At 36.5% G+C, this 72,089-nt stretch overlaps 1 protein-coding gene and 1 long non-coding RNA gene across 2 annotated transcripts; both read right to left on the reverse strand.

Moving 5' to 3' along the window:
• Positions 1-2,568: 2,568 nt before the first annotated feature.
• LOC132155118 (scinderin-like) lies at positions 2,569-18,120 on the reverse strand. The gene is made up of 17 exons (XM_059563931.1): positions 17,984-18,120; positions 16,394-16,579; positions 12,932-13,086; positions 12,437-12,598; positions 11,677-11,826; positions 11,084-11,173; positions 10,709-10,841; positions 9,970-10,058; positions 9,450-9,665; positions 8,770-8,903; positions 8,584-8,674; positions 7,976-8,146; positions 7,727-7,901; positions 7,545-7,660; positions 7,370-7,447; positions 6,472-6,532; positions 2,569-3,475 (listed from the first exon to the last, which is right to left on the reverse strand). Exons 2-17 carry the CDS (start codon positions 16,572-16,574, stop codon positions 3,315-3,317), a joined length of 2,163 nt encoding a protein of 720 aa, XP_059419914.1. The 5' UTR covers positions 16,575-16,579; positions 17,984-18,120; the 3' UTR covers positions 2,569-3,314.
• An 8,706-nt stretch (positions 18,121-26,826) lies between these two features.
• On the reverse strand, positions 26,827-29,627 carry LOC132154252 (uncharacterized). Its single transcript, XR_009437122.1, has 3 exons — positions 29,540-29,627; positions 29,252-29,465; positions 26,827-26,953 (listed from the first exon to the last, which is right to left on the reverse strand). It is a non-coding gene; the product is annotated as an uncharacterized LOC132154252 (long non-coding RNA).
• Between the last annotated feature and the right edge of the window lie 42,462 nt (positions 29,628-72,089).

The raw sequence follows: 72,089 nt of genomic DNA on the forward strand, positions 1-72,089 counted from the left end.
ATTGCATCTATTTCGGACCTGGCGACTGTAATGTCACTCTCCGGCCGAGACCAGGTTATGTTCCGAAGTCTCTCAATACACCATTTAGAGCACAGGTTGTTTCATTGCCCGCCTTATCTGCTAACTCTGTGTTATGGTTTAAACGGTTTATGAAGTTGTCACCGCAAAGCTGTCGACACTATGTTTAACTCTCTTACTTGAGTGCTTTTTATGTTGTGTCTGCCCTGTTTAGTGCAGCCTTCACATTTATTACATGAAGATATGCAAATTTCAGATGTCTCATTGGTCTAGTTCCACGTATCAGATGCGAAGCACTCTTAGCTACACTGCCATTGGCTAGAACTGTCTTGCTTATGTGTGGGGGTGATTGACTCTGTTCAGGGCTTATCTTCACTGCTCTCACGGCGGGATTTTATACAGTTCCCATATACGTCTTAGCTGACGTAATGTTGAGTTACCACCTCGAGAAGGGAACGTCTGTTATGTTGTAACGTTACGTAGCAGTTGCTAAGTTACTAGTTAACAGTTTATCAAGATATCTACACTAATTTTACAACATAAACCTACTCAAATACCTCCATTACAACACTTAACATTAAGCTTTAGTACATACCTTATTGAAAGTGTTTCTGTAAATTCTTCCTTAATACATATACAGTCATTCAAAATCAGATACATTATAACTTATTACGCTAAAGAATTGTCACTCATGAATAACATCTGTCTGCTGAGCCCACGAAAAATATGTGCGGCTATCCTTGTTTACATCAGCAGCAGGGCCTCTGCAGTGTATGTGTGTGTCTGTAGTGTGATGAATGACAGGATCCAGTACATGCATACTTGGGCTTGTTTGTTAAACAATTAGCCTATGCAATTTATATGTCTGAAACCTGCCAAACTGTACCCAAAACAGCCCAAATTTTGTCCACCCGCCCAAGCCAATTTTTACCCGCACAATCAAATTCAAAACCGCCCAATCGGGCAGCCCTGGTGCCCGCGCAAATTCAAACAACAGCTGGAGGGGTAAGAACAGTGAGTCAATTCCGAGAAGATTCAATTCAAGGGCGTCAAGAATTGCAAGTCTTGTGTGAATCAGCTCTAAATGTGAAGCCTGAAATGTCAGTGCGTGATATATTACTGTTCATTACCTCTTATTACCAAACTACAACAAACCCCGAGATACAGCACTACCGCGAATAGTGTGGATTTTATTTAATTAATCTCACTCAAATTTTGCGATTCTGTTCAAAAGACTCGTTTAGATTCAGGGCGGCAGTGGCTAAGTGGTTCATGTAGGTTGTCTACAAACCGGAAGGTTGGTGGTTCAATCCCCGGCTCCACCTGACCAAGTGTCGAGGTGTCCTTGAGCAAGACACCTAACCCCAGCTGCTCCCGACGAGCTGGATGGCGCCTTGAATGGCAGACACCGCAGTCGGTGTGTGAATGTGTGTGTGAATGGGTGAATGTGAGGCAAAATTGTAAAGCGCTTTGGATGGCCATGTGGTCTGTTGAAAGCGCTATATAAATGCAGTCCATTTTACCATTTTTTTTTACCATTCAGTTCGGATTAATTTAAACTAGCCTACATATTTAAAATGACTGGACGATTTGATAATTCCTTTGTTCACGTTTCAGTTCTTCATGGACAGAATTGTTTGAGTCCGTTATGGAATAACTCACGCTCAGAAAACTGCGTCTTGGTAGTTAAAAACAGCATGGTTTTGTAGCTTTCTTCATTTGTTTTATTTTTCAACACTTTTCATGTGTGAGTGTGTTATATATCTTAAGATTATGTCTATTGTTTTATAAAATGAAAAACTATGAAGTGGTATGTTTAATGATTAAATCAGTTTGTAGAACCCTTCAGTACAATTGGTAAATATTTTTTATAGGGGGGGGGGTAGACATAGTCTCAGAAAAATGGTTGCAGGAATCTCATTTTTCATGTACCACACTGATATATATATATTAAAAAAAAATCAGTGTGGTACAATTCTTTTCAAGGCACTTCAGTGTTTATAACTTTTAATATTTTTGAGCATTATCAACTTTTGGTTGATAAAAAAAAAAGTATAGCCCAAAGGGTCTTCTTTTCAAATAAACCAAAATTATGTGTGTAACAAACATAAGTAAGGAAATGTTGCAATTTTAAATTAGGTATGTCACTTTCAGCTGTGAATCCCATAATGGGGGGTCTGGTTAACATATTAAGGAATGTATCCTTTCCCCTTGTAGAGGTAGGTTGCTACATGAACACATTTTCAAATCTGAAAAAAAAAAACCTGTAGATTTCAAGAGATTGACACAGAATGGCCTCATTACCAAAGACACTTAGAGTCATTATACACATACACATTTTGATCTATTTAATGTGTCCTTGCTGAATGAAAGCATTAATTTAATCTTCTTTTTTTTTTACCATTAACTTTTATTGTTATAAAAAAAATTGAATTGGTGTGTTCAGAACTGTATAAAAATAGTAAATATGCAGAGTTCACTTTCTCAAAATGTCAATTTATTCAAGTCCAACATAACAGCATCATAGTAAAAAGCTGAAAATATATAGTAAAAAGCTGAAAATATATCAATGATGTAAAAACAATAGTCATGAAGTTTGACACACATTTCAGAATGTTAACATGTTAAGAAGCCATAATGGCAGAATTAAATAGTTAAAAGACTTGACAAAATAAAAAGGTTAACTATACCTTAAGGAAACTATACCTTATCCATCATTATGAGTGCTAATCAGTTTGGTAGATTTCTTCTATTATGACAGCTGGTCTGACTGAAAACAACTAAACATCCACAAAATCCATTTTACTGGACTAAGTTCAATAAAATTATGGATCTGTAATCTGTCTCTGGAATCTGTCAGTTTTAATTATGTTAATTTTCCCCTTATTGAAACAGTACATTTGGTTATGCTTAAAATGATCACAAGATGTAAAAGCAGTAGTACTAGATAAGCCGTTTTGTTTTACATGGAGTGAGTTGCCTGATGAGGACAGACGTGTTAAGATAACATGACCAGCCAAATACGGATAACTTTTATAGTAACTCGCCTATTATTTGACTCTTTTGCCTATTGAATAAATGAGTTATTTCTACAATGGCATCTGTACCTAAAAACCTAATTACAATCCAAGACGAATCGCATAATGGCAAACATAAAAAAAAGAAACAAAAATATAGTGTGGACCCTTAAGCATTTCATCAATCTTTAGATTGTGTAAAATCTTGGAAAGTTCCAATTTATTGCAAAGGAATAAGAAGTGCTTATATAAAGAAAAGAAGAGGAAACTGTTCTGGATTTAAAAGTGAGCTCGGATTCTCTCCAGAGGATCAGTGTCCCACATATGTGGATCCCAAGCTTGGAACCAGCCTGTGAAGGTCGGGGGTTCGGCCCCCTGCTTTATGGTTGTGATGGGCAGCCCATGACGTCCAGAAGGATCGGAATCGACATAGTCCTTAGCTACAGACACAGAACATACTCAGTTATGGGTTATATAGAATATAGAGTGCTATAGGAATTACATATTTTTGTCAGTCAACTTGTAAGTTAGCATCCTGCTGTTTCCCTCAACAAATATTTTTCTATTGGCTTTTGGATTATTGCAGAAAATAAGCTCTGTGATTCATACACAGTTTTGATCATCATGATAATCTTCACAAATGAACACAACTTAGCCTAAATACAAAAGCTAAAGTAAGGCTATATACAAACTACGACTTAAATGTAACTACCATCATTAAACTTCTGACAACTTTTTTGATGTTAACTTAAAATCTTTAACTTAGATATTCTCAATTAGAATAGACTGCATAAGTGTGAAAATAAGAAGACTACTGAGTAGAGAAGTTTAGTTGTTTGGCATGATTAAGTTTAAGGTCCCTGACAACCTATCTTATCCCATTTAGCCATTTGTTAGCAACTGCCTTTTACAAGACAAGTAAAATAAAATAGATAACATTAGAAATACAATAGCGAATGTAGATTCTACAGCGTCTAACACTTCAGTTTCATCCATCGCACCCAAAGATAAACTGCAGTGCTTTACAAATATAGGACAGGAAGAGCTAAATAAACTTATCACTGTATCTAAACCAACAACATGTTTATTAGATCCTGTACCCACTAAATTACTAAAAGAGCTGTTACCTGTAGCCGAAGAACCGCTTCTCAATATCATTAACTCGTCGTTATCTTTAGGTCACGTCCCAAAACCATTCAAGCTGGCGGTTATCAAGCCTCTTATTAAGAAACCAAAACTAGATCCTAGTGTACTGGCAAATTATAGGCCTATTTCAAATCTTCCATTTATGTCTAAAATTTTAGAAAAAGTTGTGTCTGCTCAATTGAGCACCTTCCTGCATAAAAATGATCTGTATGAAGAATTTCAGTCAGGTTTTAGGCCCCACCATAGCACAGAAACTGCACTTGTTAAAATTACAAATGACCTGCTTCTTGCGTCAGATCAAGGCTGCATCTCATTTCTAGTCTTACTTGATCTTAGTGCTGCGTTCGACACCATAGATCATGACATACTCATAGATCGATTACAAAACTATACAGGTATTCAAGGGCAGGCTCTAAGATGGTTTAGATCCTACCTGTCCGATAGCTACCATTTTGTTTACTTAAATGGGGTGTCATCTCATTTATCATCAGTAAAATATGGAGTGCCACAAGGATCCGTCCTAGGTCCCCTTCTATTTTCAATATACATGTTGCCCCTTGGTAATATTATTAGAAAATACGGAATAAGCTTCCACTGTTATGCTGATGATACTCAGCTATATATTTCAACGAGACCAGATGAAACTTCCCAATTATCTAAGCTAACAGAGTGTGTTAAAAATGTAAAAGATTGGATGACAAATAATTTTCTCCAATTAAATTCGGATAAGACAGAGATATTAATTATTGGACCAAAAAACACCACACAGAATCTTGTAGATTACAATCTGCAACTAGACGGATGTACTGTTACTTCCTCTACAGTCAGAAATCTGGGTGTTATATTAGACAGCAATTTGTCTTTTGAAAATCATATTTCCAATGTTACAAAAACTGCATTCTTCCATCTTAGAAACATTGCCAAGCTACGAAACATGTTATCTGTTTCTGATGCAGAAAAGCTAGTTCATGCATTCATGACCTCTAGACTGGACTATTGTAATGCACTTCTAGGTGGTTGTCCTGCTTCGTCAATAAACAAGCTACAGGTAGTCCAAAATGCAGCAGCTAGAGTCCTTACCAGGTCAAGAAAATATGATCATATTACCCCAATTTTACAGTCTCTGCACTGGCTACCTATTAAGTTCCGTATCTGTTACAAATTATCATTACTTACCTATAAGGCCCTAAATGGTTTAGCTCCTGCGTACCTAACTAGCCTTCTACCACGCTACAACCCATCACGCACCCTAAGGTCACAAAACGCTGGACTTTTGGTAGTTCCTAGGATAGCAAAGTCCACTAAAGGAGGTAGAGCTTTTTCACATTTGGCTCCCAAACTCTGGAATAGCCTTCCTGATAATGTTCGGGGTTCAGACACACTCTCTCTCTTTAAATCTAGATTAAAAACGCATCTCTTTCGCCAAGCATTCGAATAATGTATCTCTTAAATTGTGAGTGTAGTTGCATCTGCATTTTTATTCTTTAGCTTGGGTTAAACTAATTTTACTTTGTTGGATCAGCAGCTATGCTAATGATGTCTCTATTTTGTTTCTATGTTTTGCCACGGGATTTACATCCCGTGGTAACTAGGATTTACACAAGCTCCAGTCTGGATCCAGAACACCTGAGAAGAGATGATGCTGACCCTCAGAGGACCCAAGATGATCCTAACCTTGAATCAACAAACAGAACTAACAATTATTGCTACATGTGTGACTGCATCATATAATTACTATTAATTAATAATATTGATAGTTCATCATCTAGCTGACTACGTCTTGTATTATTATTATTATTTTTATTTTTCTAAAATCCTGTCAAACGTGCACAAACTACTAGCTACTACTAAATATTGTAGAAACATAATTTTCTGTAAAGTTGCTTTGTAACGATTTGTATTGTAAAAAGCGCTATACAAATAAACTTGAATTGAATTGAATTGAAAGTAAAAGCCTTAAAAAATCATGAGTGGGATATTACTGCCATATAATAAAATGGAAAAATATCTTTAGCTTGTGTTAACCAAAAATTCAACGACCTCAGGATGACTGAACTGGAAGTTCAGAAATGTTAGCTTGTTTCCAAGTTTTAGGACTCATTCCTGTAGCACTCAATTAACAGAATATATTGAGTACAGATTGGAATTCTTTATTGACCAATCAGCATCCAGGAGCGGAACATGTTTTATGATGGGGGACAATATGTGTGGTTTTACTCAAGGTAAGGAAAGACAGAAAACGTAAAAAAAATGTTTCATGAAAAATTTTTTTTGTAAACATCTCACACACCTATTTTTGGCGACTCCGTTTTTTCAACTTCATTGGCTTCTTTACCAATCCAAAGGAAGATCTAGAAAAAGCAGCAGTTCTTCAGCATTACTGGCCATTAACTATACATGTACAAGCTGATACAGTCTGTGTCCTAATTCAGAGTCTGCATCCTTTGAAGGCTGCTTTTCGAGACTGAATGCATCACTGTGACACAACAAAAGTGTTTATGGCCTCGAAATGTGCCCTTCGTTTCCCAGGACACAAACAATACAACAAATGGATCCTTCATGGCCCAGATTACCCAAAGATTCATTGTGCGCCAGTGATGACAGGTTTTTTTTTTTAGAGAAAATGCCAGATTACCCGGTTTTGTTCTCAGACATTTGAATCTGACAAAATAAAACTCCAGTACAAATGTTATTGCTGCTCATCGGCTGCAGTTGTCACAGCAATCGTCCTTAGGCTAGACTTCCCCATTTAATGCAGGGTTCAATCTTCATAGACTTTAAAGAGATGGCCTTCGAAGTCTGTGTCCTTCTAAGAATGCATCCCCTGAATTGGGACACAGCTACAGTCTAACCCAAGACAGGATATTTTTGTTTTTTTTCCTGCTGTAATCAAACCTGTTTTCAAACCTTTTAACACAAACTGTATTAATATAGTAAAATAATAAAATAAAATAATTATATTGAAATTATATTAGTATTTATTTCTCCTTTCCCACATATTTACATTTGTATTTAAAGGCTTTTAACAAATATTTATAAGTCACAAATATGAAAAATTAAATGTTAAAGTTTTTATTATTTCCATGACTTTCCCAGATCTAAAAATTTACATATTTATTATATTATTATATAATATATACCCCTGGTCTGAACTACATTCATGCAGACCACATACTGCATCAACTTACCTGATCCCAGGTGTCAAGCAACATGACATCATCGGTAGCTAAGTCTGACTGAGTGAAGTCTCCTGGAACTTCCTCAACCTAAGAAAACGAACAAGACCTTCAGCCCATGACATCACCATATTTACAAACTGCAGCTGTCCTCCAGCCTGCCTGTGTGTTTCTGTGACTCACTTACCACTAGCCGGCCTGTCTTATTGGAGCAGCCGAACAGACGTGGTGGTTTGACCATATTTCGTAGAGTTGGAGATGTCTGGTACTCCTTCTTCCCACCCACAGCCGACCAGAATCCAGCTGAAGAGAGAACTATGTAAGAAAGGAGTTCATATAATATATCATTAAAACATGGCAGACTCTCACCTGGTTCTTTACCCTCGGCCACATCAGTGGATTGTCCTCCCAGCACACTTACAACATACTTTGCAGCTACCATTTCTTCCTCACTGGCACCTGCGCCTTTCCACACAAACATACAATCTGCCGACTTCAGCACAAATACATCATTGGTATTTAAGTTGGAAGCAGATGGTTCAACCTATAATGGAAGTTATAGGTGATCAATGAGAAACATTACATTATAAGTATGACAGTATTCAGAGTGTGACTGACCTCGACAGCGCGTGTGGCTCTAGAAGAGCTCTGTCGAATGTGGAAGAGGCGCATACTGCCTGTCTTGGTCTGGCCATCTTTGCGGGATGTGCCTCCACTATGGATGATCATAGGTTTGCCCTTGAACAGACTCATCAGATGGGGGGGTTCTTGACCCTGTGTTACTCGCACCTGAGCAATTTATTGAGATGGATAAAATCATTTTAGCATCATTTTTTTCTGGTGGTACATGTGACTACATCTGATAAAAGTCATAACAGAAAACTAGGTTAATTTAATGGCTCTTCTGATCAAGATCACACCCTGGTGGTTACTATCAAAAACACAGCACATTTCTTGCCTTCCTTGGATTTATTTATTTATTTATTTATTTTTATAGGCTTGCCCAACCCAAGTGGCATGTGAACACATAATAATTCATACAAGATTGGGAAATCATAAAGAATTGCATAAGTTGGTTCATGCAAAAACATACAACCCAAACCTGTACCCTATACGTTTGTCAGTAAACAGCATACTAACCATGTTAGCCAAAAACATTATTGTATTCTGTTTTCAAAATGCATTTTTCAAAATGCAGTTTTCTTCCAAAAACGAATTAGTCTCACCTGAACTGGAGCTCCTCCCATGGAGTCATCCAGCTGGACCGTAAGGAAGGCAGAAGCTGCTAGCTCATCCTGAGTGCTCTTCAGCCCCTGCCTGTCACACATCACATTTATGCAATAAAATGCCACTTTGTTCATATAATACACACAAAATATACTATAAAGCCCTATAAACACATATGGACTGACCAGGTGTAGATGATATGCTGCTCCCTACTTCCCTGTTTATAACTGTAGAGGATCAGGTAACAGTCTCCCCCAAAGAACTGACCGTAAGCAGACGGATCCACTGGGACACGGTCCCCTCCCTCCACACGCCAGATCTGACTCAGACAAACATGAGTGTTAATGACAGACTGATTAAAGAACATTTCCTACATGTATAAGCAGGGTACAGCTTAATTCTTTAAGTGCCAAATTCAAGAAGGCATTGGATTTGCTATTTGCAATGAACTGCAATGTAATATATGGTTTAAATCCAGTTGAAAAATTATATTTGGACCCTTACTGATGTAAGTGACATCAAAAGATTTCTAATCTAAATATCATTCTCATAAGGAAAAAATATTATATTTAGGCTGGATGGCCACTTAATTTGCCAGAATTAGTTTAGATTTTGAATTATTGTAGAGCTATATCATGTTCATCAACTCAAAATCAAAAGTTTGGGGTCCTCAAGTTATTATTATTATTTTTTAAAGAAACTACAATAAAAAGGATTCTCTGATGAACAGAAATGTCCAAAAATAAATAAATAAATAATAAATAAATAAATATTAGAAAAAATTACCAACTCTAACTTCTGAATGATAGTGTATCTACCTGTCACTGTGTGAAAGTTTAATTTTGATGAACAAAATGAAATTTACCTGGACTTTTCCAGAACCATCATCAACCATGTTGTGCTGGGCTGCCATGGCCTTGTTGTTATGGAGGCTGGAGGCATCGAAAGGAATCTGCTCAACATGGGCTATTTTGCCTATGGTGTAAGCCCTGGTTGGACCAGTGGTTTGGTCCTTGTCCTTCCAGTTAGAGAAAAACTGCTTGAACAGGGTGGTCTCACCCCCTGCAGGAAGGACCTGGATCTATAGCATCAAGTATTGAAAGTACAGGGTCAGTAAACAGGTCATTAGTTCTTCATATATACAAACCCTGAATAATAATAGTAATAAACATATCTTAAGTCATATTTTATGTAATATCATATATGAAATCAGTACATCTAAATAAATAAATCTTTTTTGTAATCGTTTACATCGTTTCTAAATGTAGATTTCATACAAGAATATTTAAATGGAAAAACTCAATTACAAAAATATGCTGATAAATACAGGGTCCATTTATTTGACTGTCAATATTATGTGTTTAAAATCTTCATTATGTATGTACCTGTGTTTTACTAGAGTAGTTCTTCTCTTTGATGAACTGCTCTGCTGCTTTCATGGATGCTTTGCGCTCGGATGTGTTAGCATTTGGTCCTGTTGGTAAAGGGCAGAGGCATATGCTCAGTGAAACTCTTCCCTATGTATGAAAAATATGTGGTGCGTTTAAACAAAGGGCCCTAGTGATCTGTGTTGCATGTCAGAATTATGGAAAAAGATGATATCAGTCTGACATCAGATATGAGAGATATAAGAACTGATATAGAGCAGATTCAATGTCTAAACAGATACAATTGGCTGTTGAATAACATTATTTAAAATAATCTCATCATTTACTCAACCTCATGTTGTTTCAAACCTGTATGCATTATTTCTTTTGTGGAACAGAAAAGAAGATATTTTGGTAACCAAACTTTTTTGGGTCTCATTGACTTCCAGAGTATTTTTGGCCATGCTGTGGAAGTCTTTGGTTTGATTATCAACATTCTACAAAACTTTGTGTGTGTGTGTGTTTCACAAAAGAAAGTAAGTCATAAAGGTTTGCATGCATGTTCTTGATGACATCAGCCAAAAAGTAAAGTTGTTTTGAGTAGAGTAAGTTAATAAATTTTTATGAGTTCTTTGGAATAATGTGCACCAATGAACTATGCACAATATGAGCATCAATGTGTGCTAGGAAAGAAAATAGGATTCGTTGTTTTAATGTTCGTTTTTAAAGTTAACATCTCATGCACATTGAGACACACCTTTCCAAACAAATACATTCTTATCAACTCCATTGTCCAGGATATAGCATTCATCTAGGCAAAGCATCTCCTGCTTGAACGGGCTAGTCTGGGCCACAACAGATGTTTTCATGGAGCCAGAGGCATCTGAAATCTACAATAACAATAATGAACCACCAGATAGCAATCAGACATGAATTAAAAAGAGATAAATAAAGGTGATGAAAGCTTAAGATAATGAGAAACACAATGTTTTATCCTTGTGTGAATAATGTAGACAGTAGTTTAGGCTTTACAGCTGTCAGCTGTAAATGTAAAACAGCCTTCATAAATAATTAAGATGGTAAATACTCAGAACTAAGCAAAAATATAAGTAGAGATAATAGTCTTTATTACCATGTACAATGCTGCCTTCTTCTTGTTGGAGGTTTCCACTTCCTCATCGTCTGGAGTTGCTGGGGTGATGCTGGATTTGGGCCCAAGAACCTGCGAGAGGAAATACAGGACTTAAGCCTATATGGGAATTGCAGTGCTTTATTTCCAACACTCATGCCAAGTGGACTGAATATTGAACACTATGCTGAATGACCTAATAGCAGACTGAATATTTGCCACGCAAACTCATCCTCTCTCATTAAACCCATGATGGATGCTTTCTCATTAACACAACACACAAGCCAGAGCCAGATCCCAAACAAGCAAGCCATTGTGCCAAGTTTTACATAAGGCCTGGTTGATGGTGTCCATATCCTAATGTGTGGTTATTCAGCATCTATGAAAATGTACCTCTGTATATAATTTTATAGAAATGTTTATCTTGTTTAGTGTCAGGTTTGCTTTAACATTTAACAACCAGCAAACATAGATAAATAAAGTGTAAGTGATTTTGAAGTGGATATCCACCCATATTGCTCATATTGTTGAGTAATTCAGATGGTGATTGATTAGAAATTGTTACAGGAATAGTCAAGCTTAAATCTTTCACTCACTTTAGTAAGAGCATCTGGTTCAGCCCCATCCTCCACCATGATCAGCTTGGCCCTGCCGTTCCTCTCATTGTCCCGGATATCAATGGCCAACTGGGAGGCCTTTAGACGTTCAAAACGATTGCAGTCACTGCCGCACCACTGATAAATTTCCTAATGGAAAATGGGAAAAGTGTCTATAAAATGAATCAAATGTACACTATCATTCAAAAGTTTGGGGTCGGTAAAACTTTATTTTGAAGAAAAAAAAGAAAGTAATAATTTTATTCAGCAAGGATGTATTACATGCAATTAAAATGGTACAAATTGACATTAAATATGCTTAAAATGTTGTAAATATTGAATGCTACTTCTTTTGCACTTTATTTTCATTATAGATTCTTTAAAAAAAAAACACTTTATTTTCACAAAAATATTAAGCATCACAACACTGATAATAATAAGAAATGTGTCTTAAGAAGCCAGTCAGAATGAGACACTGAAGATTGGAGTAATGGCAACTGAAAATTCAACTTGCCATCACATAAGAAATTACACTTTATACTGAAATAGAAAAAAAAGCTATTTTAAATTGTTATCGTAGTGAAATATTATTACAATTTTAAATAACTATTTTCAGCGATATATGTATATTACAAAATTATATTAAAATATTTTAGTATATTTTAAAATATTCAGATGTGTTCTATTGACAGCTCTAGTTGTTATAGTAAAGTATAAAAAAATAAAACAAAATGATTTCAGTCTGGTCAGTTATCAGTACCTTCCCCAAGTCTACGATAAAGCAGTCTCCTTTGTTGAAGCTGCTCCAAGACATCTCCACCTCAGTGGCTCTGATGGCCCTCCTGCCCTTGATGTGCAGCAGACGCTTCACATCCACATCATTGGTCAACACGTGATGGAAGCCAGATGCAACCCCACCTTGCTGAGGAGTCAGAAAAGACAGTTGACTCATTACTTTACATAAAATGATACTGGGATATTTGCCAAAATAAAAAGTTAAAAACAAGCAAATAACTAAATGCACACCACTCAGCAGAGTGCTTCTCTAAGAGCCATCCAAATTTACTGAGCTAAGCAAATTGCAAGGAAAAATGTGCCATGACTAAATGGATGTTTTAGAGCCATAATTGATTCTACCCTGATGCTTCTACAAAGTAAACCCAGCAGGAAGACTACTTTTGCACTCTCATTGCAAGTTAATGATAAACTCTGCTTCTAAGAAGGGCCATTTCTATTAAAGCAAAGGTGAGTTTACCTTATACTTGATGCCAGACTTGAAGTAGCCCAGGAAGGTGAGCGACTCATTGTTTTGGACCTCACGGAATTGAACTGGACCACCTCCAAGAAAGTCATCCAGCTGTGTGGAGAAGATAGCTGCAGCTCCACTTTCATCTTGAGAACACTCATTGCCTGAAGAAGAGGGAAATAATTACAGGAAAATTTGTGAAAAGGCTTGCTTGTCTGTGCTATCTTATATATATATACATATATATATATATATATATATATTGATGAATATATGATGAATAAAAATGCTTGAAGAGAAAACCTTAAGTAGTTTGTAATATAATATAAAATATAAAGATATATTAACAAAACTGCTTGACTGCTTATTAAATATTTTTAAACATTTTGTCGGCCAATATCTGATATCACAGAGAGGACCCCCGAAGACCTTCATGTGTCACAGTGTTATTTCACTATTATTTATATACAGTTAATTTAATTAGATTATATTTTTTATTTTAGTTTTAGTTTAGTTATAGTAATTCTGTTGTGCTTTGTCATTTTTATTTTATGTTTGTTTATATTTCTATTTAGCTTTAATTGAAATAAATTCATTGAATTTAATAATAAAATTAGTTTCTTTTAAATTTTTACATAATATTGATATTCTATTTAATAAAATATTTTAATTAAAGAAAATATTTTTAATAGTTTTAGTTAACAATAACAACCTTTTATGTCAGTAAGGTCAATATGTCTCTTAAAATATCGAATAATTTCAAGTCAAGTTTAGTTCAGGCTGTAAAATATCATGTGATGCAGCTCCCCTTGAATCATATTTGATACTTGATACATGAAATATCATGATACATCATACTTTTGTATCTTTTTTTTGAAAATGATGTTGAGACATTCATGTATTCAATATGCAAGGAAATATATATATATATATTATTATTTTTTTTTTTTACTGAGTCATTAAATTGACACATTTCCAAAAAATCTAAATTAATTTTCTTTCGCTTCTTTTACACAATTTTTACATCATTTCACACAAAAGCAGCATACAAAAAAAACTGTGAAAACTGTTTAAGGTTAGATGATTATGTTAGAAAAAAAACAGCTTACAGGAACACTCAAACTGACCAAACTTGCCAAGCAGCACTAGCATTGGATCTGTCCTTTGCAAAATAAGAACCAAATTAAAACCATAAAGAAGCCACATGGAGCACATTACGAGATTTTCCACTCTGTGTCCTCAAATAAACCTTTTCTTCTCACATTACAGCTCCATTCAAATAAGAACTCCTATGGTTTGGAGCATGCTTGCGAGCAAAACAAGTAAGTTTAAAATCACTGGGTGGAACCAAAACTGCATTTCACTGATCAGTCTCTGAAATTAAACAAGAGACCACATAAACCTAAGTGGTCTGAGAGCCAACAGTTGATGCAGTGCCAAGAAAACAAGTGAAGGCACGCTTTAGTCTGTGGAGTTGAATACCCATTAAAATCCCTTTAAGTGACTACCCTTCTAAGGTATGCCATCTTACTTGATCAAAGTGCACTTAAAGAATTCTTTCTATTTCTGTGAGCTAATGGTGGAAGCTTGTGCGAATTCACAGCATTCATAAAAAAAAAAAAGTAGACAAAAAGTTTCTGGACTGGCTTCTATTTGCAAGATTCTGAAGTGTGTATATTATGGATGCAATGAGGCCATGGCAGATGATTTGCAAATGTCAGCAATACAAAACTGATGCTGTGTCAACTGACGCTGTGTGACATGACAATGACAACATGATGAACATACAGTAGTATGTCTGGATTAGTACGTAAATTCATACTATATAGAACATATTTTTTACTTAGAGTATGTGATTTAGAATGCAGCCAGTGACTTTTTTTTGTTCCTTTTTGAATTAATCGGTTGAATTAATGATTAAATAAGCCATTCATATTCATATTCAAATTGCTGAAGATAAAAAAATGTCTAATGTCTACCATCAATAGTGTAGTGATGTACACTACAAAGCAACTTTCTGTTGGTCAGTGAGTCAAATTCAGGTGACCAACATGAACCGGTGGTAAAATTGTAATGTGGAGACATGAAAACAGGGTTGAGAATCCAAGTGCTGGCTTTATTTATAAGAGTGGTGAAAAAAGGGCAGGGTCATTCAACAGCAAACAAGTATAATCCAGGAAGAGACAAAAGAGTAATCTAAAAGACAAGCAATTGTCAGGGCAGGCAGCAAACAATTGTAATCCAGGGTAAACAATCCAGGGTCAAAAGGCAAGGCAAGACAATGCAAGGCACTTGGAAACACAAAGATGAAATAGGCTATCAATAGCTATTTTTCAATCCACCTATTTGTATGCACATTTTGGATTATCGCATATAAAAATGCTGGATGGAAACACCAAGGTGCGAATAAATTCTACAAATCCGCATAAAAAACGTATGCGCACAACTGAGTAGGATAAACTTTTTATCTGATAAGAAAAAATGCCTGTCATCAAATTATTTCTGTATAATTTCTGTCTAACATGACTGCATTCCCAAACAGCAGGCATGCACCTATAAACGCAAATGACCAAATTTGTGTTATGTAAGCTCTCTCTGAAGCACAAGTAATTTATTACATATGAAAATTATTATATTCAGTGGCTTCTCCTAGTTTCCTTGGATACATTTATTGCCAGTTTATCAGGAAGTGAGAATTTTGTTCTCTGACTCATTGGATAGAAACGGTGCTATATTCGCAAATGATTTATGCGATATTCCAGTTTTGCGCATAAGTTAAATTTGCATCTTTGGATGGAAACATAGTAATAATAATAATAATAATAATAACCAGCAACGTGTGTGGATGAGTGCAACCTTTATAGTGTGAATGATGGAGGTAACAAGATACAGATGAACACAATAAGTGATGTTGAGTCCAGGCAAAGGATTATGGGGAATGTAGTCTGTGAATGTGGCAAGAGTCGGGGGTGGAGTGCCCTCTGGTGGAGTTCATGGGCACTCCAGCTAGAGATCGTGATAATATATGAGTAATATGAGCATGGGGAAATCTTTTGCATATTCACATAAAATTGACAATCAACCAATTTAATTTATGGCTGAACTGACGTATTAAACACCACAGTAAAGATTAAAAAGCATTAATGCTTAAATTTATGGCAGATGCCACTGACAGAAATATAAAAAAAACATATATTTGTAAAGAAATTTACATAACATAACATTAAATAACACTCATTTCTCAAGAGCTAAACAAAACATCCTAGTACTCTCTTATGGCAAAAGCAGCATTAAAAATGAAATGGTGTGAAACTGAAAAAGACAGACAGACCACATCCTTCCTTACTAAATATAGCAAATAAAAAATGTATGTGGTTCACCATGTGTGAAAAAATATATTCATATTATTGTACATCCATACTGTAACTAAAATTATTATATTCTATTCAGACCACCAGGTGTGTCACTTACCCATCCACATGTGTATATAGTACGAGGGTGAGGTGGTGGTGTACAGCAGGAGATAGGCATCACCCGTATAGAAGTTGCCATAGAGATTCTTAGGTACTGGCTTCAGGTCCATGTTCTCAATGCGCCATATCTGCAGACCAGGAGCTTTCCCTGCAGTCTCAAACTCCTTATGGGACACCATAGTGACTAAAGGTGAAGCAGAAAATAAAAGGTTTGGATGTATTATCAGGTCATTGCACCAATAATGAGAAATAAGAAGCATCTGTTCCTCTGACAATGCTGTAGGTTATTGCTTGAGTACTCTATGAAGTCTGAATCTTCTGACGTCTGTGATTCTGGAATCACTGACTCCCATAAGCACAGTCTGGCACAGCATGGGGACTATCTGCACCATTTACTCACATGCAAAAACTCAGATGCAAATGTAATGCACCACACAATACAGCTCTGTGCCTGTGTGACAGGATATATAAGACTGAGCCTTTGAAAAGAGGATCTTAGTCATCATAGTGCTGATTAAAAAAAAACAACTGATAAGGAAGAGAAACACATGGTCAAGGTGATAAACTTGGCTTACATGCTACCTAAACTGAACTATCTGAAGTCAACATTAGTATCTTTCAGAAATTAATCTAAACATTTAACAAAGTGTTATGCTTTTCATATAGAAATCAATGAAGGATACATTCTGCATTCAGTCATGTTAATGTTAAGCCGTTTTTATGCTGGTATACAAGATAATAAGCCTCCATGTCATTGCAGTCCATCTACAGCAAATACTTATGGGTTTTAATTTGTTGTTTTCTATTTGAAATATTATAAATATAGGTCATGGCTTTGAAGCACAGAAACCACATTCCAAATGCAAATGTATTTTACATATTTCCTGCAGCAGGTGTAAATGGCTCTCTGACTAATTTTATAGACCATGTCATTGTATTATTAATTCAACCTGTTTCAGTTATCAAATTAACAGCCAAAGAGGCTCTGCTGCTGTGCTGTTATGTAATGCAATGGTTTTATATACAATTTATTGTACAATTTTGTCTTTTAAAAGCCTCTTATGCTCAAGTGTGCATTTATTTCATCAAAATACAGTATTATTGTGTAATTTATTGATGTTCATTACTCCAGTCTTCAGTGTCACAAGAAGATCCTTGAAAAATCATGCTGAATTGGTACTAGTCAAGAAACTTTACATTTACATGAAAAGCATTCATATATATATATATATATATATATATATATATATATCCTGCAAAGATTTAAGTCCTTCCTTCACTGTTGTACTTTACTGTATTCAAAGCCTGTCCGCTTTCTGAGCATAAATGATTCACTGTACTTGTACTTTAGTACTGGCAGCGATTTGGACTTTGTTTTACGAAGGTGGAAACGTGGCATGCATTAAAGAACGTTCCCATCTGGATAACAAATATTCAGTAAACACGGCGTTACTGTGTGAGCGCAGTGTTACATTTATATGCTATTATATTTTTACTTGAAGACAGTATAGAACTCTCCATTCGCTTAGTTATCATTATGCAGCCAGTGAATTTTAAGAGCGATATGACGTAAAATCAGAAAACTTACGAGATTGTTGCAGATGCAGAAAGCTGTCAGTGCACGAGAAAAAGCGATGTGTTGGCAGATAAAGTATAGTCTTTCTTTACCGAGTCCGCGATTTAACTGGAGGGAGTCTCTGTAAAACAGGGGCGTGTATGAACACAGCGATCTTTCAATACAGTTGTAGGCTATTTTAAAACCTAATGTCAGCTGACCACATATACACCATTTTTGGGCATTAGACTCATAATGAATGCGTGCATGATGTCAATATACAAACAAACACATAAAAATAAAACAAAATTAAATAAAATAAACAAACAGCTCACTAGGTTTTGAAACGTTGCATCTTTGGCTTAATATCAGAATCAGAATCAGAATGAGCTTTATTGCCAGGTATGTTTACACATACGAGGAATTTGTTTTCGTGACAGAAGCTCCGCAGTACAACAAAATGACAGCGACAGAACATAAAACACATAATAAAAGAATATAAAAATACAAAAAATACAAATAAGTAGATAAGGAATGACAATATACAAATTGACAATTGTAGGCAGGTATATTACAAAAATGCAGTTATGTATGTAAGTCTGAGTCTAAAAGCATGTGTTTACTTTACCCAACCCCCACCCCCCATTTCAACATAGGCTACCTAAATAATATACCATATGAACTGTTTTATGTCCGTCAAAAGTACTCAGTATGTTCAATATAAGGTTACAAGAGCAAGTGTAATGACAAACACAGTCAGTTTACTGAAACATTGTCGGCAAACTTGAATACGTTTTAAACTTCTGATACAGGATGCACTGCTTAAAATAAATGTGTTCTGACAAGGACCTTGCAAAATGGCAGATAAAAGAGTATCATGTAAAATAAGAATCAGATGCTGCTTTTGTGGGTTGCCTACAACTGAAATGGGGGGAGGCTTGAAACTTGAAACATCTCCCTCACTAACATGTGCTTGCAATTAACCCACAGACATTTAAGGCCATTTAAAATAGCAAAGCATTTATTGAATATAAATGCTCAGAGAAGGGCTAAAACAATTTTTTTAATTTTTAAATGGACATTTTAAATGTATTTCATAAATTCTCATATCTAATTGATTTCAACTCAAAGACATTTACAGGCTTATATTTCTTACTTCCTGAAATAAAACATGCACCTACAACACCTGAACAGTAATTTCTATTTTTACATACAAAAATGTTGGTCAAAAATGGTAACTGAAAACCATAAGCAACCTGACCTTTGGAGGTTGAGGCATAATGTGAAAACTTCATTGTTAACCACATAAAATGAGAACTTGAGAACTTTTCTGCTTAGTAACATCATTCAGTAATATTTACCAGATTATAATCATGATCATAAACTGGAATCTGGAAGTAGAGCTGATGAAGAGCATATGTTAACCCTCATAAAGCTCTCCAAAAGGTAGTGGGTTTCCGGGATTAAACACCTCTGCAGTGTGATCATGCTGGAGTAACTGTGACTCATCAGCCAATGAAAACAGCAGATGTGGATATCTTCCCAAAAAGTTGGGTGACAAAAGTATACATTTAAGATGGAGCTGTGGAAATGTCAATAGTCAAACAAAAGAGAGGGGATCACGAGACCTTTACTGTCTCATTGAAACTGTTGCCATGGCTGCCATTGGGGACTTCTCCATTGTAAAGGTCAAGTTAACACCAGCAAAAGGCTGCAGAAAGGAGATTTCCAAGACACTGTAAGATAACAAGAAAAGAAAGACACTGCTATGGAATTGAAACACTGGTATATATTTTTGTCTTCTTGCAAGCCCATTAGAAGGTCAGGATGTGGTCTAGCTATTGCAAATGTTCCAGCAAGAAAACTCTGTGCACACATGGGAGTTGTGGGTTTGGGGCCATAAAAAATTCTGTTGTAATTGTTATACATAATGTAAGGTCTGTTTGAAAAAAGTAAAAGTTAGGAGGAAGTGTAAAAGATGATAAAGCATGGCCTTGTTTGGAAAGTAAACTTTTCTACATCCATTTTCTGATATACTGTAAAAATATAATATAATTTAGCGCTCACATCCCTTTATAACATTCTCTTGTGATTAAGTATACTTGAATATACTTTTAAATATAGTATTTATTACAGAAATAACTTAACTGCAAAATGAATGCAATGTGTTAAAACACTTAAATGCATGTAATTGCAACTAAATGAAAATGATTACAGCTTTAACTTTATAGAGCTTTTCTGACCCACTTAAGAAGGAAACAATAAGGTATTATAAAAGAACTAGAAAAAAAAGTTTGTCAAGACAAACTTTAAGTTGGCTTGAGAAAGCCTGACCAGAAAGTTTGAAGAAGTTTAAAGAAGTTAGATGTTTATAGTTTAAAGTTAGATTGATAGATTAGTTGAAAGAAAGAAAGATATATTAGTTAGAAAGAATGACAGATAGATTAGTTAGAAAGAAATATATATATTAGTTCAAAAGAAAGAATGATAGATTAGTTTGACAGAAAGAATGCATGCAACAAACATGTTTCTAGCATGATTAGCATGTTACTAGCATGTTGTTAGCATGACTAGCATGTCGCTACCATGTTTCTAGCATGACTAGCATGTTGCTAGCATGTTTCTAGCATGATTAACATGCGAATAGCATGACTAGCATGTCGCTACCATGTTTCTAGCATGTTTATAGCATGATTACCATGCTGCTAGCATGTTGCTAGCATTTTTCTAGCATGATTAGCAAGTTACTAGCATGTTGTTAGCATGACTAGCATGTTGCTAGCATTTTTCTAGCATGACTAGCATGCGACTAGCATGTTGTTAACATGTTTCTAGCATGATTAGCATGTTAATAGCATGTTGCTAGCATATTGTTATCATGACTAACATGTTGCTAGTATATTTCTAGCATGATTAGCATTTGACTAGCACGTTGCTAACATGTTTCTAGCATGATTAGCATGTTGTTAGCATGTTTCTAGCATGATTAACATGCGCCTAGCATGTTGTTAACATGATTTTAGCATGATTAGCATGTCGCTAGCATGTCACTAGCATGATTAGCATGTTTCTAGCATGTCGCTAGCATGTTTCTAGCATGATTAGCATGTTGCTAGCATGTTGCTAGCATGTTGCTAGCATGTTCTAGCATGATTAGCATGCGACTAGCATGTTGCTAGCATGATTAGCATGCGACTAGCATGTCGCTAGCATGTTTCTAGCAAGATTAGCATATTTCTAGCTTGACTAGCATTCGACTAGCATGTTGCTAGCATGATTAACATGTTGCTAGCATGTTTCTAGCATGACTAGCATGCGACTAGCATGTTGCTAGCATGATTTTAGCATGATTAGCATGTTGCTAGCATGTTTCTAGCATGACTAGCATGTTGCTAGCATGTTACTAGCATGACTAGCATTGCGACTAGCACGTTGCTAGCATGTTTCTAGCATGACTAGCATGCGACTAGCATGTTGCTTGCATGATATTACCATGATTAGCATTTTTCTAACATGACTAGCATGCGACTAGCATGTTGCTAATATGATTAGCATGTTGCTAGGATGTTTCTAGCATGCTAGCATGATTTTAGAATGATTAGCATGATGCTAGCATGTTTATAGCATGTTTCTAGCATGATTAGCATGCGACTAGCATGTTGCTAGCATGTTTCTAGCATGACTAGCATGCGACTAGCATGTTGCTAACATGTTTCTAGCATGATTAACATGTTGTTAGCATGATTTTACCATGATTAGCATGTTGCTAGCATGTCCCTAGCATGATTAGCATGTTGCTAGCATGTCGCTAGCATGTTTCTAGAATGATTAGCATGTGACTAACATGTTGCTAACATGATTTTAGCATGATTAGCATGTTGTTAGCATGTTTCTAGCATGACTACCATGCGACTAGCATCTTGTTAGCATGTTGCTAGCATGATTTTAGCAAGATTAGCATGTGACTGACATGTTGCTAACATGATTTTAGCATGATTAGCATTTTGCTAGCATGATTTTAGCATGATTAACATGTTTTTAGCATGTTTCTAGCATGACTAGCATGCGACTAGCATGTTGGTAGCATGATTTTAGTATGATTAGCATGCTGCTAGCATGTTTCTAGCATGATTAGCATGTTGTTAACATTTCACTAGCATGTTTCTAGCATGACTAGCATGCGAATAGCATGTTGCTAGCATGATTTTAGCATGATTAGCATATTATTAGGATAGATAGATAGATAGATAGATAGATAGATAGATAGATAGATAGATAGATAGATAGATAGATAGAAAAGGTTTGAAGATAGATAGATAGATAGATAGATAGATAGATGATAGATAGATAGATAGATAGATAGATAGATAGATAGATAGATAGATAGATAGATAGATAGATAGATAGATAGATAGATAGATAGATAGATAGATAGATAGATAGATAAGGTTTGAAGATAGATAGATAGATAGATAGATAGATAGATAGATAGATAGATAGATAGATAGATAAGGTTTGAAGATAGATAGATAGATAGATAGATAGATAGATAGATAGATAGATAGATAGATAGATAGATAGATAGATAGATATAAAAGGTTTGAAGATAGATAGATAGATAGATAGATAGATAGATAGATAGATAGATAGATAGATAGATAGATAGATAAGGTTTGAAGATAGATAGATAGATAGATAGATAGATAGAGAGAGAGAGAGAGAGAGAGAGAGATAGATAGATAGATAGATAGATAGATAGATAGAGAGAGAGAGAGAGAGAGAGAGAGAGAGAGATAGATAGATAGATAGATAGATAGATAGATAGATAGATAGATAGATAGATAGATAGATAGATAGATAGATAGATAGATAGATAGATTAGATGAGTTTGAATGAGTTTCAATTGATTAGCATCAAAGCTAAATAGATAGATAAGGTTTGAAGATAGATAGATAGATAGATAGATAGATAGATAGATAGATAGATAGATAGATAGATAGATAGATAGATAGATAGATAGATAGATAGATAGATAGAAAAGGTTTGAAGATAGATAGATAGATAGATAGATAGATAGATAGATAGATAGATAGATAGATAGATAGATAGATAGATAGATAGAAAAGGTTTGAAGATAGATAGATAGATAGATAGATAGATAGATAGATAGATAGATAGATAGATAGATAGATAGATAGATAGATAGATAGATACAGTTAGAAGATAGATAGATAGATAGATAGATAGATAGATAGATAGATAGATAGATAGATAGATAGATAGATAGATAGATAGATAAAAAAGGTTTGAAGATAGATAGATAGATAGATAGATAGATAGATAGATAGATAGATAGATAGATAGATAGATAGATAGATAGATAGATAGAGAGAGATAGAGAGATAGATAGATAGATAGATAGATAGATAGATAGAGAGAGAGAGATAGATAGATAGATAGATAGATAGATAGATAGATAGATAGATAGATAGATAGATAGATAGATAGATTAGATGAGTTTGAATGAGTTTCAATTGATTAGCATCAAAGCTTGATTGAGTCTAATGGGATTTGGAGCTTGGGTCATCTGAACATCCTTTCAATGAAAGTCTATGGGCATTTTTATGATTTTTAATATTAATTTTTAAGAAAACCGTAACTCAAACCAGTCTGAAAAGATATAGCACACCGAGTCAGAACAGTATGAAGGTCTGACACGAGTTTGGAGTATGTAGCTTGAACGGTCTAGGAGGAGTTAGTGTCCAAAATTTTTGCGGCCAGAAAAATAAGAAGAAGAAGAAGAAGAAGAAGAAGAAGAAGAAGAAGAAGAAGAAGAAGAAGAAGAAGAAGAAGAAGAAGAAGAAGAAGAAGAAGTTTAAATAGGATTTCAGTAAGTTGGCTTTCTCAAGCCAACTTAATAATAATAAGTTTAAATAGGATTTCAGTAAGTTGGCTTTCTCAAGCCAACTTAACTATGGTTAAACTGTACTGCTTAATGTACTTATAGTAAACTAAAATATACTTTTAATGCCATCTATATTCACAATTGAAAGTCATGTATTTAAATATGTTTGTACACATTTGTAAAGATGAAGTTGCAATTTAGAAAATTTTAATATATTAACTTCAATTATAATATTAAATAACACTCTACCATTAAATTATAATCGAGTACTTTGCATATGATTTAGTATGTACCTATCCATCTTTCCTATATTATCATTAACGGCACCAACTTTTATGTATGGTGCCATTTGTTTCTTTCATATGCTTAGTTACTAATAGGAACAAACAAAGACAAATATTTTAGCTAGTACAGTTATTGGTATTCCTACCCCTAACTTACCAGACTGACATTTCATCCACCATAAATGATCAAGCTCACCCACTCCAACAGTATTTCATACCCTTTCCTTCTGGCCACTTACAGTATGTTCAGAAAGGCAAGTTTTATTAATATGTTTGTTCCTATAGCTATACAAGCTTTTAATACATAGTACATCAGCCATTGATACGTCATCATGTGCTCTTGCATTATTTAAACCTTTTTTTCTCGATTGTTTTGTGACATGTATTATGACTCTACGACTGTATATTAAAAAGTGGATATGTCTTGTGCTGTTTGTGGTATATATGAACCCACTATAAAAAATAAATTTATATCTGATGTTAGCCAGCACATCAAAATTATGTTGCCTTTTATTTCTTTAACCTTAAATTATCTGCAGGTATGGTTTAAAACACATATTATTAAACCATAACAGTTGTGTGCCATAAAACCAGAGGTTCCTGCTTTGAAAGGATTGAAAGTGCATGGTTTCTGCTCTAAACACCTCGGAACTGTCAAAGCCACACTCAACTAGATCAGCCACAAGATTAATACAGAAAGAAGCACCAACTCTGTCCTTCATGTCTCTTAGATCCACCTCATATAGGCATATACATATTTTATTTAAACAATTTTTTAATCTTACTAGTAAATTTGTTACAGGAAATGAACTAATGTACAGTATAATGAGTTTCCAGATGAGAGAGCTCTCAGTATGTGCACATAGCGTGAGCGCACTGCTATAAATCACCAATCTTTGACCACATCCTCTTCAGTGCAAAAAAAGAAACCTTTTGTATGCATGCAAATGCCTCCTTCATTGAAAACAGAAGAAGTAATGCTTTGCTAGTGTTTTCTTTTTACCATGCTTTTGCATATACTTAATATTTGGAAATCTTTTGAGTAGATCAGTTTCAGCATTGCAAGTTCTTTAATCTAGTTGTATCCACACAATGACAATAGAGTTCTTGACGTCCTCCTTAAATAATGATAAATTACACACCTGGACACTCGGAGTGTGTGCTGGTTACAAAAACAGACAAAATACATCTCCACCACCAGAAACAATGGGCCTGTGTAAACACGCATGAGTGCACACATATGTAAACAAACAAACTATATATATATATAGCTAAATGCAAAAACGTGATCATGCTACCAGACAAGCTCAAACACTTCAAGCTAAACCAAACTGACACATCTGAAGTGAGGTTAATGTAACATTTAGGCTTCATTAAATATTCATCTAGTAGCTCAGGGCAAAATGAATGAATCAGCAGGTTTTGGACGTTTATGCAGTTATTTGGAAAAGACTTCAGGAATATCAATAATTGATAAACCTAGTACAGCTGCCACCTCATTATGTTCCTGCAGAAAAAGTAAAAGATTAAGATTTTCAGAAAAACTGTAAAATAATAATGCAATTAGTGTGTTTGCTAATGCAAAATCCACCACAACAACACTATAATGTTTTCCTGGACAACGGGGCAGTGCCATGTGAATGGTAAAGTGTTTTGAGTGTTTTTAGTTTGTTGCAATGCAGTTGCTAAGGCGGCTAATTGATGGCTTGCAGGTCCAAATCAAAAGAGCAAAATTAAGTTTATTCAAAATGGACTCATCCGCATGTTGTTTTAAACACGTATGACTTTACTAGAGAAATATAAGATTTTCTTATGATCTCCGCAACTGCAATTCTTTTATAAAACACAGACTAATCATAAGTCTAATACTGTGAAATATTATTTCAATTTAAAATACTTTTTTTTTCTTCCACTATTTTAATAAACTTAATATAACTCTATATTATAACTCTATAACTCTACTCCGGTCTTCAGTGTCACATAATCCTTCGGAAACCATTCTTATATAATGATTTGATGCTCAAGAACCATTTCTTATTATTATCAATGTTGAAAACAGTTGTGAACAGTCATAATACATTTATAAATCTTTGATGAATAAAAAGTTCAAAATGACAGCATTTATTTGAAATAGAAAACATTTGTACCATTATAAATGTCTTTACTATAGCTTTTGATTAACTTATTGCATCTTTGCTGAATTAAAGTATATATTTCTCTTTTTTTTTAATCACTGACTGCATATTTGTTTTGCATATATTTTAAAGAATGTTTCAACATTTTTGCATATATATATAATGAAAGTAACTGGGATCCAAAACAACACTGGACCTCATTTACTTACACTCTATGGACAAAAAAAAAAAAAAAAGTTGTTGCTCTTGTAGGGCCAGAGTCTGGTTAACAAACCTCAGCATGCCTGACAGATAGTCTAGGTCTAGTTCTTCTGTTTGCTCTTGGTCCAGCATGTGAGTGGATTAAAGGACTGTAGTGGAGGTGGCCTCATGGGTGCTCAGACCCTGTCAGGTCTGGTCTGGGGAGGGGGGCAGCAGCATTGGAGCCTGTACACTGGCTTGCAAACTGTCTGGAAGCTGTCTGGAAGGTGTCAGAGGTGGTGTTCTGCCACACAGAGATTCTGGAACTTGCTGAAGTGTTTTTGTGAGAGGGAGGCGGGGAGCTGTGAAGAATATAGTCTTTGAGAGGAGTAGAGAGAGGGGGAGGAGTGCTGGGTTTGTGATGAAGTGTGATGCTGTGTAGCTCTGTGGCCCTTTTGAATCTGGAGAGCTTGGCTTGAAGACGGGTGATCTCTGACTCCTTAGAAAACAAAGTACTGTATAAGGAATGAGGTTGGGGGACGGGTATTAAAAATCGGGTATTAAAAAATATATTGGTTCTGTTCCAAAACCTAGTCACAGTCTGCTTTTAAGGCAAATATAGGTTTACAGATAAAAAAAGTATGCAGGACCAAAGTACTCTAAATGAAATAATTAAATAAATAATGAATTCAATAAAACAATAATCAAATGTACAAATTATTCAGAAATAATGATATAATAATTACAAATTTAATTTGAATAAATAAAATAATGTAATGTATCCATTTATTTAATAAAATTCCATGAAAACAGCCTTTATTGTTTAAAATATTTCAGATAACCCTCTTTTACACTCTACTGTTGTGTTTAAATATCTCCTTTTTCACAATAAAATGTGCTTTTTCAAAAAGCTATTTTTGATAATAATATGCTGAATAAATGAATGACGTCTATTTGACGAATCATGTATTTGTACAGGGTGTGGCTTCCTTCTATTGACAGACAGACACATGACACGCATGCATCAATAGACCATAGTTGGATAAACTTCTATAGCAGTCAATTGGAGACTACAACAAATATATTTTTTGATTTCCCATTTGCTCAAATTAGCAAAAGAACTAGAAAACAAATTAGAAAACTCCATGTTAGTGTTTTCATGATTTATAATGGCAGTCAGTTGAGAGAACAATGTCAAATTTGCCGTCACTCCCATAGACGCTGTATTAGAAACACCCTTGCATTAGCGCTAACAAATTTTTTTGTAATTTGATGCAGGTAATATAAGGTATATATAAGGTAATATAATACAAAGCACAGTATTATATACATATGTAATGTACATACATAAAAGTTTTTTTGTATTTTAATTTTATTTTTTAAAGATGCTGACCGTTGAAACACATCATCACAGTCTTGTTAAAATCGTCTTTATTATGAAAAAAAAAATATTTGGAAAAATTGTGATTTTAGAGACTCGTCAAATAGACTTAATTTGTAAATTCAGCATATTATTATGGAAAACAGCTTTTTGAGAAAAAGCACATTTTATTATGAAAAAAAGATAGCAGTGTGTGAAAGTATATTTTAAACAAAGGTTGTGTTTTCATGGAATTTTACTAAATAAAATAGATACATTTAATTATTGATTTAATTTATCTGTTTAATAATTACATAATTATTTAAGATTAAATTGGTACATTTAACTTGTTTTATTGAATTAATTATTTATTAATTATTTAATTTAGAGTACTTTGGTCCTTCATATCAAAGACATTGATTATTGTTTAATTTGCAGTATTCAGTTCATTTCTCCCATTATGTAAGAAATAGATCCTTTTTAAGTCTCAAAACAAGAGTAAATTCTATCATACTATATTTATTTTATTTCTGCCCATTCTTTGTTCACACTTCAAGACATAATGTTCAAGACATAATGTTCAGTTTGGGGTGTGAACTAGACTCAGTGCTGAAATGATAATATTTTATTATTAATAATAATAATAATAAGAAGAAGAATATTGCATTAACAATATTTTTATTTTTATAATAAAAATATTATTAAAAGATTAGTATTATTTTCATAAATACTGTTCATTTAAAAAAATATATATATTATAATAGTATTCTTATATTGTTAATATTTTGTTTAATAAGAACAAAAACAACAATACTAACAATAAATATTATTAATGAATTATATATTATCATCGATCACATTTATAATTAGATCAACTCATTATTTTTATAATTGTTATTATTATTATAAAATTGTTATTAAAACAAAATTGTTCTCAAATACTATTATAGTAATACATTTTTATTATTTTATTTACAGAGAAACATTACAATTTAATAAAATTGTATTATTATTATTATTATTATTAGTCATATTATAAAATTACAAAACTTTAGTGCCCATATTGTGAAGCCCTACAAGTACAGCAAAAACAAACAAAAACATATTTTATCTATGAGAAAAAATATATATTAGCTTATAAATTAGATTAATTTGAATCCAAATTGTACAGCCAAACTGCTGCATATACATAAACTTTACTCACAATATAACTCTAGAAATTAACTGTTTTTATATGTAAAAACTTTAACTTTAACTTAATATAAGCCCTCTTTTAATATACTGTAAGCCAGTTTGTTTCCCTGTCATTGGTCCAAAATGGTGGGATAGGCCAAGCAGTTTTGGAGAATGTATGGATGTCTAATGTAAATGTGATAATATAAGTAATAAATGTTATATGTTATGGTTTTGTAAGACACCATCCGGTGAGTCATGCACCTTGATTAGCAGGAACGCATTAGCACTCTGTAGGAGCTGTTCTTTGCTGTGAAGCTCAGCGTGTAGGCGAGTAGAGGTAGATCTAGCCTCCTCATGCTGGTCTCGGGGCCTGTTGCAGCCGCTGGCTCAGCTGCTCTTGAGAGTTACGCTAGCTGCTGGAGATCTAATTTGACACCTTCAGCAACTGCCCACATGTCTGCTGGAGAGCTGAAAGCTGGGAGGCAGAGAGAGAGGTTCAGATCCAGCAAACCAACTCAACTGTCCTACAAACTTTCTGTTTCTCCAAACCTCTTTGTGGTGCTCCTCTCTCTGCTGCTCAAGCTCCTGTTGTAGGGTAGTAATGGTGGCCTGGAGTCTGACCTTAGCCTATGTAGAGCATTCTCCATCACAGACCTCTCTTCTTGCAGCTGGTGAACTTCTTTCTCCGATAGCAAATCAACAAAGAGGTTATGGATTTCATGAAGGCATTCATACATGGTTGCCATTTTTTTTGTTCTAACTGCTTAATTGCATGTTTAAAAATGCTTGATTGACTGATGCTAAAAGTGTACTTTCAGATCATATCATCTATTGCCAAGTTGTGCATAAGGGGGTTGCATAGTCTCCTCTCTCTGCAGTGAATGTAAGGTCAAAAAGGCAAAATAACAGGTGAAAGAACACACAAGTTCAGGAATGCTACCATATCAAAGCAACTGGCTGATCACACTGTCAATCCATCAATGTGAAAAGTAACACAACAGGTTTGTAAATTATCCTGAATCTGTCTGGACGGGCTAATTACAGACCCACTTACCCACCCGGAAAACCCAATTGGTCACATGAATCTAAATGAACTTGAAATGAAATGGAAATCTGCCTTAAAACACTGCTGTTGAGTTTAAAACTGCAGACATTTCACCTTCTGATGTGCTTGCTGGGTGACTTCATCTATCTGTCTGTTCAGAGATTCAGAGCATGTATCTGCTTCTTGTAGCTCCTGCACCATCTTCTGGAGCTGCTCACGATACACCTGCAGCTGCTGGCCATGTACAAGAGCATCCTGAAACACATACACACACACACACACACACATAATATATAAGTTGAGACTAAAAAGTGCAATTGTCTGAAAGGCTTGGTCTCTTTTTTTTTTTTTTTTTTTTAGCAATTTTTAGATCGTACAGTAAACATCAAGTGACATGGCAGCCGTGATAAAGTATGAAGAAGAAATAACTTGAACAACATCCTGTGAAGATTAGTGTTACACAACCTGTCGGTATTGTTAAATTTCTGTATAGCAAGAGTTGTAATGTTGTAACCTCCCAATCTCAATTCGTACAGCTGAGTCTTTACTCATTTTCAAGAAACATCTAAAGACTCATCTTTTTCGCCAGCACTTAACCAACTAATACTAGCACTTTTCCTTCTTTTCTTGTCTTTTCATTTATTAAAAAAAAAAAAAAAACCTGGCTATGCGTTCTATACTAGACTAACTGAGACTTGTCATGGCACTTGTATTCTGTTGTTGTTCTCTTGTTGACCTGACTGCTTCTATTGTTCTCATTCGTAAGTCGCTTTGGATAAAAGCGTCTGCCAGATGATTAAATGTAAATGTAAATGTAAATGTAAATGTAACAGTGTTATTTCTCCTTGGCATGTAATGTTTTATTATTCACATTTTGTGGCTTGCTGGTTTAAATCTCCTTCTTAGAATTTAAGTGAAAGTAAAATGAAATGTTTTATTTAGATTTTAGGCTGAAAAAAGACCTGGACACGTTTTTGACATGATCTGTAAGTTCACGAGTTACCTCGTTAAATACAGGGTAAAAAATATATATATATTCTCAATGGTTCAAACATGTCCCGTACCCTCTCCAGGTTCTCCTTAGCCTGAAGCTATGACTTCAGCATCTCCAGCCTCTCCTTCAAGAACTGCATCTGTCCAGAAAGCAACGAGATCTTGTCAGTTCATTTGTCCATTATAAAAACTAATCTGTGGTCACTCTCAATGACTCACTTGCTGGTATTTCTCTATTAGTTCTTTCTGGCTCTTCTCCAGAGCTTCCTGTAAATACTACACGTTCTTCTCCATCTCCAGCTTATGCTCCTAAATGGCCACATTCAACTGTGGCTTGGAGTGGAAACATGGAGGTAATTGCTCATGTTTACATGTGGTACCAGCTGTGCTCTCTGCTGTAGCTCCCCCTGTCTTTCTTTCATAGCATTGTCCAGATCCAGCACCTCATGGTTCCTATCCGCCAGCTCCCTCTGACTCTCTGTAGACACATCCAATGATAGGGAAACTGATTATTTTTTTGGAATAGATTTAGAATAGATTTTGATATGTGCATATTTATTTCTAGGTTAAAATACTCCCTCCCCATCCTATATGCAAAACATATAGAATCACATATGGCATGAGTTGTGTGGATATTTTCTTTGATTATAACTTACATATAAAGCTATATTTATGAAGAAATCATTTGATTGTTGTAATTGTAATGATTTTGTCCAAGCATAAATGGGTGGTAAATGTGCTTCGTTTCAACAAAATTAATATTCACGATATCAAATTATGTTATAAAGCACTAGATTACACAGATTCATAACATTCTGAATAATGGAACTAGTGTTTGAGTTGGAGCTGACACTGAATTTTGGGGTCAGTGTGATTTTGTAATATTTTTATGAAGTTTCTAAGGCTGCATTTATTTGATTGAAAATGTGAAACATTATTACACTTTAGAATAACTCTATAATAGTGTAATTTATTCCTGTGACAGCAAAGCTGGAATTATTCCAGTCTTCAGTGTCACATGACCCTTCAGAATTCATGCTGCTTAATATTTTTGTGAAAACTGAGGATATTTTGATAAACAGAAAGAAGAACAAGAACAATTTTTTTTTTAATGGAAATCTTTTGTAACATTAGATAACATTTTATTGTCACTTTTGATACATTTTTATACATCGCTAAATAAAAGTATTAATAACAAATAAATCTCACTGTCTCTAAACTTTTAAATGTAAGTATACTGTATATAATAATTTGTTAGACTACAGGGACACAGTATAATGACTGATGTCATTATATGAACATTCTTTGTACAAAGACTGAAGTTGTTAAAACAATTTACTAAGAGAACAAATATATATTAGTGAATAAACTAATAAATTATATTATCACAATATAATACTGTACATACCACATTATCACAATAAATATGCTTTAATGGCTCTATTTATAATTAAAACAGTAGGTTTAGGCAATTATGATGTTAGAGCAGCTCTCATATTCAAAGTGCATTTACTATATTTATACATAAAGCATATGTATGAAGTGTTAGAAATTGGGTTTAGGAAATGAAAAGAAACTGGAATGACTTCATAGGTCTCTGCTGAGACATATTAACCATTAATGTCCATCAGGAAGAATGAAAGAAACACCAACAAAACAGGATGTAAGCAGCGGGCATTTACAAGCAAGTATTTGACCTTTTGTGCATCTGAACAAGGTATGACGGTTAATTTAAAAACACAACATATGTTTTGAGGCCTTTACAGATCTATCACAATCTCTTTCCGAGGCATGCAAGCAACAACACAAAGTGCTCAATTTAGGTTGTCCTCAGCCAACCATGAATAAGGGTGTAAGAAACCTCAGAATTGCTCTGTATCCAGCGATGGGCAGATTGCTATGATTTCCCAGCAGTCATAAAAAGATAGTGGAGCAGCTCACCTGAGCTCAGCAGCTAATTTATCGATAGATGCTTGCTGTTGGTCTGACGTCAGCTGTGTCCACTGCAGCGAGTCTCTGAGCTTCTGCAGGTGGTCCAGGGTGTCCGCCAGCTCGCAACGCACCTCGTACAACTGCCCCTCCAGCAACTGTGCCCGCTGCAGTGAGTTCCTCCTGTCCATCTCACTGCGGTGGAGCTTCTCTTCAAGGTCCATTACTGAGACACATAGACAAAAAAAACAAAACAACAACAACATAAAACTATTATTATATCAGAGTTGTAGACTAGTCTAGGGTAGAATAGACTAGAATAGATAGTTCATGGACGCCCCCTTGTGAGGTTCAAACCTCTTTTGGGTGAGCATTTCTTAAAGTGAGGATTGCAAACCCCTAAGTGTCCAGCAATTCTGAATTGGACAATTCTTAAATTGTAAGCCAAAAAAATCTCACTGAAAAAAACTGGTCCCGACAGAAGCTGTACAATGATAAAAACACTGAGGAAAAGTAATGTTAAGCTGTGTGTGTTTTTCAGGCTTCTGAGCTCAGAGATGAGTAAGTGTCGAGTGGAGCTGTCAGACATGGAGCTTGAGCTGTTGCGTCTGAGGAGAGACAGCAAAACGAAAGCCTCTCAGCTCAGTCAGATAGAGGAGACACTCGATGAGACCACTAAATTCTGTTAAATTTAGTTTTTTCAGAATTTAGCAGTAAGTAAGTAAGCACATGGTCAGTACAACAGTGACTGCTCACTTTTTTTAAAGGCTTACTTTTCACATAAAACTCAGATAGAAGGTTATGCCCATTATTGTTTTGTTGGTGGTCATTGGAGCTGCATACCTATTTCGCTCTTCTTATCCAGCAGGCCTTTGGTCTCATCGAGTGTCTCCTCCATCTGACTGAGCTGTGAGGCTTTCGTGTTGCTGTCCCTCCTCAGACGTAACAGCTCAAGCTCCATTTCTGACAGCTCCACTCGACACTTACTCATCTCTGAGCTCAGAAGCCTGAAAAACGAGGTGGGAAGGAAGTCGACCGGAAGTTGAAGTTGGCCGCGTGCCGCCATCTTGTAGCAGAACTTCACTTGCGTTAACATCCCATTGACTCCCATTCATTTTGGCGTCACTTTGACAGCGAATAACTTTACATCTGAGGCGTTTAAATACTCCATTTGTCCATTATTTATTTCTAAAGATACACGACAATATATAAAGGTCTCCATTACCTTCTATGTTACATTATGGCTCCATAGAAACAGTTTTTGTAAAAATAGGCTAACGATTGCGTCATAACCACTCGACTCTCTGTCGCACAGTAGAGAAATTACCGTACAGACAGGAGGAGAAGCTTGCAGGCAATCGGGGAGACGTCAAGACAGAAGCCCATAGATATAGGGTCCATAAAAGCAACGGGACAAAATATTTCAACAACGTTTTTGGGGAATTGGAAATAATTTGGTATGTGGCAAGTGAATACATATGAAGTAGCTTTTATCCATGAACTTTAATAATTTATCTACTTCATTAAATAATGAAGTATGGGTAACGGCTGGTATATTGACGGGGAATGGAGAAATTATCAGGAAATTATACAAGCAGTGTAAGAAAAATCTCAATGTCAATCGCGGTTAACATTCCTTTATTTATTTACAGATCTACGCTTGAAGATGAATGTGATCCCTTTCATCCTGGTCGGAAGCCATCTACAAAATGTCATAGCCTACATAACGTGAATTAAAGAAAAAAGTTTTTTTTTCAAGTGTTTTTGACCATGATTTATTAGCCAAAACTGCATGATTTAACACCTAGCTCACAATTATTTGAATATTAGCCTATGGGCAAATGTTTTACGTGAAGAGATAAAATCATGTAGAACAATAAGCAATTTTAAGAGACTATAAATGAACAGCCTATATTGAATCGATACGAAAATGACTCGAGGGGATATTGTATACTGACAGTATGGTTCCTGGGATTATATATGTTTGTTTTGGATGGGTTACTATTCGGTTTGATGTAGATAGAGAAGGAAACAAAATTTTTTTTAATGTGTGCGTTTATGCAAGTATGTGTGCATGTGCTATTTGAATCACTTTTAATAATTTTGAATGATTGTACATGTTCTTTGTTATCTGTTATATATATATGTATATGTATATATATGTATATATATATGTATATATGTGTGTGTGTGTGTGTATTATGTGTGTGTGTGTGTGTGTGTTCAAAATAAGCTAACTAAACTAACTAAAATCACTAAGTACTGCAGAAAGGCAAACGATTACAATCCAAAAATAGGCTATAATTTCAGAGTCGATAATAATAATAAAAGTCGACTTTAGCCACTTCTTTTGTCAGGCCTATAATGTTTTAATGTAAGATGTCATATTGTAATTATATATAGAGTAATATGATATGATATATAATTATTATAATATTATTATATTATATGATGTTATTATATTATATTATGTTATTACTATACAATACTATTTGATTTCCAAAAATCACACACACACACAGACATATGTGAGTTTATTCGGATGCGTCATTGAGCGTTCGAGTTCAGCTTGCTTGCACTTAACGTAACGTTATATACACCTGGCTAGTCTGTGTCAAAGTCAAAGTCACCTTTATTTATATAGCGCTTTAAACAAAATACATTGCGTCAAAGCAACTGAACAACATTCATTAGGAAAACAGTGTCAATAATGCAAAATGATAGTTAAAGGCAGTTCATCATTGGATTCAGTTATGTCATCTCTGTTCAGTTAAATAGTGTCTGTGCATTTATTTGCAATCAAGTCAACGATATCGCTGTAGATGAAGTGTCCCCAACTAAGCAAGCCAGAGGCGACAGCGGCAAGGAACCGAAACTCCATCGGTGACAGAATGGAGAAAAAAACCTTGGGAGAAACCAGGCTCAGTTGGGGGGCCAGTTCTCCTCTGACCAGACGAAACCAGTAGTTCAATTCCAGGCTGCAGCAAAGTCAGATTGTGCAGAAGAATCATCTGTTTCCTGTGGTCTTGTCCTGATGCTCCTCTGAGACAAGGTCTTTAAAGGGGATCTGTATCTGGGGCTCTAGTTGTCCTGGTCTCCGCTGTCTTTCAGGGATGTAGAGGTCCTTTTTAGGTGCTGATCCACCATCTGGTCTGGATACGTACTGGATCCGGGTGACTGCAGTGACCCTCTGATCTGGGGTAATAAAAAGACGATCGAAGGTCAAATATTATTTACATATTTAGTAGTACAAATTACAATCACGAGAGCTTTCCAATATGTGCGCCACTGGGTGGCGTCTGTACTTCCCGGTCAGAGAGCACCTGTCCATCAAAAGCTCACTATCCAATCAGAGTAGATCACTGTTAACCCCGCCCCCACGAGAGGTTTGTGTCAAAACACCAAACGAAAAACTGCGAAACGTAAGCGAAATCTGTGGCAATGAATTCAGAATCCACGATTAGCGAAAACGAATCTTTGAAAAACATTAACAAAGAATGAAGCATATTTGAAGAGCCTGTTAAATTTGTGCGACTGAGTTCATTTTTTTCATTTTCATAGTGTTTTTCTTCTTTTGTAATGACATATTTTTGATAGTTTATCTGAAAAATTTATGTTCAGTTTTATAAAGTTTCATTCATTATTATTGAAACAAATGTAATTCCATATAAGCAGAGGTGTAAAGAGTAACGTTACCTGAAAACCATAACGTTACTTAAGTAAAAGTACAGTAAGAGTATCTGATTTCAATCATGTTTATTTTCTATAAAATGCTATAAGTAAAATATAGATTATATTTTGTCAATATAGAGATATAAAATAGTGTAAATTAAAATTAAATGCACTGGATGTGCTGGTTTCGGCCTCATCAGCAGCCAGCTGCATATATTACATATATTTTCATATATGTTTTAACTTTTGCAAATTGTTTCATTTGAAATATATTTTAAAATGTAAAAAGTTTCCCAAACAAAACATTTTCACAAACAAACACATTTTCAGTTTATTTTTTTAGATAGACCACTTCAGCCGTGGATGTGGGCATGGGAGAGCAGTGCTGTACCACTTCCCCCACCCACATTTTTCCTACTGGTCGGGATTGAACAGGCAACCCTTCGGTTACAAGCCCAAAAGCCCTAACCAGTAGGCCACGGCCTCCCCTTTACTGACATTATTAGCCTAAAATGACAATTTTATGTAATAACACACAGAATGCAGAGGTTTTTTCCCCCTATTTTAACAGAATTGAATACAGTTATTTAATAGTGTGTGTATGCAGTGTTAGACACTGAGTTCTATCTATTGTTTAAGTGCACTTCACTGTAGGAGTGTCACTGTTGTACTTGCATCATAAATATTGTGCATATTTTCAATATTTAAATGACTTCAGAAAAGATGTCAATAAAACAACAATAAATCTAATAATTGCACTTATTGTTAGGTATGTGCCACCTAATATGGCCTAATAGTCCTAGGAAAGCAACTATCTGTCATTTTACATTGCAGTAATTTAAATGTAAGTACAGTACAATATATTATAGCTGTGTGTCATAATTCAGTTGTGAAATATGGTAGCCTACTGTTGTGTATAGGGGAAAAGGCAGAGGAATTACTATGATCAAAATACATTTTCGACCCTTCTTTAGCAAGCTAAACATTTTATGACCATATATTTTGTCATATATTTTACATTACATGTTATAAATGTAAATATATTTCACAATATATTTTATATTTCAGAATATATTTCAAAATGATAAATATAAGTGAACAACAATGCAAATATATTTCAATGTATTTGAAATATATGCCACATATATTTTTGACACTTTAAAATATATTTCAATATATTTCTTTTGTGTATGGGATAGCCTATATTACCTAATTGAATGCTTTCTATCAATTTTAATATACCACCACAGCCACATTTTATTGTTTTGGTTGGTTGTGAGTGACAGATCAGCTTTTGCATTGTCACTGCAATTGATTCTCAACTGGGGTGGGGGGTAGTGAGATCATTTTTGGGTAGCATGGCATGCAGATATTTTATGAGAAAAAAAAAAAATCCATCACTTCTCATCCTTTTGGTTTAATTTCCATTTAATTCATTGGATGAATTGAATGACATGAAATTCATTAAATGCAAATGATATTAATTTCCATTTAATTCACTTTCTTGAACAATGTGATATGCTTTTTTCTTGTCAGATTCCCCTTCAATGACAAAGACAGGTTGCAGCAGTGGATACACTATGTCAAGAGAAAGAACTGGAGACCAAAGAAGTATTCTCGCCTCTGCTCACTTTGTGGTGTCGTCTGCCCGTTCTCCGAAGAATCACACTCAGTCAGGGATTTTTCTCTCAGAAGAAAAGACTTTATTTTACAGAAAATAAAGCCGAGAGTCCTTGCAAGGAGATCTCCCGAATGTTATTTGGTATCTCCTTATATACACTAAATGGGGCGGTTCCACATAGTCAAACTTTTCCTTATGATTACAATTTTAATACCTCCCTAGAGAGGAGAGGCCCCCTGCTTGATTTATTCTAAACAAAGGCCCTGTATGTATGTCTGACCATATGTTTCTCCTCAGTTTTGTACATTCCAGCACGTAGCTTTCTATTACCTATAAGATTATAATGGAATAATAACTAGCAACAAAAATGGCTAGATTCACATTGATTATATACTTGTTTAATTAAAATCTTACTTATAAAAATCTTCCACATATTCTCCCCTTTGAGACTTAATAAGTCTCACATTTTTCTTATCCAGAGTGCTACTCCATAATCCAGTCATATTAGTTACACTACCTAGTGACTAAATAAGTCACATTGTATTATCACCAGTGACTAGATTATGAAATTCCACTCTGAGGGATTACTGGACCAAACATCTCTCTCCTTTTTTGACGAGGAGGGAGTAAAAGATCCAGTCTCCCTATTTCCTTCTGTAATAGTACACAATGTTATAAGCGTGAGCGTGCAATTGGTTCAGCATTTGCCTGTGGTTATCACAGTTATGTATAAAAGGCATAAAATACATACATTACATCAATAATTGAATATCACAAGATTATAAAAGTTGATCTTCACCTCAGATACCTTATGTATCGTAGAGAGCCTCCCTGGGCCAAAGTTAAACTGGCACTTGTATCCAGGGAATGGTTCACCTTTAGACATCTTCATCATTCTCGTTAGAGTCAATAGAACTATCGCCTCATTTAAGTTCAGTTTGTTTAGCCATCCTTCATAATATTCCTCCAGACTCCTTTCAGTGATCCTTTGTTGATTATTAGGGATTTTTATTACTTCCATTTGCTTAACAGTAGCATTGACGATTAATGATCTTAATAAAGGTAATACACAGCAAAATAATAATCCTCCTATTAATATCGCAACTCCTAAAAACAGTCCTAGTTTAATAAACCACGCTCCCCATGCTCCAAATTTCACGTCAATCCAATCCCAAATGTGTTGGTCTCTTCCGGCATTTGCTGTAACTTCATTTCTTAATTTTTTAATTTTTGTCATAACTTCACTGAAAGCTCCTCCAGGGGCGGTGTTATTTGGGATAAATGTACAACATTGATCTCCAAACATAACACAAACTCCTCCCTTGTCTGCCAAGAGCCAATTAAGAGCCTGTCTGTTTTGCCATGTCATTCTACTTGTTGCATGCACTTGGTCGCCTAATAAGGATAACGCCTCATCAGTATAATTAATGAATCTTTGTTGATTATAATAAATATAATTAATCCACTCTGTATTTTTGTTTGGTGTGATCCACACCAGGATTGACTCAAAACCTCATTTTATTTCATTCCTTGCCTTAAAATTATAAGGAATTCCTCTTGGCTGTCCAATTGAGTCTAAATATACATTGGGATCTGCCTCATATCCTCTTTTAGTTCTATTGTCTTCCTTGTTCGTGCTCTGTTCTGTTCCCCATTGTGCCATGCTAACTTCTTGAAGTAATTGTACTCTTACACATATACCTTTCCATCCAACTGGTAAAGAAAGGCAATAATATTTCACTTCCGCAGATCCAAAAGAAATCTGCTATTACTAATGATTGGTCTTCATAAATCTCTATTGGGGGTAAGGCTATAGTTTGATTTTCACATTTTTCAGGTGCTATCTTACTTCCTTTTGTTGTTCCGAATGCTAAAAGTTCTGGAGCTCTAGCAGGAACTCCTGATTTCCAAGAATTTTTCTTATCTATATACCAAATAATAGCACATCTTCCTTTGAATTTACCCACATCTTGGGTTCCTTTTGGTTTATGGAAACACTCATATTCTTGTTTATAATCTATGCTATACCATTTTGGAATCTCTACTTTTTGTTTTTCAATTTTTATATTTTGACCGATATCTGAATACTGACACCAGGATCCCCAGAGTGGTCTGAAGAAATAATCTGTTAATTTAGGATTTCCTAAAAATCCTAGGCATTCAGCAATACAATATGGCCTGGTAAAATCTGTTAAATGACAAAAGTTTCTCCCAAATTGGGCACAGTTTCGGTAATCATATGGATTTGGTATGGCTATTACTTTGTTTAACGGAGATTTGGAGCACAGCAAGCAATTTTCTTTTCCTGTTTCTTTAGCTGTAAAGGCTGCCCATTTATACCATTCTTTATTTTGGGCTGTATCCCATAATGCATCAATTTGACTAATGTCTTTATCACCTTGAACATCATAATCAATGTCTCTACGATTTTTGATTATCATTGGTCCTGTTGAATTGATAACATTGTCACTTTTGTTCAAAGGTTGAAAAGTCAATGGAAGGGAAGTCAGGTTGCTTTCTATCGGTTGAGTTTGAGTCTGCATTATGAGATGCATTAGGCATAGGATGGTCTTCAGACATGTTGTCAGACTTATTCTCTGTCCTCTCCAGTTTGTCTGACAGTAGGAAAGAAGCTCTTTGTGTATCTTTTGGTGAGCTCTCGTCAATTTGCACTTCATCATGTGTCTCTGATTTTTCCTCACTGCTCTCTCCTGCATTGTCTGGTTGACTGTTTTCCTTTCTTTCTGCCTTTCCTGTGGGAACTCTAGTACAGTGGTTTAGATGATACCAGGTTGTGCTTCCTTCCACTTGGACTGCTGTTGGAGTAGCTCTCACCACTGTGTAGGGTCCTTCTCTCCTGGGCTCATTCCATTTTCTCCGGAATACCCTCAGATAAACTTGGTCCCCTGGAACAACTGGACAGGCAGTCTCCGATTCCTCTCTGGGCTCTTTTCTTTTTTCCTGTAAATAGATAGCTTTATGCATGGCAGTTAATTTCTTCATATAAGAACGAAGTTCCATTTGTAATTGTTCTAGAGGCGGTCCTTTATAGAGACCTCTACAATATGGCTCAGGCATGGGTCGACCCGTAAGCATTTCATGCGGTGTTAAATGCGTGTTCCTGTTAGTTTGCATGCGATAACTCATTAGTGCGAGAGGTAATGCATCAATCCAATTAAGTTTAGTACTTTCACATATTTTGTTTATTTTGGCCTTGATAACTCCATTAACCCTCTCCACTGACCCTTGTGATTGAGGTCTATAAACGCATCCTAGTCTCTGTTTTATTCTTAATTGTTGCAATACTTGTTTCACAGTTTTTTGTATGAATGCTGACCCATTATCTGAACTTATTTCTGATGGAATTCCAAATCTAGGAATTACCTCTCTTGTTAGAAATTTTATTACCGTTCCTGCTCCTAGATCTGCGAATGGTACTGCCTCCACCCATCTGCTAAACCTGTCTATGATAACAAGCATGTATCCTTTGCCTTGTACACGCTTTATCATATCCACATAATCGCATACAAGATGTTTAAAGGGGCCTTCAGGTGTTGGAATATGGCCTATTGGTGTCACTATGCCTTTTCTTACATTGTATTTAGCACATACTTCACATGTGGACAAAAATTCATCCACCATTGCATATAAATAAGGAGACCAATATCCTTGCTGTTTAATTTTTCTTACTACTTCTCCCCTTGCACAATGGTCAAAACCATGTGCATCTGTAATAAGAATATTCAACAGTGAAGTAGGTGCAACAATGTGTCCTTCATGTGTACGCCAGATGTCCTGTGAGTCTTTTTTAGCTCCCCTTTGATGCCACATTGATTGTTCATAGGGGCCTGCTTGTTGTTGAATTCGAATAATGTCATCCAATTGAGGATGAGGTTCGATAAGTACAACAGGTGCTAATACTGCTACCTGACACCCTGAAGCTTTTTTAGCTTCTAAATCTGCTGCATTGTTTCCTTTAATGACATAGTCATTTCCCTTCTTGTGTGCTTGACATTTGATTATTGCTAGTCATTTTGGTAGCATCATAGCAGAAATCAATTGCCCTATTTGTTCACTATGTTGGATGGATAGTCCCATCACTCTTTTTGAAACCTCTTTGTTTCCACACTGCTCCGAATAGATGACATACACCATGAGCATATGCTGAATCTGTAAAAATGTTAGCAGTTTGTCCTTTTGCTAACTGACATGCAGTTGTGAGAGCTTTTAATTCTGCTAATTGAGCAGAGCATGGCTGTACACAATGTTGTGATATTACAGATTCATATTCTTTTTTGTTTTTCTTCACTACTGAATATCCTGTATGATTTCCTTCGTGATCCCTAAAGCTAGAACCATCTACGAAGTAAGTAACTTCTGCTTCAGAAATAGGTGTTGATTCAAGATCTGGTCGTAATCTAGTAAATGCCAAGGACTCATTCACACACTCATGAGGTTCTCCTTCAAAAGCCAAAGGAATTAATTCAGCTGGATTAACTATCTGGCATCTTTTAATGGTAACATCTGGATATGTGAGTAATGAGGAGTAGGCTAGAATTCGAGCTTGTGTCAGAACAAATTTCCCTTGTTCTATTAATTCCACAACTTTGTGATGGGTATATATAGTTACTGGGTACCCCATAGTTATTGTGGATGCTTTTTCATAAGCATAATACACTGCAGCTAAACCTTGTTGGTAACATGGTGGGTATCCCTGGGCTACATTGTCTAACTTTGTGCTGTAGTATGCTATAGGCTGTTTTTTCCATCCACTACAGGTCTCTTGCATCAATACAGCTGATGCATAACCATCAACTCTGTTTGCCACATATAGATGAAACATTTTATCATATTCTGCCATTCCCAGGGCAGGGGCCTGTTGTAATTCTTTTTTTATTGCTTCAAATGCTAGTAAGGCATCTGTGTTCCATTTTAATGGATTGCTTAAATTTTGTAATCCTGCTTGTTTCATCATTTCTCTCAAAGGCCCTGTCTTTACTGCATAGTCTTCTATCCAGTCTGCACTAAAGCCACTCATTCCTAAAAAAGTCATCATTTGTCCTACTGTCTGAGGTAACGGTGTTTTACTTATACCTTCTAACTGAGCTGGAGCTATAGCTCGTGTGCCAAACGCAATTAATCTTCCCAAGTTTTCCACTTGAGGCTGGCAATACTGCAATTTGTTTTTAGACACCTTGTGTCCTCCTTGTGCTAATTTTGTCAACACCTTAATTGAATCTTTGTGACATTGTTCTAGTGTGGTAGAACAGACAATTAAATCATCCATGTATTGTAATAGTGTACCGTCTATTACGAGGTCTTCTAAGTCAGCCTTAAGAATCTTGTTGAATATATGTGGTGAATGTTTATATCCCTGAGGAATTCTAGAATATGTATATTGTTTATTTCCAAATGTAAATGCAAATAGATATCTACTCTCTTCTGCAAGCGGTACACTGAAGTAGGCAGAGCAAAGATCAATTACAGTAAAGTATTTGGCATCAGGAGGGACATTTGTCAGTAAAGTGTGCGGGTTCGGTACCTCAGCTGGCATATCTTCCGTTATTTCATTTATTGTTCGTAAATCATGAACAAGTCGCCATCTGTTTTTGTCTGATTTGATTACAGGCATAATTGGAGTGTTACAGTAACTAGTAGTTTCTATCAATACTCCTGCCTTCACTAGGCCTTCAATTGTGTCTTTTATTCCTGTTTCAGCATCTGTCCGTAAAGGATATTGTGCTTTTCTAGGTAGACGTGCATTTGGCTTAAGTGGAACTCTTACTGGATTTGCTGATTTTATTAATCCAATATCTGTGTCATGTTGAGACCATAGTTCAGTTGGTACCTGACACTCCATTTCCTTAAATAATTCAGTCTCAGTTGTGTTTATTAACTCAGATGCTGTAGTCATCTGTGTCTCTTTCTTTTGGCTGATAACTACTTCCTGTGGAATTCCCAGCAAACTGGTTGCACACAAAATTTTGATGTAATTTTTGTCAGCTGAATGAAAAATTAATGGGTTTTCTGTTGATTCCCATTTGCTTTGTTCTGCCCTTTTCATCATTGGTCCTAAATCTTTTGCTTCCCAACTTTTTCCTATATATACTGCAATATGTGGGACAAAGTTATTTACATTGAACCATTTTTTGACAAATTCACCTTCTGGTATGTTTAAAGCTGCTCCCTGTTTACCTATGATGATGTACTGGGAGACTATCTCAATCCGCTGTCCTTTTGTTTCTTTTTGCCATTTCTTTTCTATTTTTTCATCCCTTTCTTGATCATACATCATTGTGCAATGAAATTCAGACTCTGATAGCTGTGCTTCAGGTATCTGTGCTTCAATAAACTTTCCCCATTTATTGACTGTCTGTCTCACATCTGTCCTATCCAATAAACATTTGCTTCTGGCTCTTAAACCATCATTTGTGTCTCTGTTCCTATTGCATCAATATATATTCCTTCTGTAGAACACCAAATTTGTAGTCCTAATTTACATAATGTATCTCTTCCTAACAAATTAATAGGAGTTTGATTTGATACCAGAATGGGCATTGTTATACTTTGATCTTTTGTTTGTAGACACACTGGAGCTGTTATGGGAATCAATTGCATTTTTTCCCAGAACCTATCGTCTTTGCAAATTTTCCAGACAAGGGAAGATGTGAAGCATATTTCAAATTAATGCAAGTTAGATTTGCGCCCGTATCAATCATCATCGGAGTATCTTTTCCCTCTATTTTAATCTGCATAATAGGCTCTTGATCAGCTTTTGTTGATAAAATTGGAAGCTGACTCTCCCCTTTAGGATTCTCTGGGCACCCCTAATAGCCTGGATTGGGACCTCCCCAAGGGTTTACTGGACCCTGCACTGGACCCTGATTAGGCTGTTGCCAGCTCACCTCCCTTCCACCTTGAGGTTGCTGTGACCATTGACGAGTTGGACAGTCAGCTTTATTGTGCCCGGGCTGTCCACAGCCCCGGCACAGACTTGGAGGCCTGCTTCTGCCTCTGCCTCTGCCTCTGCCTCTTTGACCTTGCTGTATGGGGTTTTTTCTCCATCCCATCTGTCCTGGCTGTTGAGTATAAACATTTATTATGGGCACAGAGTTCAAGTGTTCATTTGGAGGGACTGCTGTAAGTGGGCTTGACTGAAGAGTTGGTTGTGGAGCAATTACTGGAGGCATTATAGTCATTTGTTCGGCTGCTGCATTGGTTACTGAAGCTTGAATATTTTTCTTATTTTTCTTTGTAAATTCTTCAAGCTGTAATTGAGTTAGTTTACGTTGTAACTCTTTCTCTTGACTTTTGAGTTTTTGTTCATTTTTCTGTGTTGTTCCACTGCATGAGACACATGGTCGCAAAACTCTTTGTGTGTTTTAGAAGTTAAACCGACCACATCCTCCAGCTTGCTTTTTACTGCTGGTGGCATAGCATCAATCACAGCTTGCCTAAACAATGTTGCCATTAATGGGTCTCCCTCGGGATCCCCCTCAGTTTCTTGTTTCCACCTTTTCAACTGTTTCTGTACATATGTGGTTGGATTCTCTGCGTCCCCGATTCCTTCTCCCTTCAGTGATTTAGGATTCAGTCTGATCGGATACTCCGCACGCAATGCCTGCCATACTGCTGGGCGGAATGCATCAAAAACAATCCCATCCATATCATGAGAGTTCACTGCTCTGTTTAGAGTAGTTGTAAGGAGAATTTCATCCATTTTTGTCCCTCCAATAATTTTAGCCAGTAGAGCTTTAACATCGCCCACGGACAATAGCTTTCCCATTGTTTCCTCCTCAAACATTCGAATAAATTTGCCCGCGCCCTCATGTATATCAGGAAGGTGAGTGACAAGCCCCTCAAGGTCCTGTGAAGCCCAGGAGACATACTGTCCCTGCTCACCCTTGATTAAAATTGGGAGCTGTGCGGCCAGTGGTCTAAGTGTCCCATTGTCAGGAGAAAGCAGGCTGGATTCAGGTGCGGGTAAACTCAAGGCTTTATTCACAAAGCGGAGACAGAGAAGAAAGAGTCACGCTCCACAGGTTTCACTCGCAGTGACAGGATGAACAGCAGATGAGTCACGTTTCACAGGATTCACTCGTAGTGACAGGATGAACAGCAGATGAGTCACGTTTCACAGGATTCACTCGTAGTGACGGGATGAACAGCTGAAGCTACTAGGAGCTCTGGCCTTGTAAGAACTAGAGCAGAGAAATAAGCCAAACACACTGGAGCCTGAGGACAAGACACGACAGGGTGAGTACAAAGAACTGCTAGATGATCGGAGCTATTGGAACGAATAACAACAGTCTGACAATAGACAGAGAAACACAGGGAATAATAAAGGGGAAAAAATTAGAAGGACATAGAGAACAGGTGGCGAGCAATTATGGTTAACAACGGGGAACAAGGGAGGCGGGGAAAACACAAACAGGCAGACGTGGTGAGCTGTCACCATCCCAACACACACACCCACACCAAAAAGACAGGTGATTAGCCCCGAGACCCGACACCCATTTTCTCTTCCCTGTTCCCATTTACCGTTATCAAATAACTCCTCTGCCTGATTCTCATCCTCACTACCATAGAACAACTTACTCTTTCCTCTCTCCAACTTATTTACCTCTTGTATCTTTTCCCCTGATTCTCTAATTTTCTCTTCCACTTCTTCTTCCATAGCTTGTACTTGTGCTACAATATCACTATCTTTCCTCCTCTTTTTTTCTAATCCTTCCTCAAACCAGGTTTTATCTACCTGATTAGCTTTCATTTTTTCTATAGCTGTACGTGCTTGCCTGTAACAATCAAGATGCAAGCTTTCTGCAATTTCCTTTCTGGGTTGCCTCTGTGTTTTTACAGCTTGTTCCTCTCTATCATCCATCTCTATCTGCCCTTCTAACTCTAGTTCTCCTGTTACTTCCACTGTTCCCTTGAGTATTGGGAACTCTCCTTGTACTGGCAAATAGGGGGGAGGCTCTGAAAATAACTTTTCTTTTCTCATGTTATCTTTCTCTGCCCCCTTCAGGATTTTCCTAGCCTGTTTTAGACTCTTCAACATATCCTCACCTTCTTTTTTAAACAGGACAATTACTTCTTTCTCTTTTTCCCTCTTTGTTTCTCTTTTTTCTCTTTTCATATTGATGCTTTTAGTTTTATAGTTTTTTATCAGAGTTTCCATTTCCTCACACAGTGCCACATCAAATGGCCCTTCCTTTGGCCATTTTGTCATCATATTTTTTGTTCTCTTCTGCCATTTTTTTGAGATTTTGTTTATTTGCTCTTTACACAGTGGATATTTTAATCCAATTATTTCCACTGGTGTGGCTGCCATATCTTTATTTATATTATTACCATCAAAAATCAACTTTTTAGTTTTATATAGTAACTTGGTTACAATCTCTTCTTCTCCTTTCACTTAATTTAACTATTTTTTTAACCAATTTCACCCTACTTTTTATTTTTTACTATGTGTCATACCTCTTTGAATTTAGTTTTTTATTTTGTCTCATGCATTTACACTTTTTTTATTTTATTTGACTGTCTATTTTATTTGCTCTATTTTATTATCACTTTTTGGATAACAATTTCTAACAATAATTCTTTATTTTTTACTTCTCTTTCCTTTTTTGTCCACCCATGTAATACAACTTTGATGTGGGAACTTCATCCCTTGCTCCCACTCCCACTGCACTGGGCTCAGAGAATTTTCTCCCCTTTCACACAAACATCCAAATGCAAAAACCTATTATAGATCTTGATTCAAACTTTATTAATACTATTTTCCTAAACTCATTCACACTTTCTGCACTCTTTATTGAGCCAGAGTGCTTATTCTTGCATACTTTCTCCCTTTATCTAAGGGATAATCAGTCATAAATTGTCCTTTTATTATCAAGGCTCATCATACATTCATCCCTCTCAATTGGATCTGAGTTGAGTCCAATTCTGCCAGGGCCCACTAAAGGGACGGTCCAGGAACGGTGCTCAACCCTTACCCACCCAATACGGAATTTATTTGTTCATACATTAATCATCGTTCACACATTCATTCGTCCGGACACAGTTACATCCACACAACAAAACACCGCTCTTCCAAGAGCATCCTTAAGGGCCCACCCATTCAGACCTTTGAGACTTTTCACTTTATACTTTCTCAAAGCGGTATACGTGGGGCTTTTCCTCGCGATTCCTTAACTAATCTGCTTCTCTGTTAATTACTGTCCTTCCTAGGCCCAGTTCTCCAATAAACACAGACCATTGCATACAATGTCTTTCTGCCTACACCATCTTTGTTTTAAATCAAGGTTACTTTCCAAGGCTTTCCTATTAATAAACCAAATATGTGCATGCAGTTATTTCTTCTGGAGTAAAACCCCCTTTTTTTTTTTTTTTTTTTAATTTAGATATCCTATTATTTTTCTAAATTTGGAAGAGCAGATTTCAAGTGTCCTTACCACTCAGAACTGACCTCAACCAACACAAATGAATTTTATAAGTAAAAATGCTTACCTTATTTTATGGTGGCCACCCGGTTGTGTTGATCATCGGTCAGCTCAAAAACGGGTTGTCCACTCTGTTGCTCTTTTCCAGTCCCATCTGGGGTGCCAAATCTGTGGTGTCGTCTGCCAGTTCTCCGAAGAATCACTCAGTCAAGGATTTTTCTCTCAGAAGAAAAGACTTTATTTTACAGAAAATAAAGCCGAGAGTCCTTGCAAGGAGATCTCCCGAATGTTATTTGGTATCTCCTTATATACACTAAATGGGGCAGTTCCACATAGTCAAACTTTTCCTTATGATTACAATTTTAATACCTCCCTAGAGAGGAGATGCCCCCTGCTTGATTTATTCTAAACAAAGGCCCTGTATGTATGTCTGACCATATGTTTCTCCTCAGTTTTGTACATTCCAGCACGTAGCTTTCTATTACCTATAAGATTATAATGGAGTAATAACTAGCAACAAAAATGGCTAGATTCACATTGATTATATACTTGTTTAATTAAAATCTTACTAATAAAAATCTTCCACAACTTCACTTCTGTTCAGGGACGAAAAACCCTTAAAGCAGACGCGGTGCCAACCATCTTCTACCCCCATTGCCAGGCAAAGGTCAAGGTGAGGCACACTAGAGTCAGTAAGAACACAACGCTAAGTAAGACTGACTCTAACACACAAGCTGTTAAATGCAGGAACTTCAGTCATGACCATGATTACATCAGTTGCACTCGCAGTGAACCACTGACAGTCGAGATGAGTGTAGCCAGCTGCAGCCATAGCATGGTGCATACACACTAAAAAATCCCACAGTCCTCTAAAGAGAAAGGTGTCATTTGGTCAAAGTAGCTTGCATCCTTACAAGAAAAAATTGAAGCTTCAAACGCAGAGAGTCAGAAGACTGAAACAGAAAGTGAAGTCTCTTTTTTCAGTTGTCACTGATCTGAAAGAGAAGCTGCTTATTTCCACCAGCTGTGTTGATATGCTGGAGGCTTCCTTTAGTGGTGTTGCTAAAGAAATTCTTACAAGGGCCAAGTGCAAGACTAAATCTCAAAGAATCTCTGATAATTTGAGATCTTTTGCCATGACTCTCCATTTCTACTCTCCAAAAGCTTATCAGTTTGTTCGTGAAAGCTTTGATTGTGTTCTGCCTCATCCTGAAACAATCAGGTCTTGGTACAGCAGTATTCCTGCAGACCCAGGCTTTACAGAGGCATCATTCGCTGCCCTACAATCCCATGTGGAGGACAGAAGGAAAGATGGTAAGGAGACTGTTTGTGCCCTTATGATGGATGAGATGGCCATTAGAAAGCATGTGTAGTGTCGTCTACCGGTTCTCAGAAGAATCACACTCAGTCAGGGGTTTTCTCTCAGAAGAAAAGACTTTATTTTATGGAAAATAAAGCCGAGAGTCCTTGCAAGGAAATCTCTCGATTGTTATTTGGTATCTCCTTATATACACTATATGGGGCGGTTCCACATAGTCAAACTTTTCCTTATGATTACAATTTTAATACCTCCCTAGAGAGGAGAGGCCCCCTGCTTGATTTATTCTAAAGAAAAGCCCTGTATGTACAGTATGTCTGACCATATGTTTCTCATCAGTTTTGTACATTCCAGCACGTAGGCAACTTTCTATTACCTATAAGATTATAATGGAATAATAACTAGCAACAAAAATGGCTAGATTCATATTGATTATATACTTGATTAATTAAATCTTACTAATAAAAATCTTCCACATATTCTCCCCTTTGAGACTTAATAAGTCTCACATTTGATTATTCTTATCCAGAGTGCTACTCCATAATCCAGTCATATTAGTTACACTACCTAGTGACTAAATAAGTCACATTGTATTATCACCAGTGACTAGATCATGAAATTTCACTCTGAGGGATTACTGGACCAAACATCTCTCTCCTTTTTTGATGAGGAGGGAGTAAAAGATCCAGTCTCCCTAATTCCTTCTGTAATAGTACACAATGTTATAAGCGTGAGCGTGCAATTGGTTCAGCATTTGCCTGTGGTTATCACAGTTATGTATAAAAGGCATAAAATACATACATTACATCAATAATTGAATATCACAAGATTATAAAAGTTGATCTTCAGCTCAGATACCTTATGTATCGTAGAGAGCCTCCCTGGGCCGAAGTTAAACTGGCACTTATATCCAGGGTATGGTTCACCTTTAGACATCTTCATCATCCTCGTTAGAGTCAATAGAACTATCGTCAAAAGTTTGCTCATTTAAGTTCAGTTTGTTTAGCCATCCTTCATAATATTCCTCCAGACTCCTTTCAGTGATCCTTTGTTGATTATTCGGGACTTTTATCACTTCCATTTGCTTAACAGTAGCATTGACGATTAATGATCTTAATAAAGGTAATACACAGAAAAATAATAATCCTCCTATTAATATTGCAACTCCTAAAAACATTCCTAGTTTAACAAACCATGCTCCCCATGCTTCAAATTTCACATCAATCCAGTCCCAAATGTGTTGGTCTCTTCCGGCATTTGCTGTAACTTCATTTCTTAATTTTTTAAATTTTTGTCATAACTTCACTGAAAGCTCCTCCAGGGGCGGTGTTATTTGGGATAAATGTACAACATTGATCTCCAAACATAACACAAACTCCTCCCTTGTCTGCCAAGAGCCAATTAAGAGCCTGTCTGTTTTGCCATATCATTCTACTTGTTGCATGCACTTGGTCGCCTAATAAGGTTAACGCCTCATCACTATAATTAATGAATCTTTGTTGATTATAATAAATATAATTAATCCACTCTGTATTTTTGTTTGGTGTGATCCACACCAGGATTGACTCAAAACCTCATTTTATTTCATTTCTTGCCTTAAATTTATTAGGAATTCCTCTTGGCTGTCCAATTGAGTCTAAATATACATTGGGATCTGCCTCATATTCTCTTTTAGTTCTATTGTCTTCCTTGTTCGTGCTCTGTTCTGTTCCCCATTGTGCCATGCTAACTTCTTGAAGTAATCATACTCTTACACATATACCTTTCCATCCAACTGGTAAAGAAGGCAATAATATTTCACTTCCACAGATCCAAAAGAAATCTGCTATTATTAATGATTGGTCTTCATAATTTATATTGGGGGTAAGGCTATAGTTTGATTTTCACATTTTTTCAGGTGCTATCTTACTTCCTTTAGTTGTTCCGAATGCTAAAAGTTCTGAAGCTCTTGAAGGAACTCCTGATTTCCAAGAATTTTTCTTATCTATATACCAAATAATAGCACATCTTCCTTTGAATTTTCCCACATCTTGGGTTCCTTTTGGTTTATGGAAACACTCATATTCTTGTTTATAATCTATGCTATACCATTTTGGAATCTCTACTTTTTGTTTTTCTGTTTTTATATTTTGACCGATATCTGAATACTGACACCAGGATCCCCAGAGTGGTCTAAAGAAATAATCTGTTAATTTAGGATTTCCTAAAAATCCTAGGCATTCAGCAATACAATATGGCATGGTAAAATCTGTTAAATGACAAAAGTTTCTCCCAAATTGGGCACATTTTTGGTAGTCATATGGATTTGGTATGGCTATTACTTTGTTTAACGGAGATTTGGAGCACAGCAAGCAATTTTCTTTTCCTGTTTCTTTAGCTGTAAAGGCTGCCCATTTATACCATTCATTATTTTGGGCTGTATCCCATAATGCATCAATTTGACTAATGTCTTCATCACCTTGAACATCATAATCAATGTCTCTACGATTTTTGATTATCATTGGTTCTGTTGAGTTGATAACATTATCACTTTTGTTCAAAGGTTGAAAAGTCAATTGAAGGGAAGTCAGGTTGCTTTCTATTGGTTGAGTTTGAGTCTGCATTATGAGATGCATTAGGCATAGGATGGTCTTCAGACGTGTTGTCAGACTTATTCTCTGTCCTCTCCAGTTTGTCTGACAGGAGGAAAGAAGCTCCTTGTGTATCTTTTGGTGAGCTCTCGTCAGTTTGCACTTCATTTTGTGTCTCTGATTTTTCCTCATTGCTCTCTCCTGCATTGTCTGGTTGTCTGTTTTCCTTTCTTTCTGCCTTTCCTGTGGAAACTCTAGTACAGTGGTTTAGATGATACCAGGTTGTGCTTCCCTCCACTTGGACTGCTGTTGGAGTAGCTCTCACCACTGTGTAGGGTCCTTCTCTCCTGGGCTAATTCCATTTTCTCCGGAATACCCTCAGATAAACTTGGTCCCCTGGAACAACTGGACAGGCAGTCTCCAATTCCTCTCTGGGCTCTTTTCTTTTTTCCTGTAAATAGATAGCTTTATGTATGGCAGTTAATTTCTTCATATAAGAGCGAAGTTCCATTTGTAATTGTTCTAGAGGTGGTCCTTTATAGGGACCTCTACAATATGGCACAGGCATGGGTCGACCAGTAAGCATTTCATGCGGTGTTAAGTGCGTTTTCCTGTTAGTTTGCATGCGATAGCTCATTAGTGCGAGCAGTAATGCATCAATCCAATTAAGTTTAGTACTTTCACATATTTTGTTTATTTTGGCCTTGATAACTCCATTAACCCTCTCCACTGACCCTTGTGATTAAGGTCTATAAACGCATCCTAGTCTCTGTTTTATTCTTAATTGTTGCAATACTTGTTTCACAGTTTTTTGTATGAATGCCGACCCATTATCTGAACTTATTTCTGATGGAATTCCAAATCTAGGAATTACCTCTCTTGTTAGAAATTTAATTACCGCTTCTGCTCCTAGATCTGCGGATGGTACCGCCTCCACCCATCTGCTAAATCTGTCTATGATAACAAGCATGTATCTTTTGCCTTGTACACACTTTATCATATCCACATAATCGCATACAAGATGTTTAAAGGGGCCTTCAGGTGTTGGATTATGGCCTATTGGTGTCACTATGCCTTTTCTTACATTGTATTTAGCACATACTTCACATGTGGACAAAAATTCATCCACCATTGCATATAAATAAGAAGACCAATATCCTTGCTGTTTAATTTTTCTTACTACTTTTCCCCTTGCACAATGGTCAAAACCATGTGCATCTGTAATAAGAATATTCAACAGTGAGGTAGGTGCAACAATGTGTCCTTCATGTGTACGCCAGATGTCCTGTGAGTCTTTTTTAGCTCCCCTTTGATGCCACATTGATTGTTTATAGGGGCCTGCTTGTTGTTGAATTCGAATAATGTCATCCAATTGAGGATGAGGTTCGATAAGTACAACAGGTGCTAATACTGCTACTTGACACCCTGAAGCTTTTTTAGCTTCTAAATCTGCTGCATTGTTTCCTTTAATGACATAGTAATTTCCCTTCTTGTGTGCTTGACATTTGATTATTGCTAGTCGTTTTGGTAGCATCATAGCAGAAATCAATTGCCCTATTTGTTCACTATGTTGGATGGGAGTCCCATCACTCTTTTTGAAACCTCTTTGTTTCCACACTGCTCCGAATAGATGACATACACCATGAGCATATGCTGAATCTGTAAAAATGATAGCAGTTTGTCCTTTTGCTAACTGACATGCAGTTGTGAGAGCTTTGAATTCTGCTAATTGAGCAGAGCAAGGCTGTACACAATGTTGTGATATTACAGATTCATATTCTTTTTTGTTTTTCTTCACTACTGAATATCCTGTATGATTTCCTTCGTGATCTCTAAAGCTAGAACCATCTACGAAGTAAGTAACTTCTGCTTCAGAAATAGGTGTTGATTCAAGATCTGGTCGTAATCTAGTAAATGCCAAGGACTCATTCACACACTCATGAGGTTCTCCTTCAAACGCCAAAGGAATTAATTCAGCTGGATTAACTGTCTGACATCTTTTAATGGTAACATCTGGATATGTGAGTAATGAGGAATAGGCTAGAATTCGAGCTTGTGTCAGAACAAGTTTCCCTTGTTCTATTAATTCCACAACTTTGTGATGGGTATATATAGTTACTGGGTACCCCATAGTTATTGTGGATGCTTTTTCATAAGCATAATACACTGCAGCTAAACCCTGTTGGTAACATGGTGGGTATCCCTGGGCTACATTGTCTAACTTTGTGCTGTAGTATGCTATAGGCTGTTTTTTCCTTCCACTATAGGTCTCTTGCATCAATACAGCTGATGCATATCCATCAGCTCTATTTGCCACATATAGATGAAACATTTTATCATATTCTGCCATTCCCAGGGCAGGGGCCTGTTGTAATACTTTTTTTATTGTTTCAAATGCTAGTAAGGCATCTGTGTTCCATTTTAATGGATTGCTTAAATGTTGTAATACTGCTTGTTTCATCATTTCTCTCAAAGGCCCTGTCTTTACTGCATAGTCTTCTATCCAGTCGGCACTAAAGCCAGTCATTCCTAAAAAAGTCATCATTTGTCCTACTGTCTGAGGTAACAGTGTTTTACTTATACCTTCTAACTGAGCTGGAGCTATAGCTCGTGTGCCAAATGCAATTAATCTTCCCAAGTATTCCACTTGAGGCTGGCAATACTGCAATTTGTTTTTAGACACCTTGTGTCCTCCTTGTGCTAATTTTGTCAACACCTTAATTGAATCTTTGTGACATTGTTCTAGTGAGGTAGAACAGATAATTAAATCATCCATGTATTGTAATAGTGTACGTCTATTACGAGGTCTTCTAAATCAGCCTTAAGAATCTTGTTGAATATATGTGGTGAATGTTTATATCCCTGAGGAATTCTAGAATATGTATATTGTTTACTTGCATATGTAAATGAAAAAAGATACCTACTCTCTTCTGCAAGCGGTACACTGAAGTAGGCAGAGCAAAGATCAATTACAGTAAAGTATTTGGCATCAGGAGGGACATTTGTCAGTAAAGTGTGTGGGTTTGGTACCTCAACTGGCATATCTTCCGTTATTTCATTTATTGTTCGTAAACCATGAACAAGTCGCCATCTGTTTTTGTCAGATTGGATGACAGGCATAATTGGAGTGTTACAGTAACTAGTAGTTTCTATCAATACTCCTGCCTTCACTAAGCCTTCAATTGTGTCCTTTATTCCTGCTTCAGCATCTGCCCGTAAAGGATATTGTGCTTTTCTAGGTAGACGTGCATTTGGCTTAAGTTGAACTCTTACTGGATTTGCTGATTTTATTAATCCAATATCTGTGTCATGTTGAGACCATAGTTCAGTTGGTACCCGACACTCCATTTCCTTAAATAATTCAGTCTCAGTTGTGTTTATTAAATCAGATGCTGTAGTCATCTGTGTCACTTTCTTTCGACCGATAACTACTTCCTGTGGAATTCCCAGCAAACTGGTTGCACACAAAATTTTGATGTAATTTTTGTCAGCTGAATGAAAAATTAATGGGTTTTCTGTTGATTCCCATTTGCTTTGTTCTGCCCTTTTCATCATTGGTCCTAAATCTTTTGCTTCCCAACTTTTTCCTACATATACTGCAATATGTGGGACAGAGTTATTTACATTGAACCATTTTTTGACAAATTCACCTTCTGGTATGTTTAAAGCTGCTCCCTGTTTACCTATGATGATGTACTGGGAGACTATCTCAATCCGCTGTCCTTTTGTTTCTTTTTGCCATTTCTGTTCTATATTTTCATCCCTTTCTTGATCATACATCATTGTGCAATGAAATTCAGACTTTGATAGCTGTGCTTCAGGTATCTGTGCTTCAATAAACTTTCCCCATTTATTGACTGTCTGTCTCACATCTTGTTCTATCTGTCCTATCCAGTAAACATTTGCTTTTGGCTCTGCAACCATCATTTGTGTTTCTGTTCCTATTGCATCAATATATATTCCTTCTGGAGAACACAAAATTTGTAGTCCTAGTTTACATAATGCATCTCTTCCTAACAAATTAATAGGAGTTTGATTTGATACCAGAATGGGCATTGTTATACTTTGATCTTTTGTTTGTAGACACACTGGAGCTGTTATGGGAATCAATTGCATTTTTCCAGAGAATCCTATTGTCTTTGCAAATTTTCCAGACAAGGGGAGATGTGAAGCATATTTCAAATTAATACAAGTTAGATTAGTGCCCGTATCAATCAAAACCGGAATTTGTTTTCCCTCTATTTTAATCTGCATAATAGGCTCTTGATCAGCTTTTGTTGATAAAATTGGAAGCTGACTCTCCCCTTTATGATTCTCTGGGCACCCCTAAAAGCCTGGATTGGGACCTCCCCAAGGGTTTACTGGGCCCTGTACTGGACCATGGTTAGGCTGTTGCCAGCTCACCTCCCTTCCACCATGAGGTTGCTGTGGCCATGGACAAGTTGGACAGTTAGCTTTATTGTGCCCAGGCTGTCCACAGCCCCAGCACAAACCTGGAGGCCTGCCTCTGCCTCTTTGGCCTTGCTTTATGGGTTTTTTTCTCTATCCCATTTGTCCTGGCTGTTGAGTATAAACATTTATTATGGGCACAGAGTTCAAGTGTTCATTTGGAGGGACTGCTGTAAGTGGGCTTGACTGAAGAGTTGGTTGTGGAGCAATTACTGGAGGCATTATAGTCATTTGTTCTGCTGCTGCATTTGTTACTGAAGCTTGAATATTTTTCTTATTTTTCTTTGTGAGTTCTTCAAGCTGTAATTGAGTTAGTTTACGTTGTAACTCTTTCTCTTGACGTTTGAGTTTTTGTTCATTTTTTCTGTGTTGTTCCACGGCATGAGACACATGGTCACAAAACTCTTTGTGTGTTTTAGAAATTAAACCGACCACATCCTCCAGCTTGCTTTTTACCGCTGGCGGCATAGCATCAATCACAGCTTGTCTAAACAATGTTGCCATTAATGAGTCTCCCTCGGGATCCCCCTCAGTTTCTTGTTTCCACCTTTTCAGCTGTTTCTGAACATATGTGGTTGGATTTTCTGTGTCCCCCACCTCTTCTCCCTTCAGTGATTTAGGATTCAGTCTGATCGGATACTCCGCACGCAATGCCTGCCATACTGCTGGGTGGAATGCATCAAAAACAATCCCATCCATATTGTGAGAGTTCACTGCTCTGTTTAGAGTCGTTGCAAGAAGAATTTCATCCATCTTTGTCCCTCCAATAATTTTAGCCAGCAGAGCTTTAACATCACCCACTGACAATAGCTTTCCCATTGTTTCCTCCTCAAACATCCTAATCCATTTCCCCGTCCTCTACTGAATATCAGGAAGGCGAGTGACAAGCCCCTCGAGGTCCTGTGAAGCCCAGGGGACATACTGTCCCTGCTCACCCTTGATTAAAATTGGGAGCTGTGCGGCCAGTGGTCTAAGTGTCCCTTTTTCTCTGCCCTGTTCCCATTTACCATTATCAAATAACTCCTCTGCCTGATTCTCATCCTCACTACCATAGAACAACTTACTCTTTCCTCTCTCCAACTTATTTACCTCTCGGATCTTTTTCCATGATTCTCTAATTTTCTCTTCCATTTCTTCTTCCATAGCCTGTACTTGTGCTACAATATCTCTATCTTTCCTCCTGTTTTTTTCTAATCCTTCCTCAAACCAGGTTTTATCTTCCTGATTAGCTTTCATTTTTCCTAATGCTATACGTGCTTGCCTGTAACAATCAAGATGCAAACTTTCTGCAATTTCCTTTCTGGGTTGCCTCCGTGTTTTAAGAGCTGGTTCCGCTCTATCATCCATCTCTATCTGCCCTTCTAACTCTAGTTCTCCTGTTACATCCACTGTTCCCTTGAGTATTGGGAACTCTCCTTGTACTGGCAAATAGGGGGGAGGCTCTGAAAATAACTTTTCTTTTCTCATGTTATATTTCTCTGCCCCCTTCAGGATTTTCCTAGCCTTTTTAATACTCTTCAACATATCCTCACCTTCTTTTTTAAACAGGGCAATTACTTCTTTCTCTTTTTCCCTCTTTGTTTTTTTCATATTGATGCTTTTAGTTTTATAGTTTTTTATCAGAGTTTCCATTTCCTCACACAATTCCACATCAAATGTCCCTTCCTTTGGCCATTTTGTCATCATATTTTTTGTTCTCTTCTGCCATTTTTTTAGATTTTATTTGCTCTTTACACATTGGATATTTTAATCAAATTATTTCCACTGGTGTGGCTCCCATATCTTTATTTATATTATTACCATAAAAAAATCAACTGTTTAGTTTTATATAGTAACTTGGTTACAATCTCTTCTTTTCCTTTCACTTAATTTAACTATTTTTTACCAATTTCACCCTACTTTTTATTCTTTACTATGTGTCATACCTCTTTGAATTTAGTTTTTTATTTTGTCTCATGCATTTACACTTTTTTTATATTATTATTTGACTGTCTATTTTATTTGCTCTATTTTATTATCACTTTTTAGATAACAATTTCTAACAATAATTATTTATTTTTATTTTTTACTTCTCTTTCCTTTTTTGTCCACCCATGTAATACAACTTTAATGCGGAAACTTCATCCCTTGCTCTCACTCCCACTGCACTGGGCTCAGAGAATTTTCTCCCCTTTCACCCAGACATTCAAAATGCAAAAATCTATTATAGATCTTGATTCAAACTTTATTGATATTATTTTCCTACACTCATTCACACTTTCTACACTCTTTATTGAGCCAGAGTGCTTATTCGTGCATTCTTTTTCCCTTTATCTAAGGGATAATCAGTCATTAATTGTCCTTTTATTATCAATAAACACAGACCATTGCATACAATGTCTTTCTGCCTACACCATCTTTGTTTTAAATTAAGGTTACCTTCCAAGGCTTTCCTATTAATAAACCAAATATGTGCATGCAGTTATTTCTTCTGGAGTAAAACCCCTTTTTTTAATTTAGATATCCTATTATTTTTCTGAATTTGGAAGAGCAGATTTTAAGTGTCCTTACCACTCAGAACTGACCTCAACCAACACAAACGAATTTTATAAGCAAAAATGCTTACCTTATTTTATGGTGGCCACCCGGTTGTGTTGATCATCGGTCAGCTCAAAAGCGGTTGTCCACTCTGCTGCTCTTTTCCAGTCCCACCTGGGTCGCCAAATCTGTAGTGTCATCTACCGGTTCTCAGAAGAATCACACTCAGTCAGGATTTTTCTCTCAGAAGAAAATACTTTATTTTATGGAAAATAAAGCAGAGAGTCCTTGCAAGGAAATCTCTCGAATGTTATTTGGTATCTCCTTATATACACTATATGGGGCGGTTCCACATAGTCAAACTTTTCCTTATGATTACAATTTTAATACCTCCCTAGAGAGGTGAGACCCCCTGCTTGATTTATTCTAAACAAAGGCCCTGTATGTATGTCTGACCATATGTTTCTCATCAGTTTTGTACATTTTTTAATACTTGATTAATTAAAATCTTACTAATAAAAATCTTCCACACATGTTGAATATGCTGAAGGGAAATTCCATGGGTATGTTGATGTAGGATGTGGCAAAGTTGATGACTCTTTACCAGTAGCCAAGGATGCATTGGTCCTTATGGTTGTAGCTGTTAATGGATCTTGGAAAATCCCTGTGGCTTACTTTCTCCTTGATGGGTTAAGCGGACAAGAGAGAGCAAATATTGTAACACAGTGTCTTTACAAGCTGCATGACATTGGAGTGCGCGTTGTTTCCCTGACATGTAATGGACCGTCTTGTCACTTCACCATGATGCAGGCTCTTGGAGCCAATATCACAGTTGGAAACATGAGGCCATTCTTTCCTCACCCTGCAAATATAAAGCAGACTGTACATGTGGTTTTTGACGTGTGTCACATGATGAAACTCTTGAGGAATGCTTTTGCTGATGGACGTGTTTTCCAGACAGGCAGTGGCAAAGAGATTAGGTGGAAATACCTAGAAGACCTCAACAAACTTCAGGAGACGGAGGGCTTGAGGCTGGGTAAAAAGCATATTCAGTGGAGGAATCAGAAGATGAAGGTTAATCTTGCCGCTCAAGTTTTCAGCAGCAGTGTTGCAGATGCTCTTGAATTCTGCAACAAGGAGCTCCACTTGCCTCAGTTTCATGGTTCTGAGGAAACCATTGAATTTCTGAGAACAATCGATTTAGCTTTTGATGTTCTCAACAGCAGGAATCCTCTGGCAAAGGGTTCCAAAGCTCCTTTGAGAAGTTGTAATAAACTTCACATGCTAAGTCTGTTGGAGAGAGCTGAAACTTTCCTTCTGCAGCTCAGAGATAGCTCTAGCATCTTCATGCAGGCCCTAGAAAAACGGGTCCCATTGGATTTGTTGCCAGCTCCAGAAGCATTTCCAACATTTTTAAAGAGCTGGTTGAAGCACAGGAGGCCCCTTGTAAGTATCTCCTTACTTACAAACTCAGTTAGGATCATCTTGAGCTGTTCTTTTCTTCAGTTAGGGCACGCGGAGGCTACAACAACAACCCAACTGCCTGACAGTTCAAAGCTGCACATAAACGCCTCCTAGTGAAACATCAAGTGAAAAATTTAACAGGGAACTGTCTCATTAGAGATGGAACCAACATGTTGGCAGTGACAGTTGTTCCAGCTTCTCGTCAATTTGATGTCACACCAGCACTCCGTCTGGATTCTGACCACGACTACAGCATCTTACCTTATGTCGAGTCAATATCCGAGTTCAAGGACGCCGCTATCCATTACATTGCTGGATTTGTGGTGAAAAAGATGAAGGGGAAAATCTTGTGCATGCCCTGTTCTCTTGCACTGAGTTCTGATTCCAGCATGCATGCTTTCATTGCCCTGAAAAACGGGAGGCTTACAGAATCCATCAACAAACATTGTGGAGGTGTGTAAAGCCTCTGAAAGGTGCTTTCAAAGACTTCTGACCACCGGTGGAGGAAAGCTTCCTCAAGGAAAAGGAGTGACAGCTGCCATTACAATTCAGGTTCTGAGTGATTGTGCTGACAAGAATATTTTTTAGAGTTACACAACCACATGTTTGAGACCAGTGTTGAGGACAATCATGTACACACCTTGGTTAAGATGGCAGCCTCCATGTACTGCAAGATACGCCTTCATCATTTGGCAAGGCGAGAAACTGAGAAAGTAACAGGGGCTCTTGTGAGAAGGAGGATGAACAAATTAATACTTTTCCATCACCAATAGTATGGTTTTTAGTGCACATCTTCCTGTTCGAATAATGTTTACAGCACTTTTTGTGTATCGCTCACACTTGCTTTGCTTACACATATGCTATCAACAAGTTACATGAGGTTATAAGGTTGAACTGTTATTTTTTGTTATTATACAGTACTTTCTGTTCAAATGTTACACTGAAATGTGACCTTGGACCACAAAACCAGTCTTATGTGTAATTTTTTTGAAATTGAGATTTATACATCATCTGAAAGCTGAATACATAATCTTTCCATTGATGCATTGTTAGGATAGGACAATATTTGGCTGAGATACAACTATTGAAAATCTGGAATCTGAGGGTACAGAAAAAATATTGAGAAAATCTCCTTTAAAGTTGTCAATTTCTATTGGCGATAGTGCTGCATCCATTCATAAAAATAAATGTTTTATATATTTAAGGTGGGAAATTTACAAAATATCTTCATGGAACATGATCTTTACTTATTATCCTAATGATTTTTGGCATAAAAGAAAAATCTATAATTTTTAACCATTCAATGTTTTGTTGGCTATTGCCACAAATATACATGTGCAACATAAGACTGGTTTTGTGATCCAGGGTCACAAATGTTCAATTGTTCAGTTGTTTCAGTGTTATCTGTTTGTGGCGTCTGTTTGTTACGTTTGTCTTGTCCTGTGTACCCACTCTGAGCCTGCACCTTGACGTGGTGAGTGGGCTTCTAACTAAGCCAGGCTAGATGTTGAGAGTTAAAGCCAAGATGCTGTTCATCCTTTCTCTTTTTCAGACATGCTGGTGATTGCTGTTTCCAAGTTTTTCCAGTAACGAACACTGCTAAGTATGAAAGAACTTTAACTCAGATTGAGGACAGTGAAGAGCAGCACACATACAAAGCACACATACATAGTTTAGTTATAATTAGTCACCTGGCTGTTAAGCCAAGTTAAGTTAGATAACTCAGACAACATCTGTAGTTTATATTGTATTATTTGTATTTGTCTATATTGTTCATACTGCAGTGCATACCCATGTGTTCTGCTCTTATGCTACCGTTAATATACTTTACATATCGATTCCATCGTCCGGCACGTCCACGCTACCTCAGGTAAAGGTAAGGTGCGGAGTCACTGCTTTCCTGGTGCTCGTGTTCTAGATATTGCTTGCCAGGTTCCCGAGATCCTGAATGGTGACGAGCACGTCGGAGCTGTTTTGCTGCACGCGGGAACGAACGACATCAGGCTGTGGCAGATGGAGGTTCTGAAGAAGGACTACAGGAGCCTGATTGAAACAACGATCATCGTGTCTGGACCACTTCCCACGTACCGACTAGGACAAGAAAGGTTCAGTAGATTATTTGCTCTAAATGAATGGCTAATGTCATGGTGTAATGAACAGAGACTGCCCTTTGTAAATAATTGGAATCTGTTCTGGGAGCGACCTAGGCTCTTCCGTGCTGATGGCCTTCACACCTGCAGAATCGGAGCGGCTCTTATTTCGGACAACATCTCCAAGGCGTTACACACCATATAACTAGTAAGTCAAAGTCCAAATCACACTCTTTGCTTTCCCAACTTAATTGATATAAGTACCAGTGTAGAACATTATAGAAACTGTGTCTATTCCTCGTTTAGTTAGGTCAAACAATAAATCCACTGTGGGATCTATGAAAAATCGAATTGTGATTAAACCATAAAATCTAAATATTATTGCTTCAGAAACACAATTGTAATTACTGTAATGCTTTATTAGCTGGTTGTCCTGCATCCTCAATAAACAAGCTACAATTAGTCCAAAATGCAGCTGCTAGAGTTCTCACTAGGTCAAGGAAAAATGATCACATAACACCGATTTTATCATCACTACACTGGTTACCTATTAAGTTCTGTAACAATTACAAAGTATTACTACTGACTTATAAAGCCCTAAATGGTTTAGCTCCTGTGTATTTAACGGATCTTCTATCGCCCTACAATCCATCGCGCTCTTTAAGATCACTAAATTTGAGGCTTCTGGTCATTCCTAGGATATCTAAGTCCACTAAAGGAGGGAGGGTGTTTTCACATTTAGCTCCTAAACTCTGGAATGGCCTTCCTGATATTGTTCGAGGCTCAGACTCGCTGTCCCAGTTTAAAACTAGATTAAAGACGCATCTCTTTAGCCAAGCGTTCACATAATGCATCTCATACCTTATATACTACAGTTAAATTAGACCAAATGCATTAATATTATGAAAAGCAGCTATGCTAATTATTTCCCATCTGCTTTTTTGTTATAGACTATGTCAGCTCCAGTTTGTATCCAGCCTCTCATGGAAACTTCAGATGCCCCAACACCTGTGAAGAGACGACTCAACACCTGTGAAGAGACGACTCGATGCCGGCGATATGTTATGCACTAAATTAATACATTTCTGAAATGCATTTTCTGTAAAGCTGCTTTGAAACAATATGTATTGTGAAAAGCGCTATAAAAAAATTTGAAATGAACATCCTTACTGTAAACCTTACGACTAGGTTAACTGTATACTACTTTCATGTCATTTACTGTTTATAATACACTACGTCTATACCACACTTTTAATTGCACTTCTGGTTAGACACTAACTGCATTGAATTGTCTCTGTACTTGTACTCTACACAGTGACAATAAAGATGAATCTAATGTAATCTAAAGGTGTCTTGACATCTCCCTTATCAATATTCACTGTGAAGGCTACTGACTGAATATGTATCATTACGAAGTTCTAAACCATAGGTTATAAAACCACATGACATTTCTGTCAAAGTATGTCTACTTGAAGTGTCTATTGTGTGTTTTGATAATAAATATTCAATCATTTTGTTAATAAATATTTATTTATTGAAACACAAAAAAATTTTTTTTTTAAATCCTGATCGCCTCTCTAGCTACATTCATCGTGGGGAAGAAAAGTGAGAGGCCATGGGGTGGATGGCTAGAATGGCACGGAGGGGAGAACGAAGGGTGGGGGGAGAAAGAGCAGTGACTATTGAACAGTGTTATGTCTACCAATGTGTACATGTATTAAACTAAAGACAAAAGGCACATACACAACCCCAAAACAATTTAACAATCTTCAACTGTTTCAAGTTAAAAACATGCTGAGAGGTTTAATCCAGCATCATCCTTACTGGATTAAGACTCAAGCCTTCAGCTAAATTATTTAAAAAATATATAATTACCCCTATGTGATAAATGAACTTCGTCCCTTAGAAACAGTTGAGGCTTGTTAAATACAATTTGAGGGTGATGCACAATACCCCCCTGCATTCCCAAGACAAAGGTAGCCATGACACTGTTCACCCATTTATGGGACTTGTCAATTTTCCCCGGAAGGCCCGATCTCCACCGACGTCTCTGGGTGATGTCAGACAGCACAATGGTCATCTGAGGGAAACGCCGATAGAGATGTTGCAGATCCTGCTTCATCGCTGCGATGAGATCGATGCTCTTCCTGCATCCCAAGTCGTTCCCGCCACAGTGAATCAGCAGGACATCCGGGGCTGCTCTTCCTCTGAGGGACCGGTAGAAGAAAGGAAGGAGTCGGTGCCATCGAAGTCCACCCCAGCCAAACCAGTAAACCTTGGCCGCTAGGCCAAGATTGGCCCCGATGGTCTCTCTGGCCCTCGCTTCCCCACGACGAATGTAGCTACTCCCGATGATCCAAATCACTGGTCCTGTTAATAGCATACAGCAATCACAATCAAAACACTGTTTTGTCAGTATGAGTGAACAGATTTTAACACACAAGTAACTTGTCTCTGGCCATTGATTTATTTATATCCGAACAAAACAGAAAAAAAATCTATGCAAATATACAATAAAACACAAATTAAGTGCTCTTATCTGTTCATTGAAATAATAATAACAATATAGGTATTACACAAGGTTAATTTATTATTTTATTCTCTCTTACAGTGTTGCTTTCCATATTTTATACTATATATTCTAAATGATACCATATTATTATGGCTTACCTTTGTTGGTAGCGTAGTTAGCGATGGTTTTAGTTTTTTTTTCTTTCTTCTTTTTCTGGTGTTAGCAGAAGAAAAGTTTGTATTTTTACCTATGATGAAAGAAAAATGAAAAGGGCAACCATTAGTTATAGATGTTATTGGTGACATTCGTTATTGTCCATTTATTATCTATATGTTATTTAACAGGCCAAAGCAGACGCTTTTGTCCAAGCGATTTACTGAATAACTTTTTTATATGACTGATTCGTCCATTTCTCTTGTGATGTAGATGTGTAGATAACAGCTAACGCCATTTTGTGGTTATATTCGGCGCGCATTAACGTTATACAACATCATGTGCATCAAAAATTTAATTATATTTAAAATATTCGATTCCTTGGGGGAATAAATAATTATTGGGTATGAATTCATATCAGTTCTTGAACATAATTTTACATAACTTCTTAATAGTATGCATTAACTTAATATGGCGCACTGGCGTTACATTTTAAAATACTATACAAAATAATTAATCAGGATACTTACTCCTGCTCCCTCACGCCATAGGACTCCCCGCTCAAGCTCGCCGTCTCTGCAAGATTAACGATGGCAGTTTGCACGCACAGCTACTAGAAGATTTACATCTGTCAGACAGGTTGCTGACGTCATCAAGCTTAGTTTGAGTCTGCGCGTCAGAAACGGAAGTGCTAAAAATCGCTAAAAATGGGCTTCACTTGTCTCAATTGAGTTCCAATGGGGTCGCTGTGTCCATTTCTTTTACTGTCTATGTGAAAAACACACACAGCTTAACATTACTTTTCCTCAATGTTTTTATCATTGTAAAGCTTCTGTCTGGACATAACTATAGGTAAAAGATAACTGACCTTAAAAGAAATACAGAAAAATCAAGAAAATCCTACTTGTCTTCTTTTGGCTATTATGTGAACAGCCTGAGCCAATTTTTTCCTCAGCGAGAATAATTTGCTGTTGGTAGTACATATGTAGAAAGAGTTTAGCGGGAGTGGTTATGGACACAAAGGCTCTGAAGCCATTAAAGAGTCATAAGATCATATCAAGGGACACCCTCAGGGTAAGTCTCATTTTCAAGTATTTTCTTCAGTCACGATTTCACAATTTCATGAAAACACTCACTTGTATTGTACTTTTTTATAAAAAATTTTTTTAAACAGAATAGTCAATAGTCTGGAAACACAAACATATTTCCATTTTTTTCTTTTTTCCATACTTATCCAGACCTGGAAAACTCAAAAATAAAATTGCATACTTTTCCATGCAGCGTAGGAACCTCTAAACATGTTATAATCATTCTGTTTGCAGTGGTACACAAATATAAATGCTGAAGAAATATTCCTGCAAGACAAAAGGTAAATTAAGGAACTTAAATGCCAGGTGGTCTCATGTTATGGAGCCGAAGAGCTCTGCAGCCTGTCTCTCCTTTTCTGCACCTCCTGAGTGGCCTCTCTGACCTCTCTCTCCCTTCTCCTCCTTAGGCAAACAAGGGTAGCACTTTATTTTACAATCCTGTTCCTCATGTACATACTATGTACTTATTAATGTTATTACAATAACTAGGTAATAACTAGGTACTAACCCTGAACCTTCCCTTACACAATTTAGTTACCTTATATTACCAGTACTTTCTTAGGTAAGTACACTTTAGGTACATGTAAGTGCACATACTGTAAAATAAATTGCAACCCAATCGAGAGATGTTATACCAAAATATGCAAAGATTAGATCTTTTTGTTTTTCATGCAGTAAAAACATGAGATCATTTTGAAACCCACATTTGCTTTTTTATTTCAATTAGATTTAAGTGAGCCAGGGCCCATAGCAACAGGGTGTCCTGGGTTTGCAAAAACAGATAGAACTGCGTTTATCATGGGGAATTTCATCATAACAATGCATAATCCTATGTTCAGGTTAGCTTCATTAAAATGTACGTGCAAAGTTATTAACAGTAGAATGTCTGAAAAATAAAGTGTAATGACTGTAAAATAAAGTGTAATGACTGGTATTTGACATGCAGTGGCAAAATTACTTATATAGAATGTATAAAGTGGACTGTCAAAATTAACCAAATATTGAGAAAAAAAGATAGAGAAGTTCAAAATTAGTTCAAAAATAGAGAACAATCTACAAATTCTTGATTTTTTTCTGAAATATTTTTCATCTTCCTCGTTTAAAATTTGAATGAATATTAGCTGCGGGTATCCCACTGTTATACTAATATGCATGTCAAAATAAAGTATTTATTTTGTGCAAAACACAGTGATTTCTTTGCGCAAAACTTTGCAGGAATTGTAGAGGCCACTGCTTTGAATGACTTCAGCACATCTGCGGCCACAGGATATCACTAGTTTCTCACATTGTGTCGGTATAATCCAGTCCAGTCTCTCGCATAGCTCGGTAACTGTAGTGGGATTCTGGGAGATGGGGGCATTGACTTAAAAGTCAAGTCAAGTCAAGTCACCTTTATTTATACTGTATAGCGCTTTAAACAAAATACATTGCGTCAAAGCAACTGAACAACATTCATTAGGAAAACTGTGTGTCAATAATGCAAAATGACAGTTAAAGGCAGTTCATCATTGAATTCAGTGATGTCATCTCAGTTTAAATAGTGTCTGTGCATTTATTTGCAATCAAGTCAACGATATTGCTATAGATGAAGTGACCCCAACTAAGCAAGCCAGAGGCGACAGCGGCAAGGAACCGAAACTCCATCGGTGACAGAATGGAGAAAAAAACTTTGGGAGAAACCAGGCTCAGTTGGGGGGCCAGTTCTCCTCTGACCAGACGAAACCAGTAGTTCAATTCCAGGCTACAGCAAAGTCAGATTGTGCAGAAGAATCATCTGTTTCCTGTGGTCTTGTCCTGATGGTCATCTGAGACAAGGTCTTTACAGGGAATCTGTATCTGGGGCTCTAGTTGTCCTGGTCTCCGCTGTCTTTCAGGGATGTAGAGGTCCTTTCTAGGTGCTGATCCACCATCTGGTCTGGATACGTACTGGATCCGGGTGACTGCAGTGACCCTCTGATCTGGATACAGACTGGATCTGGTGGCTATGGTGACCTCGGAATAAGAGAGAAACAGACTAATATTAGCGTAGATGCCATTCTTCTAATGATGTAGCAAGTACATCGGGTGGTATGGGAAGTGTTCCCGGTTCCGGTTTACCTAATTAATGCAGCCTAAAAATCATTTAATGGATTTGGATATTAAAAGCATATTAGTATGTTATGTGTAAGCCAGGTTAAAGAGATGGGTCTTTATTCTAGATTTAAACTGCAAGAGTGTGTCTGCCTCCCGAACAATGCTAGGTAGGTTATTCCAGAGTTTAGGCACCAATTAGGAAAATGATCTGCCGCCCGCAGTTGATTTTGATATTCTAGGTATTATCATATTGCCTGAGTTTTGATAACGTAGCGGACGTAGAGGATTATAATGTAAAAGGAGCTCATTCAAATACTGATGTGCTAAACCATAAAGTGTTCAAGTCTATGCAAAAGAATGTTGTGGTCAATTGTGTCAAACACAGCACTAAGATCCAATAAAACTAAAAGAGAGATACAACCACGATCAGATGATAAGAGCAGGTCATTTGTAACTCTAAGGAGAGCAGTCTCAGTACTATGACACCATCTAAATCCTGACTGGAAATCCTCACATATGCCATTTTTCTCTAAGAAAGAATATAATTGTGAGGATACCACCTTTTCTAGTATCTTAGACAGAAAAGGGAGATTCGAGATTGGTCTATAATTAACTAGTTCTTTGGGGTCAAGTTGTGGTTTTTTGATGAGAGGCTTAATAACAGCCAGTTTTAAGGTTTTGGGGACATATCCTAATGACAATGAGGAATTAATAATAGTCAGAAGAGCATCTATGACTTCTGGAAGCACCTCTTTTAGGAGCTTAGATCTTAAGGTCTAACATACATGTTGCTGGTTTAGATGATTTAACAAGTTTATACAATTCTTCCTCTCCTATAGTAGCGAATGAGTGGAACTGTTCCTCAGGAGGTCTATAGTGCACTGTCTGATGCGACACTGTAGCTGGTAGCTGAATGGTTGCAATTTTATCTCTAATAGTATTGATTTTAGAAGTAAAGTCGTTTATAAAGTCATTACTGCTGTGATGTTGGGAAATGTCAACACTTTTTATTTTTCGTTAATTTAGCCACTGTATTGAATAAATACCTGGGGTTATGTTTGTTTTCTTCTAAAATAGAGGAAAAGTAATCGGATCTAGCAGTTTTTAATGCTTTTCTGTAGGATAGGTTACTTTCCCGCCAAGCAATAAGAAATACTTCTAGTTTTGTTTTCCTCCAGCTGCGCTCCATTTTTTGGGCTGCTCTCTTTAGGGTGCGAGCATGCCCATTATACCATGGTGTCATGCTGGTTTCCTTAACCTTCCTTAAGCGTAAAGGAGCAACTGTATTTAAAATGCTAGAAAAGAGAGAGTCCATAGTTTCTGTTACATCATCAAGTTGTTCTGAGGTTTTGGATATGCTAAGCAATTCGGATACATCAGGAAGATAACTTAAAAAGCAGTATTTTGTGGTAGAAGTGATGGTTCTTCCATACTTGTAACAAGAAGTAGAATTTACAATTTTGGCTATATGAAGTTTGCACAAAACTAAATAATGATCTGAGATATCATCACTTGGCTGCATAATTTCAACACTATCAACATCAATTCCATGTGACAGTTAAATCTAGAGTATGATTTCGAGAATGAGTAGGTCCTGAAACGTGTTGTCTAACCCCAATAGAGTTCAGAATGTCTATAAATGCTGATCCCAATGCATCTTTTACATTATCAACATGGATATTAAAATCACCAACTATTAAAACTTTATCTGCAGCCAGAACTAACTCGGATGTAAAATCACCAAACTCTTTAATAATGTCTGTATGGTGCCCTGGTGGCCTGTATACAGTAGCCAGTACAAACATAACAGGGGATTTATCATTAACATTTGTTTCTCTGGATAATGTTATATGAAGCACCATTACCTCAAACGAGTTATACTTGAAGGGCTGCCCTCTGAGAAATCCTGAAAACGTTGTTATAAATTGAAGCAACACCTCCCCCTTTGCCTTTTAGACGCGGCTCATGTTTATAACAGTAATCTTGGGGGGCGGACTCATTTAAAATAATGTAATCATCAGGTTTTAGCCAGGTTTCTGTCAAACAGAGCACATCTAGATTATGATCAGTGATCATTGAAAAATTACAGGCTGATTGGGAGATACTTGCAGGGAAGGTACCGTATGTTGTTGAGGTGGTTCTGATAAACATTTGTATTCATCCTGCCATGTAGCTGTACAAGAGACCCAACTCCTGCTGCCTAAAACATCCCCCAAAGCATGACACTTCCTCCACCTTTCACTGACTTCTTTATGCACTCAGGTTTCAGTCTTTCCCCAGTTTACGTCAAACATGTTTCCCATCTGAACCAAATAAACTGAACTTGCTCTCATCACTAAAAGAGAACATTGTAACAGTGCTCCTTTCCTCAGCAATGTGAGCCTAGCTTTTTGATTGTCCTTGATGATGAGAGGCTTCATAGACTGTTCAGCACTGAACTTCCAGGACAATACAGTCACTAGAAACCTACAAAAGCTATAGTACTGTGCAAAGATTAAAGCACTTGTGTAAAAATGCTGTAAAGTGAGGATTTCATCAAAAATAATGCCATAAATTGATTTTAATAATTAACTTAACTAAATTAAATCAACATTTGGTGTGACACCACTATGTATTAAAAAAAGCTTTTGTCCTAGGTGCTGTCACGATTTTCAGCTGGAGTGCCCATGAACTCCAGTAGAGAACACTCCACTCAGGACTCTTGCATTTGGTGTCTGAACTCCATTTCCCCAGTGTTGGGAAAGTTCACTTTCTACATGAACTAGTTCAAAGTTCAATTCACAAATTTTAAAATGAACTAGTTCAGTTCATAGTTCAAACTACAAAATTTTGAACTAAGTTTACTAAGTTCCAAAAATGAACTAGTTCATAGTTCTTTTTTTCCATATGTTGCTTCGAGCTATTATTTTTCAAAACTATTGCCACAGCCCATATAGAATCACAGACAGCAATTATTTTATCAGTTTTAACAATGAAGCTATGCGTCAGATTTCATCTTCATATCCAATTTTGAATCCTTATCCAACCAGGGTTTACATTAGCATTGAGGGGACAGCATTTCCCCATTGTTGCTTTAATGCTTTATCTCCCATTCTCACCAACCTTGTCATAAACATCATAAAATTATTTTAAATGATCATACGCCTTCTTGCTACATGCTGCT

Source organism: Carassius carassius, chromosome 12, assembly GCF_963082965.1.
Source record: "Carassius carassius chromosome 12, fCarCar2.1, whole genome shotgun sequence".
Classification (NCBI taxonomy): domain Eukaryota; kingdom Metazoa; phylum Chordata; class Actinopteri; order Cypriniformes; family Cyprinidae; genus Carassius; species Carassius carassius.

Excerpts from the sequence above, each read along its gene's own strand:
- LOC132155118 (XM_059563931.1), bottom strand. The coding sequence starts at position 16,574 with ATGGTGTCCCATAAGGAGTTTGAGACTGCAGGGAAAGCTCCTGGTCTG. Across the intron at positions 10,059-10,708 it reads GAATGTATTTGTTTGGAAAG|GACCAAATGCTAACACATCC; the intron begins GTGTGTCTCAAT and ends CTTTACCAACAG. Across the intron at positions 7,661-7,726 it reads GGCCGAGGGTAAAGAACCAG|CTGGATTCTGGTCGGCTGTG; the intron begins GTGAGAGTCTGC and ends TTCTCTCTTCAG.